This window comes from Capsicum annuum, unplaced genomic scaffold (assembly GCF_002878395.1).
Source record: "Capsicum annuum cultivar UCD-10X-F1 unplaced genomic scaffold, UCD10Xv1.1 ctg2798, whole genome shotgun sequence".
In the NCBI taxonomy this organism is placed as follows: domain Eukaryota; kingdom Viridiplantae; phylum Streptophyta; class Magnoliopsida; order Solanales; family Solanaceae; genus Capsicum; species Capsicum annuum.
In genome coordinates this window covers 422,406-486,306 of record NW_025834382.1, presented here as the reverse complement: position 1 = coordinate 486,306, position 63,901 = coordinate 422,406, and the positions used below count along the sequence as shown (strand labels likewise).

Sequence of the window (63,901 nt, the reverse complement as noted above, 5' to 3'; positions counted from 1 at the left end):
CTTTCTTCTTCAACATCATTAAAGCTTTATTGAAGCTTTTTTTTTTTAAATATCATTAAAACACCATCAAAGCTCAACACAATGTCTTCTTCAACACAATAACTTCTTCAACACCATTAAAGCTCCTCCATTAAAGGTCCATTGAAGATTTATTTTTTAAAAAATATATTTAAAACTCCATTAAAGCTCATTTAATTATCTTTAAAACTCAATTCAATCATTTAACTATCCTTAAAACTCAATTCAATCATAAAACAAATTTTTGAATTGATTTGAACAAAAAAAATGGACGGGAAGAGAAATTTTGACGAAGTGGGAGGAGGGGTTTAGGGGGAGATGTTGACAGGGTGGGGGTGTTGGACGGAGGGTGGAGGTGTTGAATGGGTATGGGGGTGGAGGGGAGCTGCTGGACGTCGAGGGGGGAGGGGGTGCTAGATGTGGGGGTGGGGGAAGAGGGGGTAGGGTGGGTGATAAATTAAATAAAAAGGAAAGATTTATTAAAAAAATACGAAATTAAATACATTTAACACATGGCAGCACCTGATTGGTGCGTGTGTTCAATCTCTTTGTTGTGACTGAGATTCAGCAAAACTGGTGTATTTGCAACAGATTAAGTAAGAATCGTGAGGTAATAAGTCGAATTCAAAGTTTAGGTGTCTTTTTGAAAATTCCGGTCAACATCAGGGGGATAATTATGTATTTACTCTTTATTTTACAAATATAATTGTACAAGTGTAGCTATGGAAAAAATTGGCAAAAACATATTTTGCCAAAACTATTTTGTCATATACCTACTTATTTTCTTTTTGATTTAATTTTTAGGGTTAGGGTTAAATAAGTGGGAAAAAGTTGTAAAAGTGGGACCCACATGTGGGCTAAGGGACCATTTCATCATTTTTACAATTTTGTAAATTCAATATAATACACCTAACACCCTCCACTTATTTCAATATAAAAAAAAAAACCCTCTCTCTCTCCCCTTCAACTTCAACTACTCTCAAGAATTCTCCCAAACTTCATTTTTTATTTTTCTTCTTCTCCAACAGCAAAGAGCTCATTTTAGCGTTGTAAGATTAGTTAAAATCAAGTTTAGATTATTTGTAGATCCATTTTATCAGTTTTTATTGTTAACCATTTTGTAGTGATGTAGTATAGAATTTTTTTTTTCAAATGTGATTGATTAAATAGTTAAAATATGTGAATTTTATGCGTAATTAGCTTGATTCCAAAATAATGATTGAGTTTTGGTTCGGTAGTTTCGACAGATTTTTTCGTCGATCACGGTGTTGAATTTTAAAACTTTTGTTAAGAAGTTTTGATTTAGTTCTGGTATTTTTTGAGCACTGCGGTGTTGAATGATCGAATAATTGTTATTTTATGAGTTATTTTGGATATTTGATTCAAACAGTGACTTGTTTCTGTCCGTAGACTTGTGGTCTATGAAATAACAATGCCCTAGATTAAAATTAATTTTTAGGTGTATGAAATTCTTTAAAATATGATTGATGAATTAGTGAAAATTGAAACATTAATAGTTAATTAGTTTGATTTGTAGAAATAGTTGAGTTTGATACCGGATGTTTGATTGAAAATTTTTTGTTCATCACGTTGTTGAATTTTGGTTCAATTTTGATATTTTTCGTGTAGTGAACTGTTCAATGGTGGGGTAATTCGTAGTTATTTTGGCCTTTTCATTTGAGCATTGAATTGTTTCTATTAGTAGACTTGTGGTCTATGAATTGATAATGGTAGAATTATTTTTAGCAGTAGACAATGAAAAAGGAGAGAATAAAAAAGATGAACAGAAAGAAGAAAAAGAAGAAACATGCAAAAAAATGTGGTCATGAATATCGTTGATGAAATTAACGATAACATTTGTGATGATGAGGAAAAAGACATTTGAATGCTAATATTGTTAATGTTTAAAACTTTTTTATTTGAAAAACAAGAGAGTTGAATAATCGTCGGAATGATATAACAAACATTTTTTTATTTTATGAAAGTTGTTAGGATTTTGCACTTATTCTGTTTTTATCAAATCGTATTGTTGCATGAAATCTGAATATGCATTGTGTTGTCATAACTGATACAGTGTATGATTGACATCATATAATGCATATTTAACCTTTTGTATACTGCTAGCATAGCCTATTATTACCATGCTATTCATTTTAAGTTGGTTTGTAGTTTGATCAATTATGATTCTATGAAAAACAGTATTGACATTATAGAAAAATAAAAGTATTTTTATTTATTCAATCTCATTACATTCATGTTACACCGTTTCAAACAAAGAATACTAGCATTATACCACATAACATCATTTTTAGGCCATTCTCTCTTTCTTCGGCCAAAATCATTTTTTATTTAGCTGATCCCTCTCAATTTGGGTGTCTTGTAACAATACTTTCAAGTGATCCCTTTGCTCTTCGGCTTCTTTGAACAAAGTCAATATCTATTTTTTCGTATTCTCGGAGTCTTTGTAGTAGATTAAATTTAGTCACGTCATGAAAATTTGATGTCTCGAATTTCAGATTCAATGTTGATGGACTGCTTGGAGGTGATACCTCATCAAACCATTTAAAAAACTAGCATGCATCATTATTCTAAAAAAAAAAAAAAATTACACAACGATTTACTTGATTTTAAAAAAGACATACACGACTCACCTTCACAATTACACAATTAGAAAATTTGTGACCTGAATTTAAGTCTGTGCGTGCTGTCCTTAAGACAACTGCATTTTCATAATGACAAATTAGAGTCTTTTTAGAATTGGATGTTTGAGATGCTTGAGACATTGTAGAATTTTAAAATAAAAATAAAGTGGATGAAATAAAATAATGATTGATGGAGACTTTATATATGAAGTAAAAAGAAGTGTTATTATTGAAGGCATACAAAATTAGCCGTTTATTACCGTTGAAACAGTAATTGTATTCTTTGAATTATTGGTGCCACTTAATAGACTGTCATCGATTATGACATATGTCAATCATCAACGAGATATCAAAGTCTACCGTATACACTCGTAATCGATGAACCCTCAATAACATGTTTAAAAAAAAATGAAATATAAAATATACTTGTGCTATGAGGATTCATTGATTCAATTGGTCTACCGTAGACTTACATTATAGGTAGTGCAACGATTGATCTCTGGATCATTGGTAGATCTCGTAGATGTATGTACATGATTATAGACCCTTACTAGCATGTTATTTAAAATTAATTAAATAGATAAAAATAAAAGTAATTTAAAATTCTATACATATGAATGGATTTAAACAAGTCACATAATTATATTAGAGCTTATACAAATTAAGGGGGTAAATTAAGCTGTGGGGGATGGTAGAGGTTGAACAAACAATATCCTAAGAGTAATGTTTGTCAAAGCACAAGTATGTTTTGAGGATATTGATTTTATTTGATTCCTACCCATCCGCATACTCGTTCAATCATCACCCCCAAATCAAAAGAGTGTATGGATGGGTAGTCATTAAATACAATCAATATCCTCAAAACATACTTGTGCTTTGACAAACATTACTTTGAGGATGTTGATTGTTCAACCACTATCCATCCACATAATCATTCAATCACTACCCCCAATTTGTGTAAGCTCTAACAAGATCATGTGATTTGTTTAAATTCCTACATATGTGTAGAAACCCACAATTTATTTTTTATTTAATTACATTTTTAAACAACATCCAAGGGGGGGGAGGGGGGTCTATAACCATGTACATAAATCTATGTGATCTACAAATGATCAAGAGAGCAATCGATGCACGACCTACAATGTAAGTCTACGATAGATCAAAGAAATCAATGGACCCTCAAAGCACAAGTATATTTTTAAAATGAAATTGACATGGGTCAGCATTGATGACAGTCTATTAAATGTCATCAACAGTTCAAGATTGTTTGTTTAACTAACAGTTCAACAATTCAAGTGATTATGTGTTTAAACTTTTTTAATTTAATTATTTTCTTTCACCATCCCCAAATCATGTGATTATGTATTTAATTTTTTTAATTTAATTATTTTTCTTTCACCACCGTCAAATCATGTGATTATGTGTTTAAATTATTTTAATTTAATTATTTTCTTTCAAACTATAAGTTACTGATGGTTCATCTATTCATATGATTTACGTCTGACTTATGTGTCTGGTCGAGGAGTGACAGTGTCTAAGATCGATGATAGTGCATAAAATATTATTTGGTGTAGCGTAGATTGATTTACTTGTCTACGATAGACTATATATGAGATCTGAATTTATTATCACATAATTTTTACTCTTCGTGAATTTAATCAAGGCAATCTACAGTTATATTCATTAAACAAGCATCTCCCTAAACATAATTCTCTGAATTTCTCTTATGCTTGGACCCTTCCCATCATAAAAATAATTTACGCATAGTGAAACAATCATCTCGAATGAGATTTTCTTATGCCTGCCCGTGGCAGGTTCAATACTGCACGTGTGGAACCCAACATACTTGTATATACGAAATCTATTCGAGGATTCGTACTTCCTTACCAGCAACAACCAGCCGCAACCACGAGAGACATACTTCACCTTCAATAATTTAATGCAGCTCTTCTCTGTAAAATAATTAAAAGACTGCCTCACCTATGCTCCGTCTAGTAGCATTTTTAACTCTTTCTTATCGACGAATGTTTGATCACGATAGAAATTAGTTTCATCGGCGAAGGAATATCTTGGTTGTGATTCTGTTCCACAATCTTCTTTCGCATCGTGCGAGTCTGATGAAATGTATTCCATATGCATAGAATCATCTTTCATATTAATTGGATGATCACCATCGTTCTCATAATCATTCAAATCGTCGTTGATTGTTGGACGCCTAGGTGGGGGTGGTGATGAATTCAACGGTTCTTCAAAGGGCCTCTTAACTACATTTATCCTTAAAATAGGCCTAAAACCATCGCCATCACCATCACCATCACTATCCACCATGTACAACGACACACGTTTATCATTATGTATGATCGTAGGATGCATCTTTTTCCCTCGAATGCATTAGATAACTAATCACCACGTCACTCGGCACATAATCTAGATCCCTGCTCTCTATTACGCTTGCAAATAACTCGTCGTATGAACCGTTGCGGCGAACTGCAATGGGCAATGTCATCTTAGTAAACGATTTCATTTTCAATATTTAGGAGTCTTCTCCCATTCTCATGAAATCACCAGAAACCAAAATAAATTTTGCAATAGACGTCCTAGAATTAAGCTTTGGTCGATGGTAAATTATGCTGAGGGTCTATTTCGGGATGTATGAACGGTCAATGACTGGTCGATGACTGGACAGATATCCGTACAAAAATCTTCAAATTACAAATATTGTTTCTAATCAACGATCGTTGAGTTTATGGAATAGAGAAATGAACTTGGAGTCGCCTGAGCTACTGTAATGTAATTTCTAAAGAGGTTTTGAGTAATGTGAGTGATTTAAAGCTTTTTAACAATGGTGGAAAGTGTGTTTGAGAAGATAGCAAATAAATGGGGTAACAATTGATACAATGGACAAACATATGATGTTTGTGGACTGATTTAGAGCTGATCGCCGAAAATTAACGCCGGAATCGTGCCTGAATCGGAACTTTTTGGACGGAAATGGAAGCTTCTATTTTAAGCTTTTGAATTTTTTAAAATTATTTTTTGGAAACCCAATATAGTTTATATATAATTGTGGATGATGAAATGGGTTGAAGGGTATTATTAGAAACTAGTGGGTGAATCTGTTAAGTTGGAAATATTAGGTTAAAGTGTATTATTATAAAATTTGTGGGTGAATTTGTTGAGTTGGAAAAGTTATTGATGATGTGGATTAAAGTGGGCATATGACAAATTTTTAAAAACTTGTGTCTAAATAGCAAAATAGTTTTAAAAAGTGTCTTCTTGACATGAAAGCCCCGGTTTTTGTCTCTCAGGATATATCGATTTATAAAGTTATCCTTGTGATTTGAATTGTGCAATTGATCAACAAAATAACATCTCCATCAACTTGAACACGTTATTTCCTTTTATATTTCCCTTACACCATGTTGAACATAAGCTCATAAATCGACGGGAATTAAAAAAGAGAGTCAAGTCTCCGTACCTTTATTATAACTCCTAGGCTAATTATGTTTCATAAGTAGTTGACTTGGATTAACTAAATGTTAGTATACTTTAAGTAATACTCAAGCAGCTAATCTGAAGATTAGTCTTTTTGAAGCTATTAATTCTCTGTTAATTGTTATCTTGTGTTGCATATACGCTGGACAATGGACAGTTATTAAAGGAGTAAACAAGATTTACTTAGAAGAAATTTCCAACTTAAAGAAACAACGTTGACTTGCTTAATTTGAAGATAGTTCACGTTAGCCTAGAAACTCTATTAAGCAACTTTAGTGTATAAAATATAAATTTAATCAGAAAAGAGGTGCTTACCAGATAATTAATTCGTTAATCTTTTTTTTCAGATTTAATTTCTTCCATATTAAAGTAATTTATTTTATTTTAATAAGGTTAAGACGGCTTTTGAATCTTGTAGTGCAAAACTAAGAATATGTTGAATATACCAAATTATTCTTAAATCTTGTGGTCTTATTTTTACTTTTTATGGACTCCTTCCAAAAGAGATAAGATCCGGTGAATTGGAAATAATTAATTAAGAATTCAAAACTTTTTTACAGGCAGACATATGAATATGCGCGGATCATACTAAGTATGGTGAGCGAAAAGTTAGAATTAAAAAGTTATAAAAAAAAATGAATCGACGTTCTTTTTGAGACACACTAAAAAGAAAAGTAAGATAAACAGATTGAAACAAAGCGAATATAATTTTTTCTTGAGCGGATATTTGGACAACAAAAAATACAGTATATACTATAATATATAATATTAAATTTTTAAGAAAAAGGTATCTTTCCTAATTCTTAGAGAGTTGGAACTAGAGATACTAAAATTTGTTTTACATATTCAGCTAATTGGAGAAAAGAATCAAAATTTTAATCATAGAGTTCGTCGAAAGCCATTAAGACAAATACATAAAGACAGAATGTTAGCTTCCAAAAGAGAAGGAGTGTAAATTAGTGTCATCTACTACATTTTATCTTGATTATAATTTTTATATACTGATGGTCCTAGTAAAATATATAGTTTGAAAAATAAGGCATATCATATTATATATTATAACATGTTAAATTATAATATTGCCTATTTACACTGTCAATAAATATATGTTGAATTATATTTTTATTAAGAACTTACACATATATATTAACACAACTCATGCCAAGAACCAAATGAGTATATGTTACAATATTTCATTTCCCATTCTACTCTTCTTCTTAACGTAGTATTCTCTCAAACATGCATACATGTGACAAATCTAAACTGATTAGAATTTCCAAAACAGTTTTAATTTGTGGTTTAGTCCTATACTTGGGCTATATTATCTTTTTTAGTGACTCTAATTGTCGATCTTCTTTCAGGTTGAAATGGGCACCTTTTAATTCTCTGTCAAATGTTGCACAATCCAAAAGAGCCACTAACATTCTCCACCTTCTTTTTGGCCTTTTGGGTTCTGAAAAAGCATGCCATCATAGAAAATCATATATTGAATCATGGTGGAGACCAAATGTTACAAAAGGATATCTTCTCCCATGGTCCTCAAATTCACCTCCTTATAAAATATACGATGATGTTCCAAAACTTGTTAGCGAGACCAAACATGTCGATGCAACGGTCCTAAGGTTGGTTCATGGGATAATGGAGGTGTATAGAGAGGAACATGAAGGTGTAAGGTGGCTCGTTATGGGGGACGACGATTCAATAATTTTCTTGGATAATATGGTTGAAATTCTTGCACAATATGATCATACGAAGTATTATTATTTTGGAGGACATTCGGAATTTATATTATCGAATTATTGGTACTCATTTAATCAAGGTTTTGGTGGTGCTGGATTCATATTGAGTTATCCTTTGGCTAAAGCATTGGCAAAAGATATGGTTAATTGCCTAAAGAGATATAATTACATGAACGCTGCTGATAAAACTACAATGACTTGCATAGCTGATATTGGTGTCCATCTTTCTCCTCTTCAAGCCATTCATCAGGTAAGTTAATTTTCTACCAAACAAAGGATATCACTTAGTAATTCCATTCCCCCTAACCTTCCAAATTAAAAACAAAAAAAACAAAGAAGATACAGAAGGTGAATGAAATGATGGAATTGTTAGAGATCTATATATGCTTCCTCCTAGAATGGCAGATTCATAGCATAGTATTGATCACAAGTAACTGTATTGTTGAATTCTAAGCTGGTGTACTCAACTTCAATAATGACTTTACCATCGTAAACGAATATGTTAGACGTGCTCAATTAGAAATTATGATGCTTCATTTGTTAGTCAACGGCGAAATCTTTGCTTGTTCTTTCTTTTCGAAAGCCGCTGAATCATTGTTAGTTTTGCTCAGTTCTTTTTTTTTTCGCTTCCTCATAATCAAACTAATTTTTACTTGAATTCTATATTGTTACCATGATATACAAGTCAAATATCACATGTAGAATGGAAGAAGGTGGTGGCTGGCCCCTCTCGGGGGAAAAAAAATGAGATTATTGCGGATAGATTTAACAATATATAAAACATGCCACCTAGTGGACCAAGGTGCCGGTGTCAACTGTCAACTGACAACCATTTGCTGTGAAATTACATTGCGTGGATAGCTAAAAATCTTTAATTTTTTCATATATTTACCTTTTCTAAAAATATATTTTCTTTTCTTTATTAATACTTGTGTATTAACTTGTAGATTCATCTAGGTGGTGATTTATCAGGATTCTTATCATCTTATCCAAAATCTCTACTAATGTCCCTTCATCATTTTGACATGGTTGACCCAATTTTTCCCTCTTTGAATCGTGCCCAATCAGTGTTCCACCTCGAAAATGCTGCACAATATGATCAATCGCGCGCATGTTACAACAAATCATATGTCATCACCGGTCTAAAGGCTGGACATTTTCAGTTTCTTGGGGATACTCCACTCATATTTATGAGAAAATTATGCCAAGAAGTTGGATACAAAGACCAATAGAAACATTTAAAACATGGCAAAAAAGTCCTAATCCGCCACATTATATGTTTGATGTTAGAAATCCTCCTTCGGATCCATGTGAAGCCCCTCATGTATTTTTCTTCAAGTCCATTGAGAAAACACCAAGAAATGAAGTTCTTACCACATATACAAGAGCATGGCCTCGGGGGATAGGAGCTCGTTTGTCTTCAGAAAGTCATTCTGCAGAGTATGTTTATGAAATTCATTTTTATTCACCAGCAATAAAACGTATCCAGGTAATATTGTTCACTTTCATAATCTGCTTTTCCTTTCCTCATAAATTCTCAATATAATATACATACACGCATATACATATATATATATATATATACATACATACATACACACACACACATATATATATATATATAAAGACAAATTATTTTCAAAACTTTTTTCAATAAATTTAATTCAATATTTTGTAAATCCTACTCAGTACTCCCTCTCTCTAATAGTTTCATCTTGTTTTTAAGTCCTTCTAGTTTTTATTTTCCCCTTTTTATAATATTTTTTTTTCTTGTTTTAACTTACCCTGTTCATCTCTTTCTCTTAGCCCTAATTCTTGATAACTTCTTTAACTACACCCCAGAATAGATTATCTGGCCACCAACTTCGTCCTATGTCTTTTTGCGGACTACTTTTTAAGGCCAAACTCTTGACTACTAAAAGTCTAAATTCCTAGGAATTTACAAGTTAATCCATTGTTGTTATCTAGAAGTTAAGAGATTAACCATATACTAAGGGTAAATGAAATTAAGATATTTACATAAAAAAATAGACATATTTCAGATATAAACAAATTTAAAACATAAACATATTTTTGGTGGGGAAAATGTAAAACTATGAGAACTTACATGAAGTAACTGAGAGAGAGGTTTCCCTTTCGGGAACCCCCTAAGAACTTCTGAAAAGTGAAAACTTTATTAGATTACGCCTAATATTACAGACTTGGTTTATACAAAGAAGATGGTTTGGGGGAAGAGTAGTTTAAACATGAAAGAAAGGAATGTGTCGTAGGAAGATAGGTTTTCTTACTTACAGGTTTTTTCGATCTTGTCTTTCTTCTAACTAAACATAAGTCTTGTATAGACACAAATGAGAAAAAAGGAATGGACTAAAACAAACTGCGTGGCCTAATGGCTGACAAACAGAGAAGATTCTTCAATAATGCAGGTCGGGTACACATTGGGCCCGTCACATGTATTATTGTTCCTCTTTTACAGAAGCGTGCTTCAACAGTTTTTCTTTCTTTTGAAAAGTAGTGATAAAGGAAGCACTCTAATACTGACTTGACATATTACAGGACTTAAAGTGAGCATCCCCACAATACTTATCTTATCTCTAAAGTCTTGATCTTTAATGTTCCACGTTTCGATCTTGTTTATCATTTGTTTTCTATCTGATTATGTGTCCAAGTTGTGCAGGGCAATAGAATCAAAACTCATTCCTGAGTCATCATCTTCATTAGGATCCTGTGTATCTTGGAGATAGGCAAGACTATTCTAGAACAAACTATTCTCGAATTCTTCGTCTTCTTCTGATCTTAGAGTATTATTGTCTGCATTATCCATGTCTGGAACTAATCTATCCGAGCTTGTACTGGGCTTGTCTTTGCTATCAATATACTTGTCTTGCTCTTGGCTATTAAAATTTTATTCTAAAGTCTTTTTTATTATAATCTCAATATTTTCATTCCTTCTTTTAGAAATTAAAGTTTTTCTACAAGTTTTAACTAATTTCTGTTTTGATGAAGAACAACCTTCATCTTCACTTTTGGCAAAATGACAGTCATTAACGGATTTGATTTGTCTTTACCGGTCACCGTTTGAACCGGACTAGCTGTACCAACATCCGATACAGTGAATTTCTGAGCATTCAGAAGGGAATGCACACCCTTCTCATCCATTTTTTGTGGAGATGGAGAACTCTGAGTCTGAATACTTGTATTTTTCTTATTCTGAAAAATATTGAGTCTGTCTCTTAGAGTCTGTACTTGTTCTAGTAGTCTGGCATTTTCAACAAAAAGAGCTTCTTTCTAAGCATTGAGTTTCTTGAAGGCTTCTGTCATTGATGAGCAATGGTCGCAGAAAATTATCTTACCAGTGTCTTTCTGAATATTATATTGGGATATTTGGTTTGAATTTTGTCTAAGAGATGGTGATATGTAATAATTAGGTCCTAGATATCCTCTTGCATGATCTGATGCTTCGGAAAAATCATTAAAACCTTTAAAAAGTGGAGTTTTAATCCCATTTATAGAGTATATTACTTCTAAGCAAGTTTGAAAAATACCTTTAGTTTTTTCATGTATGACAAATAATCTAAAAACAGTTTGTCAATGTCCTAAGTGTTCTTGCATATTTAAACTAAATACTAAAATATCGTCTACATAGACTAATACAAAAATTTTATATTCTCCAAAGATATTGTCCATTTTTCTTTGAAAAATAGGTGGAGCTGTCTTAAGTCCAAATGGCATAACTAGCCATTCAAAATGTCCTCCTAGGCATGAAAATGTTGTCCATTCAATACTGTCTGGATGCATTTTTACTTGCCAGTACCCTGACTTACAATCAAATTTACTAAAAATCTTCTTCCCTTGTATTCTATTAATTAATTCATTTTTATCTGATAATTTATATGCATCTGTCCTGGTATTATCGTTTAATCTTTTATAATTAATTAACATACTAGTTTTTCCTCTTACTTGTTCACTATGATTCCTTACTAAGAATGCTGTTGATCTATGTCTAGAAATAAATCTTCTTATTACTTCTAAATTTTAATAATTCTTTTATTTGTATATCAAATTCTTTGGTGTCTTCATTATTTGATTCTATAGTTACTGTTTTTATTGCATATTCTGGGTTAATAATATCTAATTTACACATTAATTCATTAGCATTCCAATGTGCTAAGGGTTTTTCTCCTATAATTTCTATTTTATCTAGAATGGCTATTACATCTTCTAAGTCTTTAGGACTATTTATTATTCCTATTCTATTTATTCCATCATGAAAATTATAAAATTGTGTTTCTATCTTGATTGAAGAGTAATCTTTTTCTATATTTTTTAGATACTCTGTCTCTTCTACATTTTTTAAAGTGTATTCTTTAATTTTTTCTAGGTTTTCTTCTAACAATAAATTATTTTCTGTACACTGTTTATTATTGGACAGTTTTCACAACATGGGTGTAAATCTTTATCTTTTTTATTTATTCTAAGTTTTCTTTCTATCGTTGGATAACTTGTAGTTTGTACGGGAGTGTATGTAACATTTTTAAACAGTATTACTCTATCTTCTGTTATAAGGCATCCTCCTTCATTTTATATACAGAATTTTAAACCGATTATGAAATCTGATCCTATGTTTAAATCCCTTGCTAATATTTTATTTACATTATAAGTAGGTTTATAAAACTCATTACAAGTGTTTAAAAAATTTATTTGTGCTTTTTTGATATAATATTTATAAGTATTATATGATCCATTCATTTGTCTTACCGCTACTGGTTGGTTTAAAATTTTTATTACATGTTGTGGTACTATTGATTTATTAATTAAACAACTTGTACATCCAGAATCAAGTAATGCCAAAGTTTCTATTTCTATGTCTTGAATTTTTATTTTTACTAGTACTTTTATTGTTGAAAATTCCTTATCTTTGTTACATATTAAACTACTACTTCCTTTTACATTCATAAGCTCTGTTTCTAATTGATCCGGATGTCTTATTTTTTGTGTACTTGTCTCTTCTTCAATTGTTTTTTCTTTTTCTATTTTGATTAATCTTTGTTCTAATTCATTTACTCTTGCTTCTAGGGTTGCTATTCTTAAGTTTATAAGTTGATTAGCTGTTTGTCTTTCTTTACTTACTTCTGATTCTATTTTTATTTCTAATATATTTTCTATACAACTAATGCATGCTTCCATATAACATTTGTTACATTTTGCCCTATTTTCTTTACTAGGGTACCATTTACATATACTACATCTATTGCTATCTAATCCTTTATTTCTTTGAATGATATGTGTACATTCTTGTGTAGCATTCATTAGGTTGTTAATTATTAAGTCATTTAGATTTAAATCATTTATCTATTGTCCTATTTCATTTACTAAGTTATCTTCTTCTAAATCTGAAGAGTCTGTTTTATCATTATTCTTTAATTCAAAACTTACTTTCGAATATATACTTTCTGTGTCTGACATGTATTCATCTACATTTAATAAAGTCTCTTGAAAATCTTCTATTAGTTGAGAATTTCTAGTTCTACTATTATTTCTTTTAGGACATACATTTACTAAATGCTCAATGCTACCACATGTGTAACGCTGTAATTTATTTTTATAATTTCCTTCATTTCTATATTTTCTAACATGTCTTTCTTTATTTATGTATGGTTTTTTATCTTTAGATTTACGCAAAAAGTAACCTTTGCGAAAGTAAAGTTTTTGATTATAATTCCTTTTATATTTTCTAGGTTTTCTTTGGTTATTATCATAACTTTGTGTTGTGTATATAATTGATTTACAAAAATTCATTTCATTTTTCTTTAGTTTTTTTTGTATTTGTATATTTGTATATTTTTCTGTTAGAATATCCATTATATGTTGGACTCTATGTCCTATGGTCCATTTGGCATTTGGATTTTGAGCTACACCATCTCTCTTATACCATCTTTCTTCTATTTCTCTTTCTAAAGCTCCTGATAATTTATTAAATAGTTTCTTTCCTAATTCCTCGCTAAATGTATTTCCACTAATTGTAGTATAAAAAAAATAATCTTTTAAAAAATTCTTGATATATAGTCAATGTGATATACTTAATTGTTCAAGTTTTACTAATGCCTCTTTTTGTAATGTTATTAAACCACTATTTGGGTCTTTTCCTGTTAGTAGAATATGCATTTTATTTGTAAAATTATAAGGGTTTGGTCCCATTGCTAATAAAACTTGGAATTCTTGTGGAGAATTGGTCTTAAAGGCTTCCCATGTAGCCTTTGCAGATTCTCCTAAGAAAGTTTTCATGTATTTATACATTGTTTCTATATTTATTTCGGTATAATGTCTTAAATAGTCTGCTACTACTATTCCTTTCCATAAATCTATTACTGAATCCCATATTTGTGGGTCATGAGCTGCTATATTTAATATTTTACCTTTACTTCCTTCTTCTTGTAACTTAAACTATTCTTCTATTGGCATTCTTTTTCCTGCCGGTCTTATGTTTTCTCTAATTTCTGTATCTGGGTTTAATCTAACAGCTGGTCTTCTAGGTACATTACCTGTACTATAATCTATAGGTTGCAGATGTGGAATAGTCTGCTAAAATGGGCTAGCACTTATTGATGGGGCTGTTTCTAATTCTGCTAATTCTTTATAACTGATTATTGATGTTGTATCTTCACTTTCTTTTTCAGATATTGTATAATCACTTTGAATTCCATATCCTAAATTATCATTTTTTTCTAAGCAAGTTTTAATGTGTTCTATACATTTTGTTATATCCATATTTGTTTTCTTACATCCTTTACATTTAAATATTATATATCTATGTTCTTCAGCTAATCTTATAGCTTTTTCTATTTCTTTATCCACTTTGTATCTTTCTTGTAATATTTCTACATTCATGAATTCTTGTTCTGTTGCTATAGTACTTTCTGTTTCATCTAAGTCTTTTTGACTAGTATAGTTGTAATCTGTAAACCTAATTGATATTTTTCCTTTACTAAACGTATATAGTAAGTGAGATTCTGGTGTGAATGTTTTAGGTTTATTAAATTTTTCAATGTTTTAGGTTTATTAAATTTTTCTAGATTCCATTCTAGACCTGCATATTCTTCTGAATTTATTTTTATTGGTTTTATTAATTTTATTCCTTTGTTACCCATTACTTCAACTACATCATTTACTTGTAATTTGAATTTTGTATTACTACTCAAGGTCATTTTTCCTATAAATCCTACACACATTAATAAATTATTTCCATTATTCATTTCTTCATATCCTTTAGTCTGAATTCCTATTTTGATATTTTTTTTCAAATTCTTTTAGGTTCATTAAGAAATCTGGACTAATATAGAATATTCCTCCATTATTTGTCATGTCTACCTCTGTTAATCTTATTATTAACTTTTTGATATCTGACCATCTATCATTATATATTACCATCAATACTTTAGTTCCTAAGTTTTTTTCTGGTTAATCCTTTTATACCTATAACTATTAATCCCATGTGCATTAATAACATTTTATTATTTTTTATTTGTCTTAATGATTCCGAATTTACTAAATTTTAAGGTTGTAAAGTTTTCTCCTATAACTGATATTTATTCTTCTCTGTAGTGTCTATATAATTGATTGTCAATAGAAAAATACCTAGCATTGTATAGCTTTCTAGGATTTAATAATTGTAATTGATTTTGTTGAAAAATTTGTAAGTCTCTATCTATATGTATTATTTCATTTAATTCTTGGGATTCTGTTTCTGGGTGTCTTCTAGATATTATTCTAGAAATAAGGCTATTACCCATTCTGTTTTCAGAAAAACTTAATCTTTGTCTTTCTCCTTGTCTTTCTTCTTCGATGGTTCTTTCTAGTCTACTTGAAACAAAGTCCATTTTTTAGATTTTCTAATTATATTTTGTCTCTCTTGTCTAGGAGTTAATTCAGTTTTCTTTAGTTGAGTAATTAATTCGTCTATTTCAGTATTTTTAGGTTCTTGAACTTCTTTATCCTTGATTAAGTTATCTATCTTTTTATGCAATTCTATTAATAACGTTATTATTGTATTATTTTGTTTTAATATGACTTTATCTGTGTGACTTGAAGGAATATACTTAGATAGTCCTTCTGGTTCACTGTGATAGCTTTTCGATTTTTCTAATGCCCCATTGTAATTTATATCTTCTTCTTCACTCATGAAAGTGAGATTTCTTCTAATCTTTGTATTACTATTTTTAGTTTACTTATTTCTTTATTGATGAATTATACTTGTTCTATAACTTTTACTACTAATTGAGTGGTTTTAATTTCTAGTTCTTTTGATTTTTCTGCTATAGTCTTTATTAATCTTTCTATTTCTGTTTTTGTAGGAATTTTGTCCAAATTAAATTTAGTATTTAAGTAGAGAAGTTTTCTATCTATCTCTAATTCTTGTGATTTTAAGTAGTCAAAATTTTGTTCTAACTTTTCTAGTGTCTTTTTGTGTTTATTTTGAGTAACTTCTGTTTCTTCTAATAGTCTAATTATAATTTTATCTTTTTCTTGAATTTTTCCACTAAGATTTATTATTAAATCTATTATAGTATTATATTGTTTGTCTTCGGAATGTAATAGGTGTTCTCCTTGGCTAAAGTTACACTTTATAACAATATTATCTTTTAATGCTCTATATTTCTTTTCAGGTTGAAATCGGAGTCTCTATCTACATCTATTATTTCATTTAATTCTTGAGATTCTGTTTCTGGGTGTCTTCTAGATATTATTCTAGAAATAAGGCTATTATCCATTCTGTTTCCAGAAAAACTTACTCTTTGTCTTCCTCCTTGTCTTTCTTCTTCGATGATTCTTCCTGGTCTAGTTGAAAGAAAGTCCATTTTTTAGATTTTCTAATTATATTTTGACTTACAAATTTTTTAACAAAATTAATTACAATTATTAAATCCTAAAAAGCTATACAACGCTAGGTATTCTTCTATTGACAATCAATTATATAGACACTAAATAGAAGAACAAATATCAGTTATAGGAGAAAATTTTACAACCTTAAATTTAGTAAATTCAGAATCATTAAAAAAAATAAAAAAAATAATAAAATGTTATTAATGCACATGGGATTAATAGTTATAGGTATAAAAGGATTAAGGTTTTTTCGATCTTGTCTTTCTACTAACTAAACATAAGTCTTATATAGATACAAATGAGAAAAAAGGATTGGACGGTTCTTGAACTTCTTTACCCTTGATTAAGTTATCTATCTTTTTATGCAATTCTATTAATAACATTATTATAGTATTGTTTTGTTTTAATATGACTTTATCTGTGTGACTTGAAAGAATATGCTTAGATAGTCCTTCTGATTCACTGCGATAGCTTTTCGATTTTTCTAATGCCCTATTGTAATTTATATCTTCTTCTTCACTCATGAAAGTGAGATTTCTTCTAATATTTGTATTACTATTTTTAGTTTGCTTATTTCTTTATTGATGAATTCTACTTGTTCTATAATTTTTGTTACTAATTGAGTGGTTTTAATTTCTAGTTCTTTTGATTTTTCTGCTATAGTCTTTATTAATCTTTCTATTTCTGTTTTTGTATGAATTTTGTCCAAATTAAATTTAGTATTTAAGTAGAGAAGTTTTCTATCTATCTCTAATTCTTGTGATTTTAAGTAGTCAAAATTTTGTTCTAACTTTTTTAGTGTCTTTTTCTATTTGTTTTGAGTAACTTCTGTTTCTTCTAATAGTCTAATTATAATTTTATCTTTTTCTTAAATTTTTTCACTAAGATTTATTATTAAATCTATTATAGTATTATAGTGTTTGTCTTCGAGATGTAATAAGTGTTCTCTCTATATATATGTGTAGAAAAGTAAGAGTTGGTCATAGTCAAAAGGAACACTTATGAATGTAGTTGGTTGAGTTCATAAATTGGTCAAATTAGCTAATAAGTATTTTTGCCTCATTATTTGGTAACACCTAAAATGCTTACAAGTCATGCACTTACAAACCAAAATCACTCACAAGCGATGTTTTTAGTCATTTCTAGCTTATGATTTAATTTTAGGGTAAACAACATAAATTCCAACACTTTGCTATCTAATTACCCTCTCTCTCAACTTTTATATTAATTACTTAATATTCCGAATATGATACATAAGTTTGGTCTGAATATATAACCTACAAATACATAACTACTAATTGACTATAAAAAACAAAATAACAATAAAAGAGTAAATAGTGGAGCAATTAATGCGATTCTAATTGAGCAATTATATCTCTTTATTTCTTCCATCACAAGCCTTTTATCTTTTCCTTTATACTGCAAAGCTTCCTCCTTTAACCTTTCAATAGCTGTAACAATAATTAAAAACAATAAATAAATAATTAAATCCTAAAATAATTCATAGAATTGGAAAAATAGAAGAAAAAAATTGACCATCCTTTAGGAGAACTATACAAAAGGGCAGTTCACGTTTGAATGCTTCGATTTTTCTGAGTTCTTCTTCTAAAGCAACAATAAATTGATTGAGCTTTGTTAATTTGTTGGAGATGTCATCCATGGCAGAAACTTCAGTTAAAACATCTGAAATTATTTTTGGGACATAAATAAAGTTCAAATAAAGTTGAATGTATCGGATGAAAAAACAATACAAGTCAACTTCAACATTTACTATGTATTAGAAGTAATGATATATCTCACACTTATGTATCATACTTATAATGTTTAATGTATCAGGTGTAAAACAAACTAAAACTCACATACAATTTTCAGAATGTATCATATAAATCTAAAATCTCGACAAAATTAGCTCCATGTATCATATTAAGTATATTACATATATCAAGTATAAAACTGAACCATAATCACATAGATGTTGTATTATGTATCATAACGCATTAGCCTTGAATCTATGTATTAGATGCGGTATATTAAATGTATTAGATGCAGTATATTGAATGCATCATATCTATAAAGAAACAAAAATCACATGTAAAAATTTATGATGTATCAGAACGCATGCATTGTCACGAAAATTGATTTTTTGTAACTTGCTTATTCCTCTTTACAGATTCAATAATCGATAACTTCTTCATCATAGCCGGGTCATTTTGATATTTCAATCGATTTTTATGAAAATTAATGTCTTTCATATCATAATGAAATGGTGGAAATTAAAAAAGAAAGTTAATGGTTGATATATTTGCATTGTCGAATATTTAGATCGACCATTGCTATCTTGCACGTTGCACTGATGGACTTATTGGCGTTATTCATGGACTACTGGTGTTACCATTTCCAACAACTACTTCACTCAACATGATAATGAAATTGTGAAAATTAAAAAAGAAAGTTAATGGTAAAAAGATGGAGTTGTTAGATTTAATTTAGTAGATGAGAACATGGTGAAAATTCAAAAGAAAGTTAATGGAAATTGTAACTTGAATATTGAAATAGAAGATGAAGATGAGAACATGGTGGAATTCAAAATGGGTGAGTTGAGAAAATTGTGGGATATATTTTCTGATTTTTGGGCTAGATTTGTGGCACAATAAGGGGTTGTGGGTGGATTTTTTAGATGTATCAGAAAAGAGACAACTATTTTGAGTAAAAAGAGATTTTTGTAATTAGTTTGGTTGGATGGGATTTTAAGTAATAATAGAAACTTAAGGTGTGGTTATAAGTAATTTATCCTTAATTTTATAGTTCATTAGCACTTTTGATTTAATCAAACGTTTTACAATTTTATTCTCAACATTTTAATTTTGTAATCTCTGAAATACTCTTCTGAAAACTTAACTTTTAGTTCTCTTTTTATTCTATTTCTATCAACATTCATCCTTATATATATATATATACACACACATATACATATATACATACATACATACTAGATTTTTGGTATGTGCATTACATGTTTGTCCATTACTATTGTATAGCATGTTATTGTAAAACGAAAAATTGTACATCAAACAAATATTAAACCTAATTTTTCATGAAAAGTCTTTCGCTATTTTTCTTTTTCACGAAAAGAGCACATATCTTTTTGCTAAAAGAAAGTTTATGTCTTCACAATATACGAAAGTACAACAAAGGATAGACAAACAATACATATATTTTTGTCATAAAAAATACACATCTTTAGAATTATACAAAAATACAACAAATGATAGCATGTGATGCCTACGTATTTAAGTTGGTGAATGCACTTTTTTATGCGATATGTGATTGTTTTAGTTAGATCCTCGGCTCAAGAAATAATAATAATAGCAACAATAAAAATCAAATTAAAGAATAAATTAACAAACTTACCATAAAACATATTTGTTTGAGACGACCAAATGCTACCAAAAAACAAAACAAATTAATTTTAAGCCCCATAATATGTAGAGTTAGGTTTAAGATTTACATACACAATTTTTTGTAGAGTCATGAAATATTTTAATATATTATTATTGTTAGTATGTTTGTCTATGAATAAAAGAATTTCTTAATACATTCAAAAAAGAATGTCATGTACAAATGGGATTGAAAGTAGGGAAAATTTGAGAGTGAAAAAAAATACTGTAAGAAACATGCAAATTTATGAGAGGAAAAACGAAGGAAGAGTCCTACAACTAAAAATGAATGACGTGTTTGAATTTTATTTGGAAAAGAAGACTCCTTTAATTAATTGACCAATAACTTCACAAAATCATATGATTTTCTTGTATTATTTTATTTAATAAATATATTAAATTACATAGTTTAAATAACTAAAATTTCTTTTTCTTTTTTTTGATAATAACTAACTAATATTATTTTTGGTAAAAAAGTTGTAATTGTACAAAAGGAAAATAAGTTGGGGGACAAAATTAATGATTTTTGGGCAGCAAAACCTCATAACCGTAGGATTCATTACTTGATTGTAAAGTCCTAATACAATTCATATTTTGAATTTAATTAAATTTTGGCCTCTAAGAATTTTTCCTACAATATATTTTAGGAGTCTTTTAATTTTTCACAATAGAAGATAATATAAATATAATTAATTAATAATCGAACGAAATAAATGAAAATATGATTTTGTCTAATGCAAGATTTTTTTAAAGGGCAAAAAGTTCAAACAATATTTTAAAAACGTTTCACACTTTTAATATAGTATAGATATAGATATAGATAGAGATAGGTTATGTAATTTCTTAGTAAATTTTTTCTTCCTTTTACTTTGAGTTTAATGTACGTGGGGTTTTTTTTTTTGGGTTATTATAAGTACTTTTCATAAGTTTTGCAATAGACAAATTCATAAACCAAAAAAATTTGTAGGGGGGTGCGCGGATCTAATAGATTTAGTAGGTTTCTAGTGAATCTATTTTTATTTGTATGTGGATATTTTTTAAATTTTGTTTCAATATCTTTTAATGATTTACTTTTTTCGTAAGATATATTCATTAATTATTTTATCCTGTAGTAATTGCAGAGTTACAAATTTCTATATAATAATTTATCCTATCTGTGCTATAATGTATATGTAATTCTAGATTTTCAATGTTATTTATTATCTTGTGTTGTTCTTCTCGTAGTGAGTTTTTTAAATTATATAAACTATCACATGTACTTTTATCTAAATTTTCTAAGGTTTTTTCTATCCATACTAATTTTTCTTTTAGGTTTTCCATTATTTTTCTAATTCGGTTTCTATAATTAATTTCATTATTTAGATTTTCTTGATTTTCTCTAGTTTTTCTAATATATTCTATCATTTTTTAATCTGAATAATATCCTTCTGGGTAAATTTCTTCGTATAACTGTTCTAGACAATTTGTAGTTTCAATTTCGTAATCTATTACTTTTTCTAATATTATTTTCTTAATATCTATCATTTCTAGGTTTTTAAGTATATATAAGATTAAAACTTTAAGATAATCTAAATGATCTATTTTCTAAAATTGGTATTTTGAAGTTGTTTGTTTTAGCCTTAGTAGTTTTTGCATATTTTTATTAAGAAATTTTATATCTTTATTTTCCATGTATTTATCTATATTTATTTTATCTGTTTTTCTAGTAACTGTATGTTTTTTTTTTTTTATATCTTTTTCTAAAAATTCTATGTAACTTATCATCGTAAGTATTTATAAGAGTAGTTAGGTAGATGTGGTATATAATTTACTCTAGTCATGTAGTATTTACCAAAAGCTTTTTCTAATATGATCTTTCTTATATCTGCTACTTTTATATTTCTAAGTGCATACAAAGTAAGTATTTTGAATTTATCTACCATCACATCAGATAAATTATCATTCATTTTCATAAAATTGCTTTTTTCAAAATATTCCCTTCAACCATGTACATAACAAAATATGGTCATCTTAGCTTACTATATACTAGATTATTCTTAAATAATATGTTCTTCCGTCACTATTAACATGGTAATTCGGATACTTTTTCCCTTAAACAGCGCCTCTACTCTGGTTACTCCCCGCCACGGCTTCTTGCCTCATTGGTTTCACCTTTAGGATGGCATAGTCCTTAGGGATTTTTCTCCGTTTCCTCTTTGTTAATAAACTTCTTAACATATTATTCTTCGAATAATTCTACTATAAAGTAACTAATATGAATTTATTTTATCATATCATGATTGTTGGGAATTATGAATTTAGCTATTCATAATCATAAATAGATATACCTGTTCGGGTAGCTTTGATATTTCTGAAGTTTGTTGCTCCATAGCTTTTTCCATTGGAATATGTTTATTTAATTAACTGAGTAAAGTATTTGTTTGTGGAGTGGAGAGAAAAGTTGCTTCAACGCATGAAGGCTTGCCTTTGCAATGCCTTCTGCCTTCTTCATTTATAGAACAAAAATTTACAAACTTTCTTTACACATGTTAAAACTAAAATAAAGAAAGAAGAAAAAAGTCAAATAAAGGGGCCTATGACCTATCCTATTTTCCTATTACTTACGTAAAAGTCCAATAATCTAATTAATGTACAATAACTTTAATCAAGACTTTTGTACAATAATATACAATAATTCAGACTTTGTACAGTATCTTGTCTCCGTTGATTTTGTCGTATCTGCTCCATTATTGCTCCTTATCTTATCTTTTCGGCTGTCATTTTGTCTTCTTTATTCTAGATGTACCTCTGAAATAATATTATCTTCTCCATTGCACCTCGAACATTGGTGGTCTGGATATTTGTGTCCAATTATTTTACAGTATCTTGTTAGTAGTCCGTCTGAAATAAATTCTTTTTTTATTGCTCTTGCGGTAGATTGTTTTTCTGGGTTAAGTAGTGTCATTATCCATTGTCTTACGTCTTACATATCTGCTTGTCGTAGCTATTTTGAATTTGAGTAAATCATTTGATGATCTCTCGAATAGTAGCTCCATATTGGGTTTCCGTTAGTATAGTTATTTGCTAATTCTTGAATGATCGTAGCTAGTCCAATAAGTCGTTTATTTGCATAAAAATCTGGTATCTCAATTCTGGGTATCTCCGGTTGCTGCGAAATATCTTCTGGTATAATCATATCTCTTGTTAATCCTATCTTTACAACTTGTATAACTGGTTTTATTTCATCATATAATATCTCTGCTGGTGCAGTATAACACTTTATATAAAATAAATTTCCTTTTGTTATTCTTTTGTAGGTAGTGAATATCTTGTATAATTCTTCCATAGCTGTTAGCTCTTCTCCGTCTTGGGTATATATGGTATTTAGTAGTCCATAGTCAAAACAGGTTTTAACTAGGCTTGGGTTAGTTTTGGGTAGTGCAATTAATTTATTATATCCTTGTAATTTTTGGGTTATATAATTGGTATTTGGTTCTTTGATATTTGTAGCTCTGGGGTTGTGGTTCAGAAAGGTTTGTACTCTGTATATATTTTCTATGTATTTCTGGGCGGTGTAGTTGTATACTTTTTTGTCTTGGTTTAGGCTATCTCGGTATGTGTTAACTTGTGGGGGTATGAATAAATGGTCTTTTTGTGTTTTTGGTGTAAATGGTTTTTTAAATATTTTATTCATATTTATATTCTGGTATCTTGGTCTATTAACTCCTTTGCTTGTACCTGCAGAAGTAGATTGATAAATGTTATGGGTTTTATGGAGTGTCCCAACGCCTCCTTCTAGCTCTGGATTTTTAATGTCTTCCGATCGACATAGCTCTGCACACTGCTGAGTTAGCTGATTTGTAGCTATAGACTTCAGTTTATCTTCATTAGTCTTTAGCTTTTCTATCTCATTACCCATACTGTCCACTTTCATTGAAAGCGTAGTTAAGGTGTTAAGTATTTTTTCTAGAGTATCTTCCTCTATTATTTCAGTCTGTGTAGCTTTGTCTTGATATGTAATCTGCAATAACATTTTTGTTAGTACTGATTACTTCAATTGTAAATGTGAAATTTAATATATTTAAAACTAGTCTCCGAATCTCTTTTGTTGTAACTGAATTTTGTATTTTCTTTGTTAGCCACCAGCGTACCTGTGTATTATCTGTTCGTACAATAAATTTATTATATACAATATATGGCTCAAATGCTAATAAACATTTATATAATGAACATAATTCTTTCCTATTTATTTTCCATTTTATTTCTGTCTCGTTGAACGTACCTGAGTAGTATCTACAATGGTGTTCTATTTTTTCTGCTTCATATCGATATTTAAGTACTCCTCCGTAACTATATTCACTAGCATCTGCTTCTACTATATATATAAATTTTTTTTTCATCTGGAAATTGCAATTTTGGTAATTCTCTACAAAGTAATTTTATTTTTTGAACTTGTTTTTTTATCTTTTTCATCATAGTTATATTCTATATCCTTTTTTAATTTTGTCTGTAGTGGTTTTAAAGTTTCTGCTAATTTTGGAATATATTCTCTTACTTGGTTTACTAGTCCTAAAAATGATTGTAATTTCTTTTTTGTATCTAATTCTTCTTTCGAATTTATTATTTTTTTTACTATATGTTGTTGCATTTTTACTCCACTTTTATCTATTTGTATTCCTAAAAATTCTATCTGGTTTTTCATAATTTCAGCTTTCTTTTTGCTTAGACTTATTCCCAATTTTTCTATTATATCTGTAAACTGTTCTAATAATTTTAAATGTTCTTCTTTGGTTTTTGTGTATAATAATATATCATCTATGTATACTATACAATTAGATAATTGTTTAAAATAATTGTCCATAAAATGTTGGTATCTACCTGGTGCATTTTTATATCCAAATGGTAACACGTTCCATTCATAAAATCCTTGTGGTACCGTAAATGCGGTTAATTCTTTAGATTCTTCTTCTAGCTTTAGGTGGTAAAATCCTGATTTACAATCAAATTTGCTAAAATAATTATATCCTTGGATTTGTCTTATTTTTAGTATCTTATTTGGTATTGGATAATTATATGTTATAGTTTTTGCATTTAAATTTCTATAATCAATAACCATCCTACTTTTTCCTCTTTTTTGTTCACTATGTTTATTTACTATAAATGCTGGACTATTATGTTTACTATTACTTTTTTGTATGTATTGTTTTTCTAATAATTCATCTATGTGCATTTTAAATTCTTTTAAATCATCAAAATTATATGTTAATGGTTTTTGGGTTATTATGCTATTTTTATCTATTAATTTAATTTTTATAGTAGTTTTATGTTTTTCCCATCCTTTTAATGGATCTTCACTATATAATTGTTCTAATTTTTTCTGAATTATTTCTATTTTATTTATTGAAAATATAGTTATTTCTGTTTTATTTATCGAAAATACTACTAATTCTATTGTATCTTCAGTATTTTTTATATTTTCTAACTTTTGTGTAATTTTTTCACTTCCTTTTATCCAATCAGTTTTCTTTCTTATTTTATTATTAACTCTTTTTGCTCTTACTTTTTGTTTACATGGTGTTGTAAACCACCAGTCTGTTTTGGTTATTATATGTGGGTATAATTTATCTAAGAATGGCATTCCTAGAAGTATATCTTTTGATGTTAATTCATAATTATAAATTTCTTCTATTGTTAATATCTTATCCCATACTTGTATTTTTACATTCCTAGCTTTATAAGTAATTAAGCTTCCTTCATTATTAAATCCTTTAACTATTATTGGTGTTTTTAATTTATCCCATTTACTTTCTGGTAAGCAATTATATCTACATAAATTAGCTTCTGCTCCTGTATCTATCATATGCGTATAATATCTACTGTAATATCCTTCTACTACTATCTTCATTAATACATATATCTTCATTTCATGTTAAAGCTCTTTTTAAGAATAACTTTTCTTTGTTATATGTTAAGGTTAATTGTGTATGTTCTATATTATATGGTTTTACTTGTTCTAACCATTTTATTCCTAATATTATATCTGTTTTTTGCATTTCTTCCTTTACTTCGAATTCTATTTTTATTTTTCTAACTCCTATTATTATTTCTTTTTCTGCAATATTTTTATTATTTATTAAACTTCTTGGTAAATCTGGGCATATATCATTGTCGGTTTTATTTCTTCATTTTTTACTAGATATTTTGCTATATAATTTTCTTCTTGTCCTGTATTTAAAAGTATTAGATATTCTTTTTCATTTATTTTTCCTGTTATGTAATATTGGTTTAAATTACTTATTGAATTTGTTTCATAACTTGTTCTTTTTGATGAGCTTGATGATTCTGGTTTTTCATTAGCTATTCTTTTTGTTGTACTTAATCTATCATTTACTATTTCTAAATTTTCTTCTGGATCTATGTCTCTATAGGTATAATCATTATAATCTATTGTTTTTACTATTTGTTCGAATGGGCTTTCTATTTGTATTTTGTTAATCTTATTTTTTCCTGTTATTTTATGTTTTGTTGTTAATACATACAGATTTTTACATCTTGCTGTAAATATTTTACTTCCTGGGGTTAATTCTATTCCTGATATTTTCCAATATAATACTAATGATTTATCTATATTACTATCTGTTACTGCTACTGAATAATTTGCACTTATTATAAATTTAAATTTTTGATATATTAGATTTCCTTTTACGACAGTTATTATGCTTTTTTCTATAGGTTTTATAATTCTATCGTCTGCTAAATATAATTCTATTGGTATATCTATTCCTTCTCTAAAACATGCTTTTATTAATATCTCTGTACCTCCAAGGTGTACATATTTTATTGGATCTCCTTTACTTTTTATATCATTTATCTCTTTATTAATTATTCTTTTTATTACCAGTGGTATACTAGCTTTTCCTTTTGCATATCTGCAGTCTATTACATGTTCTTTTTGGCATACTACATAATATTCATCCTTTTTCCTAGTAAAAATATTTTTTATTGTTGGTATTTTAAATATTTTCTCTACACTTAAATCTAATTCTTTTCCTTTTATTTCATCAAATATGTTACTATCAAATATTATTTTTTGTTCCGTTCCTTCATCATTTAAATATTCTTCCTTTGTTATTATTTTTATATCTTCTTCAGTCATTTGATTCATCTATTTCGCTATCTATTTCATTATCTGTTTCGTTTTCGAAAATTTCCTATATACTATCTTCACTTTCTAATTCATAATCTATATAATCTATCTGCATATATTCTGTATTATCTATTCTTATTTCTGATATTTGTTTATTTTTTGGATTTTTAGGTAATTTACAATCTCTAGCTAAATGTCCTAACTTTCCACAATTATAACAAGTACATTCTTTTATAGATTTCTTCTTTCTGTATGGTCTTTTATGTTTATAATTTCTTACATAATATCTTTTTCTTGGTTTCTTATATTTATATTTTGATTTTTTATATTTCTTATATTTCTTATGTCTTTTTCTTTTCTTATAATATCTTTCTTCGCATCCAAATTGGGGTGCTATTTTATTTTTGCAACAAGCTAAATTTCTTATTAATGTTTTTTCCATTTTTAATTCTTCTCTATATTTTTCACATAAGTTTCTATACCATTGTTGTAAATATTTTATTCTTGCTCCTAACGTATCTACTATTTTTGCTTCTTCCCAACTTTTTATTATTTTCGAACTAAATGGTTCGGGTAATTTATTAAAATATAATTTTCTTATTTCTTTACTTTCTTCTATACTATATGCTCCTTTGTAATAATATTCTTTAAATGCGCAAGTATATTCATCTATATAACACATATTACATATTGCTAATTTTAACATTAAATTTCTATTTGTATCTTTTTCTTCATTTTGTTCTTCTTCGATTGTTGTCGTACTACCAAATTCATCTTTTATAGCTGTTTCATATTTTTTTAATAATTCTATAGGTGTTAGTTTAGTTGTTGTCGATGATGTTCCTTCTATAGGTTTATTAGTTCTTAGTACTTTTTTTCTATTTTCGGTTAAATTTGCAAACCATAGTTTTACTGATCCTATTAAAGTTTTTTCTATATATTCAGGTGCATCTGTTATATTTATATTATTATCTAATAATTGTTTTGTCATATATCCTATCCATAATTGTATTATTTTTTCTGTATCTATTACACAGTCTAGATCTAAAAAGTTATAATTTTTATTAATTATTTGTTTTGGTATCCATTTGTCATATTCATTATATTTTTTAAACTTATTCTTATAATATATAAGTTTTCTTATTTCTGTTGTTTTAGGTATTATATTTTCATTTTCTTTTTTATCAAGAGTATTTATTTCTGTGTGAGTATTTTCTAAGTTTTCTTCATTAATTTCGTTTTGTTCTTCATTGATTTCTAATTTTTTTGTATTTGTTAATATTTCTGTATATGTTTCACTATCTTTGGACTCATAATTATCTGTCTCTTCAATATCTATATTATTTATTTCTAATTCTTCGTTTTTCATCTCTAATTTTTCCTTAAATTGATTTATCTCGTTTAATAATTTTTGTTCTCTATCTTTTTCTTATTTTTCTTTCTGTCGTTGTTCATACAATTCTTTTAATATTTGTAGTTCTTTTTCTAATTCAGCAATCCTACTATTTTTAGTTTCTTCTATTTTTCGTATTTCTTCTGTAGTTTGTTGTTTTATTTTTTCTATTTCTTTTTTCCTATCTATCTCTTCCTTTTCTTTTTCTATTCTTACCATTGCTGTTAATTTATCTTCTAATTTTAATTATTCTTTTTCTAACATTAGATATAAATGTTCGCCTATTTTCTTATATCTTCGTCCTAGATTAGAAAATACTATTTTTATTTTTGATCCTTCGTAGTTTTCATATATTTTTTCATCTATTATAAATTCTTCTTTATTCCTTTTATTGTGAATAGGTCATGTTGATATACATATTCTAAACTATCTATTTGTGATTCTAATTTTGATATTTCATCTTTTTGTGTATCTATTGAATTTTTACTAACTCCGGCAAATATATTATAATGTAGTCTTTTTATTCTTATTTTTAATTCTTTACGTTTTTCAGAAATAATTTGTTTTAATTCTTTGTATTGTTGTAACTTATTCATTTTAAATTATATTTATAATATCTTGGTGGATATCTAAATCTAATTTTATCATAATTAGGTGGTATGTGTTTCATTCTTCTGGATTTTAAATGTGTTATTAATTTTGATTCAATACTAGATATTAATGTAATTAAGTAGCTAATTTTTGTGGATTTTCTTTTGTTTTATTTAGACTTATATATTTTGAATAATTACTAATTAAAGATTCTTTATTTTTTCTAAAAGCTTTTCTATTTTTGAATGGTCTTCGCATAATTAATTTAATAATTTTGTAGGTAAATTTTTTTTTTAATTCTAACTTAAAATTTTTTAACTCTAACTCTAAATCTAATTCTAATATGTATTCCTCTTCCGTACTTTTTTTAAAGTCGTCCGACACTCATATACCACATATAAACAATAACAAAATAATACGATAATAGAGATATCAAAATAATACAACTAAACCTAACCTTTACATAAAAAAAATTCTCAAAACCGATCAACATTTATCTCTCACCTGTAAACTGCAACAAAATAATACGATAAAAGTGATATCAAAACAATACAATTAAACTTAAATTTTACACACAAAAATTTCTCAAAACCGATTGAGATTCATCTACAAACTGTAAACTACCACAAAATAACAAACTAATAGAGATATTATGATAATACAATTAAACCTAATATTTACCTAAAAAAAATTTCAAAGTCGACACACATTCATCAAGCATCTGTAAATTAAAATAAAGCAATAAGATAATAAAGATATCAAAATAATACAATTAAACCTAATCTTTACACAAGAAATTCTTCAAAGTCAACCGACATTTATCTACGACCTGTAATCTATATAAAAATAATATAATAGTGATCACAAACCTTAGATTTTGATCACACCAATTCTTATCTGTGCGAAAATTTTGACCCTAAAGAATGATTTTGAATGAAACAAAGAAGATATATATATATACGCAAATGTTAAATTCTATTATGTTGACAAAAATAGTGAAGAAGTTAAGGATTAGAAAATCAAGTATCCATCAATCTAAACATGTAATCAAATCAAGTTATTTATATATAATTTTTAAATCTACTAACTTAAAAAAATAATTGGAAAAAAATAAAAATAATGATAATAATGAATGCAAGAAGACAACTTAAATCAAAATTAAAATGCGAAGAAAAGTAGAAAAAGTGTATTTTTTCAAAAATTTTGATTCAAAATAATACTTAAATAGTATTATACCTGGACATTGCGATCAAATTAAATAAGGAGTATATATTAGCTCATTCCTTGCTTCAAACTATGTAACATACTGATTTTATAAATTAAAAAACCAAAGTACCACCAAAATAATAGGAAAAGATTGTGCACCAGCTTCAGATAAGATGTAGAAGTCCTATTTTTATTAATTTAGTAAAGGAAAAAACAAAACAAATTAAAGAGCAACGTAAGAAAACTATCAATTTATCATATATTTTAAAGTTATGATCCCATGTATTTTAGGAGATAATTTTATAAATATAATTAAATAATATTTAAAGAAAAAAGTGATATATTTTAAAGTTCCCAATGCATAAATCAGTTTGTTCTCTAGTTTAACATATATCTCAGTATTTATGGAAGTATTTTCTTAATAGAGTCCTATTTTAGGAGTACTATTGGACAATAGAAAGGAAAATATTAATTAATTGTCCTACCATATATTTTAGGAGTCCCATATATTTCAGGAAATCTAATAAAAAGAAAGATATTAATTAATTCTCCTACATATATTTTAGAAAGTCAATATAATAAAAAATAATTAAATAATAAATTAAAAAATATAAAAAAAAGACAGTTTTGTCCAAAGAAGAGTCTTTTAATAAAGGACAAAAAGTTTAAATCACTTTTCTAAGGGTCTTCACACTTTTAATATATTATACATACATACAAACATACATACATACAAGCAAACATACATACATACATACATATATATATACATATACATATATATATATACACATACATACATATACATATATATACATAGATATACATATATATATATATATATATATATCCAAAATCACTCAAAAGCCATGTTTTAGTCATTTCTAGCTTATGGTTTTATTTTATAGTTCATTGACACTTTCGATTTAATCAAACGTTTTACAATTTTATTCTCAATAATTTAATTTTGTAATCTATAAAACACTCTTCCGAAAACATAACTTTTAGTGATCTCTTTTTATTCTATTATTTAGTGATCTCTTTATATATATAGATACAAATGACGAGCCCGTTTGGATAAGCTAAAAAAAGTGGCTTTTAAAAAATTTCTTAAAAGTGCTTTTGAAAGTGTTAAATTTATTTAAAAAATAAGTAGTTACGTGTTTAGATAAAAGTGCTGAAACGAAAAAAAAAGTTGTTGATGTATTTGGTAAACGATTGCTATTAAACACTTTATTTTTGTCAAAATATCTGAAATACCCTTAAAGCTGTTAACAATATATAGAGTTAATTATTATTAATTTTTATTTCTAAAATAATTCAAATTAATATATATATATATATATATATATATAATATTTTCATGAATGACTATTAAATTTATGCGTTAAAAAATCTATTTTTTGGTTAAAAAGTTTAAATCATCAAACAAAATATATATTTTACTAATCATTATAATTATATTAATTGATAAATAGTTGGTCACAAATGATACTATCTGTTTGATAAAATGACTCTTAATTAAAAAATATATTACTTGTTGATTGAGTAGTGACTATATCACTATTAAAACATTGTTTAATACGAATGTTGCGTTGTGAAAAATAGATAAATAATTCATTAATTGTTCATGAAATTGTATATCTTCAGTGAGTATTCTCCATATATTTTGGTTGGTAAGTTATTTTTTTTTTTAAGAAATTCATATGTTGTACAATAATAATTGTTCAAATTTAAAAAAATATATTAAATAAGGATAATAATACATAAAAATCTTATTTCATAAATAAGAACGGCGTAGTGAAAAAAAATGGTATTTTAGGGCTACACGAGGGTAATCTTGGAATAAGGGTGAATTATAGAGATACATATGTCTTTTTATTGGTCAACTTATAATGGCTTATAAGCCAAAAAAATAAAGTATGGAATGGGTTACTTATAGCTTTTGGCTTTTTTAAGCAAATTTTGATTTTTTTAAAGAAAATTTTAAAATTGCCAAACACTCCAAAAACTAAAAAATGACTTAAAAGTCATGTTGACCCATTTTTAAGCTCCTCCAAACACCCTCGACATCTCATTTATTTTAACAAAAAAGTGCTTGTAAGCATATTTTTGTCAAACACACTAACTATTTATTATCAGTTTCAACATTTTTATTCAAACGCATAACTACTTTATTTGTAATATTATCTTCAACATTTTATGTGTATCAGCTACTTTTAATTATTGCAGAGGAGTTCTATAATTGCTTTGAAAATGGACAAAACAATTTGATTTCATCGATGAATGTCGATATTTTTCATAAAGATTATAATTAGAACATGACGTTTTTATAAATGAAAGACTATTCTTCGATTAACACCATAACTTGTTTGGATATATAATGTCAAAACAAAATTGTTAAGAGAGGAAAAAAAGATTATAGTATTAGCTCATATATTTTTTTTAAAAACTGGGTCATGCCATAGAAAAATAGATTATTAACGTAAAGAAAATGATAATAGGAAAAATCGAAACCAACAAAAGAGACGGCCAAAGTCCCAAATCTTTCACATTACAAATTTCATGATGAGATTTGGTTATGCAAAATAAAAGTTGGTTATTCTAATTAATCAGTTTAATTAGTTTGATAAGCACTTTAATTTGCCGAAATTAATTAGACCCCTTGGAATTGCATCAACATCATTTAACGAGGTTTCCAGAAAACTAATTATGATAAACAATGAATTTCATAATTGAGACAAAAGTTTGGCTCCAAATGTAATAAGTTTATCGTATATATGTTAGCAAACTTTTTAGTCGCCCTAACTACTACTCCATTCACCCATCACAATTTATATGACATTTTTCGCTTCCTGATATTCATATTATGTGAAATTTGATTAATTCTTTTAAATGTGCTTCTTCATATCGATATGAGAAAAATTATAATTTATAATAATTTGATTTAGTTTTTTGAGTATCTAAATTTTACTTTTAATATGAAAAGTTGATCTAATCCAATTAGCTTGAAAAACCATTCAATTAACTTTCGATAATCGGAAGTGTCACATAATTAGGACAAATGGAGTAGTATAGTTCATGGTTCTCCATCGTTTCATAAAAGGAAATACTATGATTTTACTCCTAATTAATTACAGTTATTAGCCGTCTTTTATCAAATCCTTGATTGAATTACCTAAGGTCATATTAACATCAAACATAGCTAAATTAATTTGAAATGTAAATTTGCTTTATCATTTGTGAATGCTTTTAAGATTGAAATCTACGGCAGAATTGATTTGTAAATCATTTATAATTTATTTATTTTTTAGTTTTAAGATCTTTTAATATAAGACATTTATTTATACATAAGAGATCTTCATTTTTATAAATGAGTGATTTGAAAAGATCTTTTTCTTCTATTCAATTTGTAAGTAGATAAGAGATTTTATTTTCTAGAAAATGAAATCTCTTAGAACCACTTATAAATTGAATAAAAAAAATAGTTTTTTCCAGCTTAGTATGAAAATCGACATTTGAAGATAAAAAATGGGCAAATATTTTTGAATATAAGGAGTAGAAAAAAAGAAAACCACAAAAATATATTTCCCCTATCCCATCTTGGGGTGGGCATGATATGGTATGGTATTTGAATTTCGATACGGTAATTTCGATATTCGGTTTTTAAAAACATTATACCATTATCATACCATATTAATTTGGTATGGTTCAGTATTTTGACGTGTGGTTTCGGTATTTTGCGGTATGTTAATCAATAACCATAGTTTGTTTAACTTTGACAAAATATACTCGTATATTATAGTATTATTACTTTGACTTTTCAAAAGCATGTCTTAATTGTATCATAAATACACAATACACATATAGAAATATTGAAAAAGAAGTACAAAATTTCTTTTATTAGTCAATTACATCAAAAAGACATTTCAATCAAGATAGAGTAGCAAAAGTTTCAATGTCTAAACATTTTTATACTAATACCAAGTATTTTTTTTTTTGTATATATATATATACATATAAAAGTTACTTATGTAACTATATATACTTCGGTATGATATTCGGTATTTCGGTATGTCATTTATAAATACCGAATACCATACCATATATCAAAAAAATTTAAAATGTATACCATATACCATACCAAATACCATAATATAAAAAATCACGGTATCAAAAATTTCGGTTCGATATGGTAATTCGGTATATACCATACCATGCCCACCCCTAAATTCCCAACCCTAAATTTTAAAGGAAAATAGTAAAAAAGTTAAAATCTAGTTATGGTATGAAAGTTAGAAAAATCACCTCCATAGTTATGCAGTTATATATATTTTTTTCAGATTGATAGATGTGAATGTTGTGACATTATTCACGATGCTGGATCCAATAAGGCTGAGGTTAAGTATAGAGAGTGCAAGGAAGATAAGATTATAGCTTGATCCATCCATAACGTATTATATATGTTGATTTTATTTTTCTCATTTTTACCAAAGTTTTCCAATATCCTGAATGGCTCAAATTAATACATATCTGTAAATATTGTCAAAGAAATACTATCATCTTTTGTATTTTTGATATTATTGATGAACAATCAGTACTCCTGTCACTTGGGTTCTTCATCTTTTAATTAAAGAAAAATAAACCCGGAGCTTGAATAAAAAATTGTGCAACTTCAAGTGAGGGAACAAAAAATTAAACTAGGCAAAATCTGTGTAGTTGGTTATAAACTATAAAGTAAAGGTTGTTACAATCCAAACAACTAGGTCTCATGCGTTGTTACGATGTAAGTAAATCAGGTGTTAAGGTTAACGAAACAAGTTTTGAAAGACGATAAATAAGAAGATAAAAGAGAAATAGATCAAAAGGAAGATAATAAATCAACGTGATTCAATCAATCAATATACATCCACGTAGAGATGAGCAAATCACTATATAGAAGAGTATAAAATATTGAGAGAAATAAACTCACAAAATTTACTCAGAATAAAAGAGGTTTACACAAGTGGCAATGTAACTTTGGGTAAAACAAAACACTAACAAAAGTATACGACAAGGTAATAACGGAAGAATATCCAAGTCTACATTTTTTCTATCAATTTGAACCATGAGGAGACAAACAAACCCAAGTACAGAGATGCTAGGGCAGCATGTATATCAACCAAAGCAAGAGATAACAGAATAAAATAAATCAACGAAATAAGACACTAAGATTTACATGAAAAATCCTTCACTGAGAAGAGTAAAAATTGTGGGGACAAAAAACTTCACTATAATCACCAAAACTTACAATAATATTCTCCAAAATTGGAAACAAAACAAGTGCCAAACAACGAAAAATAATAAAACAAGATTACATTGAAACTAGAGAAGAAAAGGAGAGAATTCACCCAAACATGAGCTACTGTTTACACCCCAAAAATAGAAGCTTCAAACAACCAAATACAATCTCTACCATTAAAATGCAAGAACCAGATGTTGAGAACTCCAAGTTTAAATTTGAGCATGATCCAAAAATTAACGAAGACGAAAATGCAGTTTGAAGCAAACTACATGGTAGAAATTTTCTGAAGCATAAAGAACAAATTTTTCTCTTTTGATTTTCACTCTTGTATCTAAAATAAGACCTAAAAAAGGTATTTAATATGCACAATAATATTGGGCCTAGGGGCAAAAGTGGATTGATCTAAATTGGACTTTATTTATCTACATAGGAAGGAAAAAGACTTCTAATCCAATAATTCTTCCTCTTATGACTATTTGGGGGAGAGCGCTATCCCAACAATCATGAAACAATCTTCAAACTTTTCTCTTGGTAAAGTTTTAGTCATCATGTCGAAAATCATTAGCATCTGTATGAATCTTCTTAAGTTCAAGCAACTTAGAATCCCACATATCATAAATCCAATGTTATCTCATATTAATGTGTTAAGACAAATCATGAAATATAGAATTTTTATCAAGATGCGTAGCACTTTTACTGTCATAATAAAGCACATACCTCTCTGTAGCACAACCAAGTTTTCCCAAGAATCATTTCATTCAGAGAAACTTTTTACAAGCTTTAATAACAACAATAAGCTCAGCTTCTGTAGTAGATAGAACAATACATTCTTACAACCCAGATTATCAAGAAACAACTCTCCCGATAAAGTAACAAAGTACTCTAAAGTATACTTGTGAATATCAACATCACCATCCAAGTCTGAATTAATATAGCAACAAAGAATAGGTTCTTCGCACCAAAACACAGACTCAGAGTAGAAGTACCAAAAAGTTATTTCACAATTAACTTTACAAAATTCTAATACTCTCTTCCTTGAGTAGAAAGAAAATGGCTAATAATTCTAATATCATGAGCAATATCTGGTCTTGTACAAACCATTGCATACATCAAACTACCAACAACTAAAGTATAAAGAACTTTTTTCATATCTTCCTTCTCATAATCACCAGAAGGATACTGCTTCATTCTCACTTTGAAGTACATATGCTATATCTTGTTTTATATCTTATTTTAATGATAAACAACTTACAACTAGGGGCCCGGTACTTGGATCTTTAAGGCTAAAGTACAGTTGGCACGCGCCTGCACAATTTTGTAATCTAGTGTACCAAACTGCGTAGGCGCTACTTATATTATTTAGGACACCTGGTCCAATTGCATTTAACCATAATATCACGATCCGAATTAGGTCTTGGCCATGATGGGCATCCCAAGTCCACTGAGTTACACGACCCAAACTGGAGCCTTGTCGTAATGGGCATCTCAAGTCCAATCGAAACCAGAGACCACTCCCGAAACCTAATCCAACCAACCAACATATACCCTGAGTCGAATAAATTTTGACTATATAACAAGATGGAAAATTAGAAGATATAATGCCTTTGGGATAAGTCTATACCCGAGAACACCCCAACCAAGTCAATCCATCCAATAACCAATCAACCAAACCAAAAATGATAACCCAATGTATATAGTATATAAATCATAACTATTCCATGTACAAGTTCATACTTGTCCATACAAAGCCTCTAAACAAAAATAAAGAATACCTAGTCGGTACATGCCCCGACCATAGCCAAAAACCAAAGTCTAATAGAAAATAATAATATGTAAAATAATCCATGACATGAAATAGATGCCTTTCGAACTATGGAAGCTTACCACTTCAATTCAACACAGACTGTTTCCGAATCTGATCAATGAGAAGGAGGAGTAGTATGGCCGATTCTTACATCGTGTGGGGATACAACCGCCCAAAGAGGGGTTAGCGAGTGAACACTAGCATGTACTCAGGATAAGGATAAAATAATGCCAATCTTTAAAGCCAATCAAACAACCATATGGACATATTTTCATACATATATAAATATAATCCATGCCGAGAAGGGAAATCAAGTTTAGCATGAACTTTGAAATCATTAACTTGGGATATGTAGCCTTGCTGTTCAGAATTCATCCATAGGCTATATGGGGTCAGTGCTACCTAGTGAAAGGGCCCCGACGTATGTTTGCTGCATGAGCCAGAGAGAATATGAGATGACTAGTACATCTCCAAGAGTACAAGTGTGACATCATGCACATAGTCACCATGACCAACTTCACACTGACAAATCGTGATTTTCCAGCTTTGGTCCACCTAGGACCTCCGCCTTCCACGGCTTGTCTAAACATCCTGCTTTAAAGCCCAAATTAAACCATTCACACACAACTAACCATTTAGTCAATTTCTTACAAATGTATTTCGTTGGTATCGTCATACCAACACTACTTGCAAGTATACACAAGCCATTATCTTTATCAATCAACCATTTATATGATTTTTGGGGCTCTAGCCCATCGTTTAACAAGGACACTCATTTACCCCAAGGTTTTGGGACTCGAACCCATTTTAATCAATTAAACCACCGAGGTTTCCATTTAAACCATTTCATGGACAACAAGGCATTTACAAAACCATTTTCAGATCATTCATGCTCATTAAGCCATTTTCTTAGTTCAAAACACCATAAACATGTGACTAGTAATTTCCTTTAGACATTTTCACAAACACCTTGTAGGCACACCTTTAACAAGAACAAACCAAGGTAAAACCACCAAGATTAGGGTTACCCATGACCCATGTGTTAAACCACAATCAACAAGCACCCACATATGCAAATCATCACCAATAATATGTGAAATTATTATTTAAATCAAGAGTAAATAATACTTAACAATATGCATCAAAACCCTCAATATTGTATTTTAAAACTGCCATTTATGATTCATAATTAATTTTTAAAACACATTAAAATATGCCTTTAGTTGGAACTAACAATGAGGGAGGAGTACATGCCTTATACAAGAAGATTCACGGAAGAAAACTTGACTCTTGAGCCCTTTGTCTAATACTAGTAGAAATCCTAACCTCCAATCTTTAAGAGTGAGTTTGAGAGGGTATTTGAAATGTTTGATCCACCAAATGAGTGTTATGAGAGGCTACATTCAACTATATAACATGGGGACATAAGGGTTTTGGGGTGGGAAATATTTTAAAAGCCCTTAACTGAAAAGCTGAAAACCAACTCCCGGTAGGGTACGACTCACCCATCTAAATTGTACCCTAGGGTATGAGTGGTACCCTAACTCGTACCTTAGACCTCAACATGGAACTCCTCACTGGTCATCATACAATATCCATTCCAAACTCATACCCAAAGGTACAAATGGTACCCCAAATCGTACCTTGGAAAGAATCGAATCCTCTAGACTAACCTTAGGTCATCATAAGATATTCAAGATACCACACTTACCCTATTATACGGCTCATATGATGCCTACTTGTATCTTGGACAAAACCCAACCAAGACTTAGTGTACGCCTAGTACCCATGAGTCTTACCTTGCCTAGAGCCTCAAACTTAGGATGTTTCTCGATCGAGGTTTAGGGTGTATAACGCTCCAAAATCTTATCCTGAGATGTCACACGATGCTTAAGGCTACAAGTATCCCTAAGCTAACCCTTTGAGCCTACTACTACTTCTGGAACTTACTTCAAGTTAGTTAGATCAAATAATAGTATGTCATATCACGTCTTAACTGAAATAAAGTAGAACACTGTCTGAATAATAAAGTACGAAAAAGTCTGTCTGAAGAAAACAACTAACAGTCTGACAAGCCTCTACTACTAAGGAACTAGAGAGTCATTGGGACAGACCCCCAACTGACTTGAACTGAAGACAATAAAACTAACTACTTGGAATACTGAAAGCCTGGAGAAATAGGTCCCCGAACCATGAGGACTCGCCAACTGTGAAAGTGTAGATAGAGGTACTTAGAAATTAATGTCGCTGCTGAGGCTGAGCACCTGAACCTACATTATGAGACAATGTAGTGCATAGACATATATGTGGATAAGTACTTTGGGAATGTACTGAGTATATGGGGGTGCATGCAATCGGTAAACAATATCATCAATCTTTATAAAAATTATGTATGCTAACATAAATGGCTTACATAGCTTGAGTAAATCTGAAATCTAATTCTTGTAAATCATGAATGATAACGCAGGTAGTATGAATCTTGCGAGTCATTTCACTTAGTTCTTAAATTTGTATGCTTTTCTTGTTTCTCAAAGCTTGTAGACCCAAAAAAAAGAGTCTTAAGACAATAACTTTTAAAACATATACTTTCATCTTAGGGAGAATGGGGAACTTCTTTTGAAACTTAGGGATTTTAGATCTTTAGGAGACTGTGGGACTTTCTTGTAACCGACATAAATCATGTGAGCTGACATGGAGTCCAACGTCTTACCCACGTTGTGGAGAGTTGTTCTACCCTTGTCATCAAAATAGAACCTTAACTTAGGTGATCACTTGTCTTAGCCCACTAGGGGTAAATCATAGACCTACGGTGGCTCGTAGTTCTGGGGCATAAGACTTGGAATCATACCTAACTCGGTGCTAAATACTACTCCCATACTTAGGCTCAGAACTTTTAGAAAATCCACCTTAAAATAATACATGGATACATAGTGAAATCCAAACTATGCTTCTCTTTGCTTTAAATCATAAATAATGTGGATTCCTATCTTAACTTAGGATCAAAGACCAGTCTTTCATTTAAAACAGGATACTTGTTTGTTAAAGCGTGCTTATCGAATACTCTTTATGAAGCATCACAATTCATACTTGGGTTTAAGCATATATATCTACTCAAAGGATCACAATTTCATAATGAAGCTAGATTCTTGACATTAACCTTGGAAACACTTGAAAATATCAATTCATTGTAGGGATATGCAATTTATAGCATAAATTCTCAATTCCAACATAAATAGGTGAAATAAACATGAAATTCAAGATGCAATTAACTTATAAATTTGTAAAGTCAAAACAAAGTAGTTTAGGCATAAACCCCACTTGCAATTTATGTAGTTACTTAATAAAAATCAAATCTTTGGGCACAAGAATGAAAGAATTGTTCTTGTTCAAACCCCACATACCTTAGATGATGAACATTGGATGAACAGTTGCTTTTGAGATGCTATTTATACTTTTGAACAGAGATTCTAAATGCTCTTAGTCTAAGGATCTCAAATCTTGAATTGATTTGGAAAAGAAATGGTGAAAACTTGAGTTTTCTTGAATGATGGGTTTAAACACTAGGATTTTGTTCTTGAGGGAATTGAGTAGAATGACTATATTTTGGTGTTTTGGGGGCTTAATATTGTGTTATGATGAAATAAAGGTGGAGGAAAATGACTTACTTGTCCCTTTGGACTCAGATTTTTAAAGACTGAAAATAAAATACGCCCAGCAATGCGCAGGTTGACGCAATACCCTACGCGTCACGCCAAGTTAGCATCAGCTCACTAGAATTTGGCATTGGTAATTGGAGAAAATATTAACCAACGCGATGGACGATGCGGCACGCCAAGATTGCTTTGGTCCATTACTTTGGGACTTCAAACATGGTCTAAAAGAGGTCTGAAAAATCCAAAACTCACCTGAGATGTACTATGAACTTGCCCCATTATGAATCAACAAAGAAATCAACTCTCGAAGGTCGGGAAGGTCATCAAATAACTCCTCAAAGTTTGATGGTCTAAAAAATGACTAAGTCCCAACACTTAGCCCAATTTTTTTAAGTATGAGACCTTTCTTGGCATGCTCTGAAGGGCTTAGACAACAAGAAATCTTGCGGGGTCTTACAGGGTGTTTCATTCTCCCCCACGTAGGATCATTCATCCTCGAATGACGAGTAAGGGCAAGTATAAGCACGAGTTAATACATAACACACATCAAACTTCCCTCCAACCAATTTAGGAGACAAAGACATAACATAAGATGAGAAGATCACCGCATACCCCAAGCACGAGTTATACCCCAACACCTCCATTCCGACTTTTAACTAAGTTAGAAAACAAAGACACAAGGAGATCCACCCTTTTTTTAACCAAGTGATGATGAAAAACATAGACCTTACACAGGAGTTTCCGGAATGAGGAACTAACGCAGATACTTGGACTCCATGTTCTCTTCCACACCCCAAATAGATTTCTCAGACTTTTGGTTCCCCTATACAACCTTAACCGAAGCCTACCTTCTAGTTCGCAACGGGTGAACTTGCCAACCTAGGATCCTTACTAGGACCTCCTTTAATAACAAAAAGTTTGAGATACCAATACCACCCAAAGGAAACAACCAATAGAGGACCACCCATACCTTACCTCAACGCAACCATATGGAATACCGAATGAATAGAAATCATGCTAGAGGGCAAGTCCAATCCATCTTACAATTCCCCAGGGACACATCACTACGAGAGCCAAAGTCTTACCATACACTACTTTCATGTTCAAGCCTATTCAAAGCAAGAGGGAGTTAACTTAGGCCACAGAGCTCTATCCTTTGCATCTACCTAAAACACTACTCCGCTTCCATCACTATAGCCAAGCATCATGCCTTACCAAGCTTATTAAGTACTCAACACAACAATGGGTATATCTACCAACCACAACATTCAAGCCTACCTTTTCTATACCTATGATATAATCTATCCTTCTAAAGGTTTAGCAACCCCTATCATTTTACCATATAGATTATCACCACCTATTCCTCTCCTAATCATCCCTCATGAATACAACCTTAACTCACCCTAAAAAATCTTAGCTCTAGGAGTCACCCTATACTCTCCTCTACTTAGAGACTTCTACTTCTCCTTCATTTCAAAACATCACTACACCTCCAAAGCCACTACCACCCTAACATAAGAAGGATCATTATTGGACTATAGTAGAAAAACCACTCATGCTATACAAGGCGAGACTTTCAAAAAGAGACACGACACCATAGGCACAAAGTACTTTATAACAACCACCTAGGTCACAAATGAAGCAAATATCTTGACAAAACCATACTATGGTATGAGTCCTTAGAACTGGACACTGAAAGACACACGATCGTATACATTATTGGTAAGGGGACGTAAGGTCAAGATCCATATCTAGGGAACCAAGGCAAATACAAAATGCAAACCTCAACCATAAGCACTATTAAAATGCATGCAACATTAGGAGAGTGTTCTTAACCTAGATAGAAGAGAATCACCAAAGTAAGCACCCTGACCTTCCTTAGATAAAAGAAAATTTAAGATCAACCCTCGATCTTTATCTTATTATACCTATAAGCACAATACTCCACTCTAAAGGGTATCACAAAGGATGATTACTAGGGACACTTGGTTCTCCTACTAGAACCTCATTCATCCAAATACCACCTAGATCCCAACGTAGCCACACAAACTTCTTCTCTAACCCAACAAATGACTAGATACCCAATCTATACATTCAACTTGAACCTCTGGCCTATAAGCCACAACTTTCCCACTAGTGCATTCCCATGTCACCAACCTTTCCCCCTTCTGCATACCTTATTCAACCTACCATTTTACCTTCATATTTTGCATTGCTATCCCCAAGATAATATACTTTCTTTATCAACACTAATATCTAAGATTCACACTTAGTATCTATCAACCACCATGCACTACCTTAACAAAGCACCCCATATAAAATATGCATATATGGTCCACGGCACAAGGAGGACACCTAAATTCCTCATTCACCCACCAACAACCTATAACTTCCCGAGGAAACCATCTTCCTTATGCATGAAAGAAGAAAGCACCTACAGAGAGTCACTAGGATGGGTAAAACCTTTATCTAAGAGGTTCTTTAATTTCTCCTTAATCTCCTCTAACACAACCGAAACCATTTTATAAAAAAGAAATAGTTTAGGACAAGTGTCCAAAATAAGACCAATCCCAAACTCTACCTCCTTATTAGGAGTACACCATGAGGGTCACCATAAAGGGCCTCAGAAAACTCATTCACCACAAGAACTGAATGCAATGAAGGAACTTTCGAGTTAGAATCTTTAACTAGGACCAGTTGGTAAAGAAACGCCCTTTGGAGATTAACCTCTAATCTCTAAGATATGATATATACTTCCCCTTAAGGGATAGAGAACTATCCTCCCATCCCATAACTGACTCACCAAAAAGCCTAAAGATAAGACAAACTTATGGGTCTGACAGTCTAATGACGCGTAGCACGAGTACAACTAATCCATCCCTAAAACACCATAGAAACCCACTATTGACACCCAATTTTGGCCCTCCATGCTTATATTAGCGCATTCAGGCTTCCTGATCATTAACGTGCACAAAATGCGACTTTTCATAAATTTTTCTAATTTTTAACAATTTATTGATAATCGACAATATTTTATGATTTTTTTTTATCAATTTTTGTCATATTTTAATTTTTACATAATTTATTAATAATTATCTTTAATTTTATAAATTTTAAAATTTTTATCAAGTTATTATTAGTTTAATATTTTTGCACAGTCATTTACATACATACACAGCATAGCACTGTAATTTTTTACTGCACAGTATAATTTTAATTATTTATAGTATAATATATCTTTTTTCAAGATAAATATTTTTTTTATTTGATTTATTTTTGTAATTACATATCGACATTCATTATTTTGTACGTTATTTAATACCACCTACAAAAGTGAGTCGATTTAATTATTTTAAATACACAAATCAATAAATTAGTCAAGTCGAAATCATGATAATTTTTTTTTAAAAAATGATAACTGATATGACTGATTAGATCTTTTAACCTTAAGTCAAAATACTACTATTTAGTAGTTAAAAGAAATATATTTTTATTTTTTTGGTCAATAATAGACACCACTTTATATTATAAATAAATGGGAGGGTCAGTTATTTAACTTATATCACCAACACACGCATACTCCTCTCTCTCCCTACTCCCTCTCTCTCTTTCTCTATCTCTGAATACAGACGCACATACACATAAGAAAAAAATAATTCAGTTATCTTTCTCTTATCCCTCTCTTAACTGCTATCTCCGCCAGCCGCACGCTACCACAACCGATGATGATAACTCCCAAAAAAGCATTGCCACCTCCAGCTGCTCCGCCATTGAGCCGCTGCTCGTCCTTCCCCCACCCCCATTCGCCAAAAATAGGCTAGATCTGATCGAAAATCAACACACCATCACCGCCAGCCATCGCCGCTCAACTTCGTCCAGCCACCATGAGAAAATCGAATGAACCAAACCACCGGCATCGCCCTCCCTTATTTTGCATTTTCAAAAAATCACGGGCGACAAACCTCTAGATCTGGCCGATTTTGGTGGATTTTCTTCCTTTTTTTGTATATTTTTTGATCATTGGTTTTACTGGTTAGTTCTAAAGATCTATGTTCATATTTTTTTTTGTATGTATTTGGACGATAATTATATTGTTACTTTAGTAGTGGTTATTGATTTTTGCTCTTACTATTTTATTTTTGAATTGATTTGATTAGTACTTTTTCTACTGACGAATTAATTGTTTATAAAAAATAGTAATTTTTACTGATTTGTTAGGTTTTGTTTACTTTACTGGTTTGTTATAATTTTGTTTACTTTACTGGTTTGTTGTAATTTTGTTTACTTTTCTAGTTTGTTATAATTTTATTTAACAATTAATTAGTTGACATTTTGGGCCTTTGATATTGTTATTGCATTATGAGGTTACTCTATTTGGTGTGGCGCTTTAATCTTTTGTTTGCATTTAATATAATATTAATACGTTCACTGTAAATGTTGTTACTGTTGTGTTTTTAGTTTGATACTGATTTGTTTTGTTAGTTTTGAATATTTAGGTGGCTGCCCTTTTTTGATCGTCCCTAATTTCGTTTTTATATTTAGTGTTAATTAATAATAATGTCTAATGAAATTATCTCTCCGTCTGGATGTTTGAGGCCATTCCGTTACAAAGGCCGACTTTACATTTTAAAAATTTATTCTTTATATCAAAGGCCGATACATGGCCAGTGAAATTATCTCCCCGTCTGGATACTTGAGGCCATCCCATTATGAATGACGGATGTTGTTTTTCTTAAATTTATTATTTTATACGAAGTACCAACACTTAGCCAGTGAAATTATCTTTTCGTCGGATATTTGAGGTCACCCCAACACAAAAGACGGATCTTTATTCTCTGAGTTATTTATTTTATATTTAAAAAATGAACACTTGGCCAATGAAGAAATCCCCATCAGTTTTCGAGGCCTTTCCAAACAAAAGACGAACATTATATATAGAAATACGTAACAAAAAATAAATATTTTAGGACGATGACGAAATCTTTATAATATTTCAAAACTTTATCTGAACCCACTAACTAACAAAAAATATTTTTTTAAATATGTATATGCACACATATTTTTTCATTTTATTTTGATTATTATTTATTTGTTACTGACATTTTTACTACAAGTGTTTATACAGGTTATTGGGAATACTTGTCGGGATAACATTTAAAGAAGACTTTAAATTGAGTGTTTATACTTTTATATTCTTTCACTTGTACAAATGTTAATCATAGTGAAACCTTTATTTTTTGGGGTGTTGGGCAGGATGTTCCTTATTTAATATTCACCACATGTTTAGGAAAATTTAGGTCGTTAATATTTTTATAAAAATATTAGATTGACTTAGATTATTTAATCAAATAATTTATACTTTTTTACACTAAAAAATATTACGTAGTCTCTTTAGAATGATTGTTCTTTATTCAATCTTGTCTTTTCTTTACATACATATATTTATATACTTTTTTTTATATATATATTTTACAACAACATATACATTAATATTATTTTAATAAATATTTTAAAGTTATATTTTTTTTCTTTTTCCCTTTTGTTATTTAGACAAATATAGATCGTTAACACCGATACAAATAAATTTAATTAAGTAAATCTGCACGTTTATATCATTATGTAGTTTTTCCTTTCAAATAATTCTTTTCTCTCCATCTCGATCAAGTCCGTAGTATTATGTGTAAAAATACTTTTTCTTTTATAGTACATAAAAGACACTTTCTTTTCACATTTCACAAAATACTTTTCTTTTCACATATAATTTATACATTTTTATTCATATCTTTTACATGTTTTTCATAACAATATGTTTTATTTATATATTTAATAGACATATACCTTTACATTTATATTTTTCAAAAGAATTATTTTATACTTAATACACACACTTTTTACATTATATCTCCTCCCCGTTTGATAAATTTAGTCTAGCCGGGTACCACAATTGTGGATCCCGAAGGGTGCCTAATCCCTTCCCTTCGGTATAATTTGAACCCTTACCTAGAATCTCAATTGGTTTCCGCAGACTGAAACATCAATCATACATGTTAATAAATAAAAAGGTTTTCTTATTTTCCTTAAAATTAGGTGGCGATTCTGTACAACTTGAATTTTTTTAGAGTTCAATAAGTCATGTTTTGTTTAACCTTGGTGAAAACAGGGCATGACAGAATGACGACTCTGCTGGGGAATAACAGCAGGTTCTAACCCTGGTAGACTCAATTTTTCAATTGAGGGAGGTATTTTTACATTTTTGTACATATTAATTCTTTGATTCTTTATTTGTTTCACCTTGCAAATTGTGTAGACTTTTTCATAAATTCTTTACATTATTTGCACACATTAAATTTGCTGCCTTATCAATTTTTTATTATTATTTATTATTTGTTTAATACACTATATAGGTATATTGAAAAAACTGTTACACATTATTCTTTACTTCATTTGATCATAAATTACAATTCAATCGAGTCTTTGGCCGTACCCTTTACACACTGTGGTTCATGTGGGGGTGTCTTACACTTCAAACCTTCTTTGAATTCTATAGTTTTAGAGTCAGTGCATTTAGTTTAGTGCACCTTCTCACAATCATTCAGTCTTACTCTCAACTATTTAGGAAAGTTCCTATTCTGGAAATAGATCACACTATGTACAAACTCCTAAATAGTTTGATCTACAATTTGACCTGATTCTTTTCCTGACAAGATATGTAGGCAACCCTGCATTAGGGTTCGGTCTCTTCACTGTTTTGGAATAATTTCTCTGGAATTTAAATGGGGCAATTTTTCAAAAATAGTTCAAAGACGCTCTCCAAAAGTCTTTAAGAGCACAAATTCCCAATAATAATAGTGCCTAGCCGGCCTATCTTCAAACACCTAGCTTCTTCTTTTGAACGTCGTAAACCATTAAACTTATGACGTATCGATCCCCACTTTCAAAGTAAGGGTTCAATATTCTTTCATTCATAATACTCCTGCCAATTGTAGCAAAATAATGTCATAATTTCTTCAATGTTTGACTATCTCAATCTTGTCAGTATACCGAAGTTGTGTCAAAGCTCTCCTTATGCTTGACACCCATCCTCTCAATCATCTGATCGAAATAATTTTGATGCTAAAAGTAGTTCTTTCCTGATCATCTTTCATATTATTTTCATGGATGGTCATTACCTTTTTACAATTACACATTGCACATACAAATTTATAAATTATCCTAAACTATGCATACCTGATTCTTGTTTTCACAAGATACGTAGGCAACCCTCATTCGGGTTCGGTCCCATTCTTTTTTCCAAATAAATAAAAATTTAGAATTTTGACTTGATTGGTACCAATACAGTTAGGAGTGTGCATGAGAAAGAACAAATTGGTATGATGAAGAGGATGGTAAACCATATATTATTTTGGTACCTTTTTGTCAAACCTGAGTAACACTTGAAAATTCTCTTGCATACATCTAAGACAAGAATAAAAGCCAACCCCATCATTTCAAGTGCACTGTGTGGTGAGCTTTAGACTAGTTTATTGCATTGCATTGTTGATCCAGAACTTGGCCTGAATGTCTGTTGAGGCAAAATTTTGAGTTACACTTAGTTTGGAAAAGGATTGTAGGCCTTCATTGACCCGAATATGTCTTTCACATTCCACCAAATGACATTAATCCCTAGAATTCTCTCTTTTAGATTGAAACCTTTTCTTGGATAACCACATCTGAGTCTATACATTTAGAGTGCTTACAAGTACTATCCCTCTTTTGGCCCACCTCCTTGAGCGCAGTAAGTACGTGTAAGATACGAATGAAGATTCAAGATCAAAGATTCCAAAGGCAAAGGACATATAGGCCCAGAAGAATAAAAACAAAAGACGACTTCAAAAAAAAAGAGAGCAGAAACCCCCACAAAAAAGAGTGATAACTCCAATACAGGTGAAAAATCATCATCACCCAAAAAAAAGAGAAAAATATATCAAAAAAGGGGATAAAATATGATACAAGATTCAAACGAAGTCAAAGTAAACACAAACAAAGGGCAAGGAATCACAACAAAGAAGATCGAGCATCAAAGCGCAACAAATGTCAAAAGCACGAATATAGTGCAATGCTCATTGAGGAATTAGTCACTTTCAACCCAAATACCATCCTACCCATCTCCAATCCTACATTATAAGCCAATAACAAGTCCTACAAGATCCTATTCTAAGTGTTCTCACATTAGTGAATACTTACACGAAGGTCAAGCCTATGGTATCACAATTGCATTCATTGAAATTCTTTCTAAGTGTGAGTGTATATTTATAGAAATCTCTAAATTTAAAATAACATACTCAAATAAGTTTAAAAATGAGACATTATTTCTGGAGAGGGCACTTAAAACATGAGAATAGGCATAGTTCAAAACCTTTTTTTGAAGCAAGACGAACAAATCTTGTCGATATTTAGGTATGTCTGAGGTACCGTTTAAAACTACAGGAGTTACCCTAAAGTCAATCTCGGTTAGCTGGAAGAGATGGGGGAATTCTTATACACACTACTAATTGTTGGTACCAACTGAAGTCAAGATACAATTATGCATTCTTCACTTTCTATCATTTCTCACAGAAAAAAATACAAAATAATTTTCTGCCTTCTTCCTGCTTCATTTCTCACAAAGAAAATACAAAATAATTTTCTACAATTTTCACCTTTTAACATTCCTCACAAAGAAAATACAAAATAATTTTCTAGATTTTTTAAATTTTAGCATTTCTTACAAAAGAAATACAAAACAATTTTGTTTCACTGTTCAACATTTTTTTTCACGAGGAAAACACAAAACAGTTTTCGACATTTTTCAACTTTCAGCATTTCTTACAAAGAAAATACAAAACAATCTTCTGTATTTGCAACTTTTCATATTTCCCACAAAGAAAACACAAAGCAATCTCACACATTTTTCATCTTTTGACACATTTTTTACAACAAAAATGCAAAAAATATTATTCTTCCCTTTCAAACACATATCTTCACATACATGCATTACACTTTACATGCAAGAGACTCATCTCCAAATACAGACAATTAACTTTTCTTTTTAAGTTCTCACATTCAAACACAAACACTTTACTTTCTATTAGGTGTTCTCCTTCCAATATTGCTTTTAAATTTTTATAGCCCCGCAGTCGAGAGACTATTATCTTTCAATTGCTCCGCCAGTCGAGGGGTTATTACCTTTGAAATGCTCTGCCAGTCAAGAACTTCTTTTGTAGTCCCGCCAGTCGAGAGGCTATTACCTTTCAGCTGTTCCACTAACTGAGAGACCATTAGAATTCAGTTACCTCACTAGTTAATGACCTTAATCTTCATAGATAATTGAAGACGACCATTAACATCAGTCTTCATAGACAATTGGAGATGTCATCAAGTCTTCGTAGACAATCGAAGACATTATCATTCAACATCCGTCTCCATAAACAATTGGAGATGTCATCAAGTCTTCATAGATAATTGAAGACACCATTCATCACATTAGTCTCCGTAGATAATCGGAGACAACCATCAATATTAGTCTCCATAAATAATTGGCGATGTTATCCGTTAGTCTTCATAGACAATTGAAGATGATAATCAACATAGTCTTTGTAGACAATCGAAGATGATAATTCAACATCCATATCCATAGACAATTGGGGATGCCATCTAGTCTTCGTAGACAATCGAAGACATCATTATTCAACATCCATCTTCATAGACAATTGAAGATGTCATCAAATTTTCATAGATAGTTGAAGACATCATTCATCACATAGTCTTCATAGATAATCGGAGACAAAATCAACACTAGCCTTCATAGACAATTGGAGGTATCATGCATCAAGTCTTCGTAAATAATCGAAGACACCATCATTGATCACAACCTCCATAAATAATTGGAGACACCAATCAACACCAGTCGTCATAAATAATTGAAGACATCATGCATCAAGTCTTCATAGACAATCAAGGACATCATTCATCACATAGTCTTTGTAAATAATCGAAGACGACAATCAAGATTGTCTTCACAGACAATCGAAGACGTCATTCACGACATAGTCTCTGTAGACATTTGGAGGCATCATTTATCATTTAGTCTCCATAGACAATTGGAGATATCATACATCAGTCTTCATAGATAATTGAAGACCACAATCATCATTAGTCTTCGTAGACAATCAAAGGCGACAATCAACATCAGTCTCCATAGATAATTGGAGATGTCAAACATCAGTCTCCACAGACAATTGAAGATATCATACATCCATCTCAATAGACAATTGGAGATGTCATCAAGTCTTCGTATATAATCAAAGACACCATCATTCAACATCAGTCTTCGTAGATAATCAAAGATGACATTCAACATCTGTGTCCATAGACAATTGGAGATATCATACACAGTCATCGAGATAATTAGAGGCATCATTCAGACAATTGGAGACGTCATTTTATCATTACAGTCTTTGTAGACAATCGAAGACACCATTCATCAATATTAGTTTCCATAGATAATTGGAGATGTCAACACTAGTCTTCGTAAATAATCAAAGACGTCATCATTCAATACCAGTCTTTGTAGACAATCAGAGATGACAATCAACATCCATGTCCATAGACAATTGGAGATGTCATCAAGTCTTCATATATAATCGAAGACATCATCATTCAACATCAGTCTTTGTAGACAATCAGAGACGACAATTAACATCCGTCTTCATAGACAATTAGAGATGTTATCAAGTCTCTGTAGATAATTGGAGATATCTTATATTCATCACATAGTCTTTGTACACAATCGAAGACAACTTTCATTCATTCTTAAGTCCCTATAGACAATCAAAGATGTCACACATCTTATTATTCATAATAATAAGATATTTTTTTTCTTCCCCAGAAGACAGTGTTAGCCATGAATCATACACTGGGGTAAATTTTGAGAACCGTCTTAAAATTTATCCTATTTTCTTTTCTGAACTACATTGACCTAATTCTAGTAAAACTCGAGATATGTAGGAAGCTCTATGCAGAGTTTGGTCGTCACAGCTCCAAAATTATTCTTTCTCCCCAACAAGTATACAATTTTGCATCCCCAACATCTCACAACTTGATACTGGGGCAATTTTGAAAGGAACATCAGGAATAGATGAACACTTCTGTTCCCAAATAGTCCATATTTAATTAATTACTTCACACGATCTTTCACCCTTAATAACAGGGCAATTTGTCTAATTTTGAAATTACACCCGACTTGATCCTCATACAACTCGAGGTGTATAAGCAATTCTAAATTGGTGTTCGCTTGAATTTTTTATCAAAAATAATTTTTTGTCGAGTAAAATTGGCTACACGTCAAGGTTTTCGTTTGAAGACTTCTACATTATCTTCAAACAAAAAGGGGCAAACTGTTGACACCCAATTTTGGCTCTCCATACTTAAATTAGCGCATTCAGGCTTCCTGATCGTTAAAGTGGACACAATACAACTTTCAAACATTTTTCTAATTTTTAACAATTTCTTGATAATCGTCATTATTTTATGATTTTTTTTATCAATTTTTGTCATATTTTAATTTTTACATAATTTATTGATAATTATCTTTAATTTTATAAATTTTAAAATTTTTATCAGTTATTATTATTTTAGTATTTTTCCACAGTCATTTGCATAATACACAACATAGCACTGCAATTTTTTACTGCACAGTATAATTTTAATTATTTATAGTATAATATATCTTTTTTCAAGATAATTATATTTTTTTATTTGATTTTTTCTGTAATTATATACCGACATTCATTATTTTGTACGTTATTTAATACAACCTACAAAAGTGAGTCGATTTAATTATTTTAACTACACAAATCAATAAATTAGTCAAGTTGAAATCATGTCAACTTTTTTTTTAAAAATGACAACAGATATGACTGATTAGATCTTTTACCCTTTAGTCAAAATACTACTATTTAATAGTTAAAAAAAATATATTTTTATATTTTTGGTCAATAATACACACCACTTTATACTATAAATAAATAGGAGGGTCTGGTATTTCACTTATACCATCAACACACGCATACTCCTCTCTCTCTACTCCCTCCCTCTCTTTCTCTCTCTATGAATACAGGCGCACATACACACAAGAAAAAAAATAAGTCACATATCTTTCTCTTATCCCTCTCTTCACTGCCATCTCCGCAGTCGCATGCTACCACGACCAGCAATGATAACTCCCAAAAAACCACTGCCACCTCCAGCTTCTCCGCCACTGAGCAGCTGCTCGTCCTTCCCCCTCTCCCATTTGCCAAAAATAGGCTAGATCTGACCGGAAATCAACACTCCATCATTGCTCAACTTCGTCCAGCTGCCAAGAGAAAATCAGATGAACCAAACCATCGGACCCTCCCTTATTTTGTGTTTCCGATAAACCCCCGGCGACAAACCACCTGATCTGGCCGGTTTTTGTGACTTTTCTTCCTTTTTTGTATATATTTTTGATCGTTGGTTTTACTGGTTAGTACTAAAGATCTATTGTTATATTTTTTTTGCACGTATTTGGACGCTAATTATATTATTGCTTTTGTATTGGTTATTGATTTTTGCTCTTACTATTTTATTTTTGAATTGATTTGATTGATTCATTTTCTACTGACGAATCTAATTTTTATAAAAAATAGTAATTTTACTAATTTGTTGGGTTTTGTTTACTTTACTCGTTTGTTATAATTTTGTTTACTTTACCGGTTTGGTGTAATTTTTTTTCACTATACTAGTTTGTTATAATTTTATTTAACAATCAATTAATTGACATTTTGGGCCTTTGATATTGTTATTGCATTATGAGGTTATTTTCTTTGGTGTGACGCTTTAATCTTTTGTTTGCATTTAATATAATATGAATACATTCACTGTAAATGTTGTTACTATTGTGTTTTTGGTTTGATACTGATTTGTTTTGTTAGTTTTGAATATTTAGGCGGCTGCCCTTTTTTTTATTGTCCCTAATTTCACTTTTATATTTAGTGTTAATTAATATTAATGGCCAATGAAATTATCTCTCCGTCTGGATGTTTGAGGTCATCCCATTACAAAGGCAGACTTTACATTTTAAAAATTTATTATTTATATCAAAAGTTGATACATGGACAATGAAATTATCTCCCCGTCTGGATACTTGAGGCCATCCCATTACGTAAGACGGATGTTGTTTTTCTTAAATTTATTATTTTATACAAAGTGTGGACACTTGGCCAATGAAATTATCTTTACGTAAGATATTTGAGGCTACCCCAATACAAAAGACGGATCTTTACTCTCTGAGTTATTTATTTTATATTAAAAAATAAATACATGGCCAATGAAAAAACCCCCGTCTGTTTTTGAGGCCTTCCCAAATAAAAGACGGACATTACGTATACAAATAGGTAACAAAAAATAAATATTTTTGGGCGATAATTTTTATAAAATTTCAAAACTTTATCTGAGCCCACTAACTAACAAAAAATATATTTTTAAATATGTATATGCACACATCTTTTTTCATTTTATTTTGATTATTATTTATTTGTTACTGACATTTTTATTACAAGTGTTTATACAGGTTATTGGGAATACTTGTCGGGATGACATTTAAAGAAGACTTTAAATTGAGTGTTTATACTTTTATATTCTTTCACTTGTAAAAATGTTAATCATAGTGAAAACTTTATTTTTTGGGGTGTTGGGCGGGATATTCTTTATTTAATCTTCACCACGTGTTTAGGCAAATTTAGGTCGTTAATATTTATATAAAAATATTAGATTGACTTAGATTATTTAATCAAATAATTTATACTTTTTACACTAAAAACTATTACGTAGTCTCTTTAGAAAAATTTTTGTTTATTAAATCTTGCCTTTTCTTTACATACATATACTTATATATATATATATATATATATATATATATATATATATATATATATATTTACAATAGCATATACATTTATATTATTTTAATACATATTTTATATTTGTATTTCTTTTCTTTTTCCTTTTTGTTATTTAGAAAAATGTAGATCATTAACACCGATACAAATAAATCTAATTAAGTAAATCTACACGTTTACGTCATTATGTAGTTTTTCCTGTCAAATATTTTTTTTTCTCTCCATAATCTCGATCAAGTCCGTAGTATTATGTGTAAAAATACTTTTTCTTTTATAGTACATAAAAGACACTTTCTTTTCACATGTCACAAAATATTTTTCTTTCCAAATATAATTTATACATATCTTTTACATGTGTTTCATAACAATATGTTTTATTTATATATTTAATATACATATACCTTTACATTTATATTTGTCAAAATAATTATTTTATACTTAATACACACACTTTTTACATTATACCTTCTCCCTCTTTGATAAATTTAGTCTAGTCGGGTACCACAGTTGTGGATCCCGAAAGGTGCCTAATCTCTTTTCTTCGAGATAATTTAAACCCTTTCCTAGAATCTCAATTGGTTTTCGCAAACTGAAACATCAATCATACGTGTTAATAAATAAACAGGTTTCCTTATTTTCCTTAAAATTAGGTGGCGACTCTGTACAACTTTAATTCATTTAAAGTTCAATAAGTCATGTTTTGTTTAATCTTGACGAAAATAGGGCATGACACCCACCATATTTGAATTAACAAATCCACTAGAGTTTCCTTACCACCAGTATATACCACACCCTCCTCTAGACCCTTTTAGCTATAACAAAGTCACCTATCGGGGTAGAAATAGAAATAGGGTCCAAAACACACTCCGGGCCAAAACCAAAATACACAACCACAAATGGGGTCACATAAGAGAGAGGGGATACTAGACCAAGTAACCAATACACATAACCAGAAAAGAGTTTGAAATATACCAGTGTTAGCATCAGAAGATGCCCCGGACACCTGAGGGATAGTAAGAGCATTGAGATGATCTCGACCAGCGTCGGAGCCAAAAGCAGCATCCCTCGGTGCGAGAGCTAGAGAAGTAGTTACTGGTGTCCTATTTACCCAAGCGACAATCATTATGGGATACTCCCATTGAATATGACCCAATTGACCATAATTAAAGCAACGATTCATCCTTTCCTCGTAACGACCATGGTGCGACTGACCACAAAATCGGCTAGGAGGATAGGATGATGTGAATTGGGCCCCATCGGCCCAAGATTGGACACCTTGTTCCCTAGAAGCATTACCAATCTTAAAATGTCCATTTCCCAATGGATTTGGTTTGGAAGCACTAGCCATAGCATAGGAGTTAGTACCCACCATTCTCTTTTCCTTAGACCACTTAGCACGATACTGTTGTCCTCTTCTTTGTTCAGAAAAATAAGACCTCTTACTTTGCCTACTTCTCGACTTTGCCTTATTCTGCCTCATACTAATAGGTCCGGACTGGCGTGACATAGTTATCACTATCTGGATCAATAGCTGAATAGAAGGTCAAAACTCGACATTGGTAACCCCTCCTTGAGGTAACCAAGCATGAGTGCCACCTTCCAAGCATGAGTGCCACCTTTCGAGGTAGGGTCAATGGGGATTGGTGGAACTCTATGGGGAAAATACAAAACTACGACCTTTGACCGAGTCTGTGCCCTATGAGTTGGACGAGATCCATCCATGTCATCCTCAAGTAAAACAGGTGAGTTTCCATAAACTTTAAATCATTTAGAGGATATGATCTGAAAAGTAAACCAAAGAAGATTTAGGGAAGAGTTCAAAACCATAGATTCCATAGCCCGAAAGTAGATCAACAAGAAATTTAAACATTCTTAAATGCCTCATAGCCTCCTAATTATTGGTGTGGTGCATAACACACCTATAAGCAAGACTCTACTCAACACGTATTTGTTGACACCCCATGACACCAAAACCTAGGCTCTGATATCAACTTGACACGACCCAAATTGGGACCTTGTCTTAATAGGAATCTCAAGTCTAACGGGGATCGGAAACCACCCTTGAAACCCAATCCAACCAATAAACATATACCCTAAGTCAGATGAATTCCGGCTATATAATAAGATGGAAAATTAGAAGGTATAATGACTTTAGGATAAGTCTATACCCAAGACCAACCCAACTATGTTAATCTATCCAGTAATCAACCAACTAAACCCAAAACAATAACCCAATATATATAGTATATAAATCATAACCATTTCATACCCAAGTACACAGTTGTCTTTACAAAGCCTCTAAACCAAAATAAAGAATACTTAGTCGAGACATGCCCCCGACTGTAGCAAAAAAACAAAGTCTAAGAGAAAACTATAATGTGTCAAATAATCCATGAAATGAAATAGATGCCTTTTAAACTATGGAAACTTACCACTTCAATCCAACACCGACTGTTCCTGAATTTGATCAATGAGTAGGGGAGAAGTATGGCCGGTTCCTACATCGCGAGGGGATAAAACCGCTAGAAGACGGGTTAGCGGGTAAATGCTAACATGTACTCAGGATAAGGATAAAATAATACAAACCTTTAAAACAAATCAAACAATCATGTGAAGACATTTTTGTACATATATATATATATAAATATATATAAAATCCATGCCGAGAAAGGGAATTGGGTTTAGCATGAACTTTAAAATCATTAAATTGGGATGTGTAGCCTTGCCGTTCAGAATTCATCCATGGGCTATATGGGGTTAGCGCCACTTGCTGAAAGGGCCTCGACGCATGTTTACTGCAAGAGATGGAGAGAATATGAGATGACTAGTACATCTCCAAGAGTATATGTGTGACATTATGCACACGGTCACCATGACCAACCTCACATTGGCAAATCGTGAGTTTCCAGTTTTGGTCCCCTGGGACCTCCGCCTTCCATGACTTGGCTAAATATCCCGCTTTAATGCCCAAATTAAATCATTCACACACAACCAGCCATTTAGTCAATTTCTTTCCAAATCTACTTCTTTGTTATCATCATACCAATACTACTTGAAAGTATACACATGCCATTACCTTTATCAATCAACCATTTATATGATTTTTGGGGCTCTAGCCCATCGTCCAACAAGGACACTCATTTACCCAAAGGTCTTGGGACTGGAACCCATTTTAATTAATTAAACAACCAAGGTTTTCATTTAAACCATTTCATGGACAACAAGGCCATTAGAAAACTATTTATAGATCATTCATGCATATTAAGCCATTGCCTTAGTTCAAAACACCATTAACATGTGACTAGTTATTTCCTTGACATTTTCACACACACCTTGTGGGCATACCTTTAACAAGAACAAACCAAGGTAAAAACCACTAAGATTAGGGTTACCCATGACCCATGTATTAAACCATAATTAATAAGTACCCACATATACAAACCATCACCAAAACATATTAAATCATTATTTAAATCAAGAGTAAATAATACTCAATAATATGCATCAAAACCCTCAATATTGGATTTCAAAACCACCATTTATGATTCATAATCAATGTTTAAAACACATTAAAATATGTCTTTAGTTAGAACAAACAATGAGGGAGGAGTACATGCCTTATACAAGAAGATTCACGCAAGGAAACTTGACTCTTGAGTACTTTACAGAATACTTATAGAAACCCTAGCCTCCAATATTCAAGAGTGAGTTTGAGAGGGTATTTAGAATATTTAATCCACCAAATGAGTGTTATGAGAGGCTACAATAAGCTATATAATGTGGGGATGTAAGGGTTTTGGGGTGGGAAATATCTGAAAAGCCCTGAGCTTAAAAGCTAAAAACCAACTCTAGGGTACGACTCACCCATCTAAATTGTACCCTAGGGTATGAGTGGTACCCTAACTCGTACCCTAGACCTCACCATGGAACTCCTTACTAGTCATCATACGACATCCATGCCAAAATCTCACCCAAAGGTATGAATTGTACCCTAAATCGTACCTTGGACATAATCAAATCCTTTACACTAACCTTAGGTCATCATAAGATTTGCAAGATACCTCTCTTACCCTATTATATGATTCGTACGATGCCTATTCGTATCTTGGACAAAACCAATCAAAACTTATTGACCAACATAAGAGAAGAGGTACCCAACCCGTATCCCAGGTTTTCATAAGTACCCATGAGTCGTACCTTTCCCAGAGCCTCAAACTTAGGAAAATTTTCTAAGGGTCTATGTTTAGGGTGTTTCACCGAGGACAGGAGATCACCTCCTGAGCCTATTCCAATATAACTAAGAACACCTAGTAGCGGATGAACATCAATATTAGACAATTTTAATAAGAGATCTAAGAAGGTTATGTAATAGATCAACATCTTAAACGTACAAAATACTTGAGCCCACATTATTCATAAAGCCTCTAACAAAAATAGAGTACAAATAAAGTGTCAGGACATGTCCCTGACAATAGCCAAATCTAGATTACCTAGTCATTGTGTAGGAGGAGTAATAGTATGGCCAGTCCCTTCATCGCATGGAGATACAACATTTGAAGACGTTTAGCAATTGAAGCACTAGTATGTAACTCAAGGATAAGGAAGTAAAGTAATGCCATAATCCATAATATGAAAACTAGTAAAATCAATGCATAACATGTTATGCAATACTTACATATATTATATATTTATATATATATAAATATTTTATATGCCGAGAAAAGGAAACAAGGCTTAGCATGCACTTCAAAACTTTAACCTGGACTAGTAGCACAACCGCCATAAACATCTACTCACGGACCATATGGGTTCAGCTCCCCCTGCTGAAAAAGCTCCAGTATGTGTTAGCAACATAAACTAGGGGTATCACAAAAAACCAGGGAATGCCCTGACCCCACGTCAGTCCAAGATATAGTATATGTATATCAATAGTGTGAACCATGCACATAGTCATCAATACCAAACCTCATGTCGGCAAATATGATTTTGTAGTACAAGTCATCCAAGACCCATACCTTTATGACTTTGCTACATAACCTATATTAAGTCAAATTAAAATAAATTTCACATAACATATTTATTAATCAATGAACCAATCGTTAAGGCACACACATAGGTATCGTCGTACCCTTACACTTGCAAGCTTATCTCTATGCCATAACAATCATGTTTAACTTGGGGGAATGCCTTGACCTTCTTTTAATTCATTAAATAAAGTATGGGGGAATGCCTCAACCCCCTTCTTGTTCATTGAATCAAAATATAGCAAACAAGGCCTTTAAAATCCATGGTCATTGTTTAACCTCTTTAAGCCATGCAAATACATAGGTGGGTAAGTCAAAATAAATGACAAAATCATATTCATTAACAATTTCACAAATAGGTTAAGGGCACATAATTTCCAAAGCCATAAATCAAGTCAAAATCATCAATTGGGGATCAACCATGACCGCATAGTTTAATATCATTCCTGCGTATCCCACACTATTCAAAATCAAAAGACAGACATTAATGTTGCATAAATAACCATGAAAAAAATCAAATAAGTAACCAACCAAGTCAAAAGCCCTTAACAATGTGAAAACCCACATTAAAACCATGTATTTATATTCAATCAATGCCATTACAAAAAGATAAATTCAAGAGAAAGAGATATATGCCTAATTACCAAGAAACTTGAAGAAGACAACAACGTTAGGATCCTATATGACCACTTCCTTGAACCCTAGTCTTGACTTGAAAAGGGAAATTTGAGATAGAGGATTTTTGAGAGTGAATTAATTGATGTTATGTCGTGAAAAATATGAAAATAGGTTAATATAGTGTTTAGGGGTCATTTATAAGTGAAAAGACTTCAATAACCCTCCTTCTAAGTAAAAAAACCAAAATTACTGAATTTAAAGCATAAGCACATCGTGGAGGGTAATCTCTGTGATAAGCTCCACGTCGCGCTGCTATCGCGGACCTTTATTGCCTCATCACGAAAATATTCTTAAATTTTTGTTCGAGTATTGAATTAAGGCAAAATTGGATGCGTTGGAAATAGGACACATTTATCTATTATTTAGTGGTTCTTGAGCTCAAAATTACATATATTATAGAAGTTATACACGTTCAAAGTTGATCCTGGTAGAATCAAATTCAAAGATTTGGTCGATAATAAAAGTTCTTAACTCCACTTCACTCTAAGTGTGTACTACGAACATTATTTCCTTCAAAGGCACTTTTCACACTAGGATAATGATCATGAAACTTAAATTTATATAGAAATAATTGGATTCAATTTTATACTCGTAGAAACAACTGGTCAAATTTTAGGCCAAAAATGCAGGGTGTTACATTATCTCCCCTGGAATCACTCGTCCTATAATGATGTATAGGAATATTTTGAAGCTTTAGAAGTATGGACCAAAGTATGTAACTTCACATTAAGAATTGTCCCTCAATGAAACACGTATAGGAATTAAAAGAAAAGGGCTTAATGGCATCACCAAGTATATTATGTAAGAACGAATCATGCGATAATGAAACCAATGTAGTACAAAGTCTAAAAGACCCAAAGCTCCTCACCCCAAGCGACAAAATCAAATTAACCAAAATTTTACCAAGGTCTGCGTTACGTACCTTATCGCGGATCATAGCCTCCGTGTCGCGGGGCTATTGTGGAGGCTCAATGCCTCAATTACCCAAAACTACCCGAACCCCATCCAAAAATTCTAAAACTCTTTTAAGTTATCCTTTTTAACATATCCAAACATAATTTGAGTCAAAAATCGATGCTTCAAGTATGAGAATGTCAAAAATAAAATGATGGAAACTTTGAGGGTCTTATACTAATAGACCTTAAATATCGTAATACTTCTCAACTATGATTTTAGCTACTAGTACCACACTTTGCCATTTCAATCTAACAATTCCCCCACAAAATATATTGCTACAAGATCCGGAGTCTAACCATACATTGCTTCCATACTAAAGCCTAATCCGGAGTTAAATGGTGCTAACTTAAGCTATGGGGCTTTAGTAAAAAAACACTAGCCATATAACACCATCCAAGAATACTACTCCATCCTATCACTGTAGTAAAAAAACACCTTGTCTTATTTAGAGTACTAGCCATATAACACCATCGTTTGTGTAACTATCAATCAAAATATATTGAAGCCTATCCTTACTACACCCACTTTATGGATCCCCTCATCAAAAATAGCAATTTAAATCACTTTCACAGAGATTTCCACCACATAATCCCCTCCTAACTATTCCACATAACAAAAGTTTCATCTTTCTCTTCTCGCTTCATCTATAACCTTAGTTCTTGCAGCCACACCAAACTTTTTCAAGAAAGATCAACTACTCTATAATCTAGAATATTACTATGCTTCCATAACCACCACCATTCTGACACTAGGAAAGCAGTTGAGGGAGTAGAGTACGAGCTTCAAAAATAGGAGTAACACTATTTTGATACAACAACATATTTATTGCACCACTCAAGGTGGGTCTGTGATGTAAGATATGATCCAATAAACACAAAGGGATCCACAGATCAACAAACTTAGATCATAGTTAGAGGGCCAAAACATAGATATAAGATTGTACAGAGAACTAGAAACGTATGCATACACACCTTTTGAATACGGAGGATGTTGGTAGAATGTCCCCTTAAACCGAAATAGGAGGGATTTTCTACAATAGGAATTGATTTATCATGACTCTCCCCTGAAACTTACCACCATGATAAAATTCAAGATTTGCATCATCTCCCCCTTAGCTCAAAGGTCACTATCCCAATCTTGAAAGTGTATCCCTTTACTAAATCTATACGCACAATGGCCCACACAATTTGGGGGAGGGTATCACTATGCACAAGAACACAAACTCTCCTCAACAACTTTAATATGAAAACAATAAATTCTTTCTAGGAAATACCCTTAGGGGACACTAATCATAACTTCCTCCAACCCCCAAAGTCATCGCCTTACAACTACCATTCATAGGCATAGATATCTATGCTTCTAAACACTTAACACTCTATTTTCAGCTCCTTAGAATACTAGCATTACATCTCTAATATCATATCCTCATAATTTAACAAGATTTTAAAACTATACCAAGTTTTCATATAGTCTATCTATTTCTCCCTCAATTCAGCTCTACATAACACCATATAATAACTCCCTAGACTTCTCCATACTAAGAAATTTAGGAACATAAGCCAGGTATACATAACACTCATAACTCAAGACCGAACACACTTTATTCTTATAACCTAATGTTCTTATCCATCTAATAATTTAGCCATCATTTCTACTTCAACACTATACCTCATGCATATATCATAATGACACACTCCAATATTTTATAAGTCATCAACCTATGCTCTTTCACATATTATATCAAACCTACTAATTTACTCCCACAAATTTTTTATCACTATCCTCGAGCTAGCATTCTCATCACCATAATTAACATCTAAAGTTCAACTTAATGTCTTGTATCATGGACCACAATAAAATATCCCGCATAATATACTAGTCCAAAAATAGATAAATTCACATAAACTCCTTATTTAACTTAACTGTGGCCCACAAGAACATTCTTTTCACCACATTACTACTACACCTTATTATTCATTACCCATCTTCTCACATACCAAACCAACTTACAATTACTAGATAAATATCAAGGGACCT

At 30.6% G+C, this 63,901-nt stretch overlaps 1 protein-coding gene across 1 annotated transcript; it reads left to right on the top strand.

Moving 5' to 3' along the window:
- Positions 1–5,419: 5,419 nt before the first annotated feature.
- LOC107846315 (beta-1,3-glucosyltransferase-like) lies at positions 5,420–9,126 on the top strand. The gene is made up of 3 exons (XM_016690736.2): positions 5,420–5,445; positions 7,517–8,144; positions 8,842–9,126. Exons 1-3 carry the CDS (start codon positions 5,420–5,422, stop codon positions 9,124–9,126), a joined length of 939 nt encoding a protein of 312 aa, XP_016546222.2.
- Positions 9,127–63,901: the final 54,775 nt, after the last annotated feature.

Coding starts and splice junctions, on each gene's coding strand:
- LOC107846315 (XM_016690736.2), top strand. CDS start 5,420: ATGAACTTGGAGTCGCCTGAGCTACT. Junction 5,446..7,516: donor TTGGAGTCGCCTGAGCTACT/GTAATGTAATTT, acceptor ATCTTCTTTCAG/GTTGAAATGGGCACCTTTTA. Junction 8,145..8,841: donor CTCTTCAAGCCATTCATCAG/GTAAGTTAATTT, acceptor ATTAACTTGTAG/ATTCATCTAGGTGGTGATTT.